Source organism: Battus philenor, unplaced genomic scaffold (genome assembly GCF_028537555.1).
Source record: "Battus philenor isolate CCGP_79_NKW_IND1 unplaced genomic scaffold, ilBatPhil1.0.hap1 SCAF_10, whole genome shotgun sequence".
Classification (NCBI taxonomy): Eukaryota; Metazoa; Arthropoda; class Insecta; order Lepidoptera; family Papilionidae; genus Battus; species Battus philenor.
In genome coordinates this window covers 10,694,157-10,766,245 of record NW_027181662.1, presented here as the reverse complement: position 1 = coordinate 10,766,245, position 72,089 = coordinate 10,694,157, and the positions used below count along the sequence as shown (strand labels likewise).

At 32.9% G+C, this 72,089-nt stretch overlaps 1 protein-coding gene across 1 annotated transcript; it reads right to left on the bottom strand.

Moving 5' to 3' along the window:
• Positions 1 to 15,620: 15,620 nt before the first annotated feature.
• On the bottom strand, positions 15,621 to 67,123 carry Scr (Sex combs reduced). Its single transcript, XM_068771321.1, has 3 exons — positions 66,891 to 67,123; positions 63,647 to 64,555; positions 15,621 to 17,466 (listed from the first exon to the last, which is right to left on the bottom strand). Exons 2-3 carry the CDS (start codon positions 64,404 to 64,406, stop codon positions 17,162 to 17,164), a joined length of 1,065 nt encoding a protein of 354 aa, XP_068627422.1. The 5' UTR covers positions 64,407 to 64,555; positions 66,891 to 67,123; the 3' UTR covers positions 15,621 to 17,161.
• Positions 67,124 to 72,089: the final 4,966 nt, after the last annotated feature.

Here is a 72,089-nt window from a genome sequence, read left to right as displayed (position 1 = left end):
GCAATTGACAGTGAAACCGTTAATAGTCGGCCGTATGGAATGACGTAATTCATAGAAGCCTGTATGTAAAGTCGCGTTTACAGTGAACTCCAAAAATTATTAAATATAAATAGATTACTGCGCTATTCTATTTGTCTTAGTACTTCCCTTTATTGTCATGTATCCCTGTATGTATATGTAATTGATGCCGAGACTAATGGTAAACTACGACTGCAGGAAAAATGCTCATACACCAAATGTTCAAAGGATAATTATCCTAACCATCGTGTTAAAATAAAGTAACATACGACGCTATTGTACCAGGAATAGATGTCCGAGTAATGGTTTTTATAATGGCCGAGCAAAGGTGAAGAATCATCGTCCATTTGACAGATCGTCGGTCCAGCTTAGGCCCGCGCATCGCAAACTGTCCTTCGATTTCATTTATGTATATTGTTAAAAAGATTATCACAAAATACAAGGAAGTCTAGAAACTGTTCTGCGAGGTTTATTTGTTCAATTCAAGGCTATTAAATATTTACTACATTACATATTTATCATAATGTATTAAAGGACGCTAGACAAGTGCTTACAATAAAGCATTAATAGTTAGTCTACCACCTGGCCCGAATAAGTAATTATTACGAAATATTTTAAATGGAATCGAGTCCTAAAAAACCTTTATTATAACTATACCAAAAACTATAACACAAAAGGTTTTTTCGTTAAGATTTCAAGCGTGTTTTTATTCCTTAACTAATGGTGTTTGATTGTTGGTACGGTTTCACAGGGTTGAGGCAGCGTTCTAAAGGCTGCGTAGCGATCTCTGACAGGGAGATACCGCGGTCCCCCGTATAGCGCAGAAGGCGGTCACCGGGGAGGTTTTAGTGGGTAGGAATCCCACATACCCCTGTCCTCCCCCCAGAGGCAGGGCATTTTGAACGTCCGGAAAAATTCACCCGAAACCAAAAAAAAAAGAGTTCTAAAGTCACACCAAGGCCCGTACGCAGCAGGAGACGTAAAAGTCAGAGGAAGCTATATCGCGGTCTCCTCCTACACCTAATAAGTCATTGGCAGTTGATTTGTAGTAAAACGCCGCACTTATGTCTTGGATTCGCGGCGCTAGCGTCTTTATGATAACGGGTAGGGAGATTCAGCTCTGCCCTTAGACGTTGGGGCACCAGACCTACGTTAAAACTATGATAGATGCTAAAGCATTCCCGCAGTTTTAAAGACGTCAAAGAAGACCTTGAGGTTTTAGAAGTAAGAATCCGGCATAATTTTTTGTTGCGTCCGCAAAACAGGAGTATCCAATGTAGGATTTCCCTCTAAAACAAAAACAACATCGAAGGCTTATAACTAAGACTAAGACCTACAGTAACAGAGGCCGAGGTTTTCCACGAAAGCCTCAGTTCGGGCCGTTATTTGTTCCAGTAAAGCCGCCCAGTTTTTTCGTCGGTGGAATAGTCAACACGAGCGCATTAGTCAATTTTACATCTAACATCTGACTTGGATTGTCTCAAACGAAACTCGTTAAGTATTCTAATACGAGAGTCCATTTTTATTATGACCTATACATGACGTTTAAGTAATAATAGCCATAACATAAAATGGACGTGGATCGTGGACGAGTACATATATCTGGGTAAATAGGTATCTTTCAGTACAAATAATAATGAAGAAGAATTAGATAGGAGATGCAAAATAACTTTGAACAAATTCTGGTCCCTAAAGTAAATTTCAAAAACAGTTTTCTTCATAGTACTACATGTGAAGAAAACTGTTTTCAATACCTGTCTTCTGCCTAGCTTGTTGTATGTATGCCAGACATGGAGATGTATACATACGGTAAAAAAACTATGGAGACAAGTATATTAAAAATCAAGAGGATAAATAAAAAAGGTCAGAAACTATCAGGAGAAAAACTAATTAAAATGGCAATGAGCTGGTCGTATCTCGAAGATTAAGGACAATAGGTGTACACAAAAAGTGACTCGTTGGTTAAGACCATTAGGATATCGGCAAAACAACAAAACGTTTGGCTGATATTATTGCAAAGGCCGGGCACAATTGGATGACCGTTGCTAAACAAAAAATTATGGAAAGTGAAAGAGGAGGCTTCCACCTAACCTGGATCCAGACCAAACAAAAAACTAACCATACTAACATTAGACTAAGTTAAGTGTAATAACATGACCAACTAACATTTTTAATGTAAATTGTATTGATGTGAAAGTAAAAACAAGGCGTAACAATAAAAATACATGACGACTTGTAGGTGGAATATGCAGATGGCAGAGACTTGACAGAACCTGCATCACGACTAATTTACAGCGTAGTATTGTACTTCCCCCAACGTGAGGGTAGACTAGCGGTTCAAACATTGATTCGATCAGTCGCTATTATGGTAAACTGCAAACGTGTTTATGATCAACGAAGGCTTGTATGATTTGGCTTTCAAGCATTTGTGCATTTAAATACTAGCCAAATAAAAGTAATGAAACAATAAATTGATGCGTGATGCCAAATTTGTGCTTGTATTGTTTTAAATAATAATCGTAAAGTTAGTAAAAAATTGTTATAGGAATATTAAACATTTCATTCGTCCTTCAATTTAAAATACTTGGCTATGATAACTCCAAATGACCTAAGAAGAGACTACAAATTGAATCGGTTTTTTTATTGTAAATAATTTTAAAAGTACCCTTAATTTAATTGTTGAAGCAAATCAATTTCTAACTTTATTAGCACCTATTTATATTTATTTTACCTAAAAGAATTTTCAACTTATATTACATTTGCTAGAGCTATCTTATACAGATGCATGATTTATATATTCAAATATAATTAATTTACCTCAATGAATTATTAACTGACCTTTCATAAAATAAATCGTGTATTTGCTACTACTTTAGTGCACTTATTAAAATATTATATACAAATAAAGGTAAGTGTTACAAGTTTATAGATATTTGCAGATGCAAAGATATTAAACACTTTTTTGACCCCAGTCTGAAACAGATATCGTGAATATTTATTTACATAATTATAAAATGAATAGAACACCTCTAAATCATCTTATAGCGACTTGATCATCATCTCGTCTGGTGTGATATGACTCAAAAAAAACTTAAAATTTTTATTTTTAATGTATTAAAATCAAAGACGCCAGTGTGAACACAGCACGAGTTCTACGACGCGTCCGTCCGGTGTCTGCGCGTACCCAACGAGCTGCCATATGGTGGCTCGTGACTCAGTATCGATACGCAACAACCATCGAATCTGAGACAAAACGAAAACTCGTTTTAACAACATTACCTAACACACATATACACCGGACGTAATGCAAGGAATTATTGAATTGTAAACATTCAAGATATTTTCGATAGTATAGTCTAAATGGAAATATGTCTAAAAGCCTTAGAGGGGTGTATGTATAGCTTATTGATCAGTAAAATATTTTGAATCTTTTACAGTTGTATCTAATCGCCATGTATAAAGTGAACCACTGTGAAATCAAAGTGAAATATATCACCTTATTTTTATTGGAGTGAGACAAGTAAATTTTATGGCCGCATAGTAAACAAGCAATAAACAGTAATTAATCTTAACATGTTACAATCCGAATTTCGAAAACGCTTTTTAGTGCTATAAATAAATTAATATTTCTGAAACCAATAATTTTTAAATAAGGTGTACTATATTTTAATTGACAGTAAATGAGCTATATGTTCATCCCTTTAAAGCCTTTACACACCTATAGCGGATCCAACAGTACATGATAATATAAGGGAGAGTATAAGCAATAGTATGTGATACTAATCAATAATTTAATTTGCGACAATAAGTTAGGATGATTTATGTTAGGTTTTTAATTGGCCCTTTTTTTTTTCAAAAAAAAAAAAACTTTAATAACAATCCTTTACGGTTACAACTAGCAACTGATAAAAAGTTAATTTATAAATTGTAATAGAAATGGCGATTTTAAAATCTAGAATGTGGGATCTTACATAAAAAAAAAACTTAGAACAAGACAAGACAACGGAACTGCCTAAGTAGGATTTCGGCTATGTTACAAATATGTATTAATTTACAATTATAAAATAAGCTGCATTTTTAAATTGAAGCTTTGCGAAGGAGGTCCTTCGGTAAATTATTCCATTAATTACATAAATTAAAAAATTAACATTGTTTTACTTTGATCATTACTGGCTTGCCCCATTTGCTGTATAACACTTTTGACAATTTTGACATATATGTAGATTTTAATTATGTTAATTTTCTAAACTAAAGGGAATATAGTAAGAATAAACAAAGGGGAACAAAGTAGCTAAACTAATAGACGATCGAGCTTAAAGACCGCAAGGTTAAAGTTCGCGAACTCACCCTCGCCTTCAGATAAATCGTGCAAAAAGGCCGTTGCGCCACAAGTTCGTGTATTTACTCGAATCTCTGCCAGCCCTCTAATGATAAATTTAAATATGGTTGTATTAAACTTGCATTAATTTTTTTTTAAATCAATGTTTATTATTATCATCATTATCAACATCATATAAGAAATACCAATTTGTAAGATTACTACTATGCTTATACATATACCATTAGATGGATAATTATGTAGGTACAATAATAATAAGTAATATTGGTATAGCATGTTTCAATTTAAATCTCAAGAAATAGACTTCTGCGAGAATCACATCATGTTTAAGGTACGGAGTTTTGAATGATGGATAAGTCAATATGTCATTCTTCTAAATTTGAATACAAAGAAAATCAAAAATAAGAAGAAGCGGTATGGTATACCTCACCACACTGCTAAAATTATCAATTCCCAAGACAAGCAATTTTGATTGTCTTACACTTGTCAATTTATTAAGAACCAGAAATAAAATAAAACAAATTAATTTTGAGTATTATTATAAATTTGATTTTGTATTATTTTATTTTATTCTGTCATCGTTCGGTTTGTAACTATGGAAAATTTAAAACGTTGCATCCTATTTCAATACGTGTTACACAGAGAAACTAACCTCTGTGAAAACCGTTCAAAGGAAGAGCAATGTAAAAACACATATTAAATAGCTACTGGAAACGAATTTTGAGTAGTGGTAGCCTAGCGGAAACCACTATGACTTGTGATTGTAGACTGCAGGTTCGATTCCAGGAATAAAATCTTAAAAAATTCACAATTTACACAATTATATAGGATTGCCACTGATCATGAAACAAGTTTCTAGAGGATTGTCAGCAGCGTCTTCTGCGTACCATAATCCCTCACTGCGACCATCAGCCAGATAGATATCTTTAGGGAAAGCCTATATCTTGCAGTGGACTACTATGGACTGAAACTTTGTTTTGATTCAAACGTTAAGTTCTGGAAATTGCGGAAGATGATGGATTAGCTCGCCTATCAACTATCGAGAGTGGTTATTTGTTCTAGAGTACTATTCCTTTAGAAATAGGCACGTACCGTATATACCGTACGTACCAGTATGGTTGCTAAATTGATAAGCTGCGACTTATATACAAACTAACTTCTATGAAGTATTTTACAATGTAGTAACCTAGTATTTGAATTTTTCTAAACATTATCAGGCATCCTATTGTAAAAGCGCATTGCCTTGAAAGATTTGTAAACTTGATGAAATCGACTCTGGGTACACATTCGTATTTGCTTCAGGCATTAACAATGTCTCTATCACACATCTTCGGCGGATGAGGCAATAAACCCACCTTTGACGATTTAAAAAAAAAATCGCTCTCTGGATTGTTGTATCTTAAAGAACTTCTTGTATAATGTAAGAAATATTACAATAACAATTTTAGCATTAATCAAATTTATAAAATATTTTATTTTTGTTTATTATTTTTGATATTGCCTGGACCTTATACAACATTTAGGGAGAAACATTATAAATAAAGAAATTATCAAAGTCCGCGTAAAAGTATTATTATACCAAATTTGTCTCTAAAAGTACATTTTCAAGCGTAAGTAAGTAATGTGATTTAGCTAAATAAAACGCAGTGGAGTGCGTAGGCCCGTGTCAATCAACCCTAAAATTATTTCGCACGGACGCGCAGGGCCAATCCGGACCCACCCTTTCCCCTATTGGTGAATTTAAAAATGGAATTTCAATTTATTCTGCTCCCCTTTAGACAGCTGACGAGAGGTCTTTTCAAATCGACCATTTTGTCGACCCGCCGTATCTCTTGATGGTTTTTGCTATATTGAGCAAAAAAAAAAAATAAAACTTCCTTCACATCGCTAGTCATATGTTTTATTTCGCAATTTTCTATTGATGTTATTGTATAAATGACTAGATAACAACGATTAATTATAAAGTTTTGGGTGGAAAAATAATTAAATGTATCTAATTGACCATGAGATGACGTAACAATTCAAATTTGAAATTTTATAAATATTATTTGACATAGTCTAGTGGATTAACAGCGCAGAACAGATTAGCTGCCGGAGGAAGACGCTGGTTACAGGCCACTTCTAAACCCAGATGGTGTACTACGGCCGAAATGATGACGAAGACGTTGTCATCAACATTTTTAATTTAAGTTTAAATAAAGACTTTGTCGATAGAACGTGAATTTATTTTATTAACGTTAGGAGTTTTACATAAAATTATTAAAAAAAGTTACTTAAAAATTAATAATTTACGGCTGAGATGTAAACATTGTTCCTGTGTAGCTCGAAGTCATATTATCTCCAGTTATAGTCTATGGTTCTGTCTCTATAGGACATCAACTTATGTCCCAAAGTAGCGTGAGTGGAATTATGGACCTAAAGTTCTGGGTAATAGAATTTTATATCGCCAGCTATAGAAAATTTGAATAAATTAATGTTCAAATATTTTTATTAAATAATAAGAAATATTACAGAAACACTAACTGTCGATGTAGTAACGAAAATATAAGGGTAAGCATAACTCAATTATGCTTACCTGCCAACTAATTTATTTTCATTTTTTTTCTAATATTCTTTATTTTAATTAAAATAGTATCGTAATAAAGATATTTCTTAAAACCAAACGCCGTAATATAAATTTATTAATTAGAATTGTGCAAAAATATACAAATTATTATTATATAATATGTTTCAAGACACAGACATACAGTAAGAATTATTCTTGTCGTTTTCATCTCACAGACGCCCACGGTAAGTTAAAGGCCTCCTCCAAAGATATATAAAGGCCATATAAAGGGGATATACCATAATCGCAACGTTTTGGTAGCGGGTTGGCGATCGCTGTGTAGTATTATGGTACGCAAAGGATGCTGCTGCCCATCTTCTGGAAACTTGTTTGTTTGGAGTAACAATACTATACAAAGAATATACAAAGTGTGAATTATACATGAGACTGTATCCCGGGAATCGAACCCGCGACCTACGATCACAAGTCTCAGTCCTCAACCGCAGGGTAACTACTTTTCTGGTAACAAATAGGTGGTCACCATTGTAAAATAAACAGGCCTTCGCAGTTTTCCACCTTTAGGCAGACCAAGGGGTATAAGAATGGTTAAAGTCACTAAAAGTAAAAAATACAAATTACGAGGTACCTTAGTACCATAGGTGCTTGAGTTACTAAATATCTAAGTTCCTATTTATTTTTTTAGAAAACCAGACCAGAAGCAGATGCATTAAAATAATACAACTGTACGTCATATCAATTAAAATTACTGATGCACCTGCTTATTTAAAATATGTACAACATTCAAAATATTTATGACACATAACACCACATAAATAAGAAAAGATTAAGATCTAATAATAATAAAAACAATTAGCTGTCGAGTAATCTCGGAAAATGAATCATTCAAATGATATCACAATAAAATTGACGTAAACTGTAGCCTAGACCTTGAGTTTGTTACCCAAGGTTAGGAAAATAAATAATTTTTATCCATTTGCTATAGTTTTTTTTGAAAGAATTCATCTTAAACTAAGACAACTTTAAAATGAAATAAATTAAAAATATAATGTTTTAAATTTACAGAACATAAAAGATTATCTTTATACATTTTGTCATATATTACTTGTACATTATTTTGTATAAGACAGCAAGAGAAATCCAAAAATTTTCAAATTGTGATTTCAAAATAACTTTAATAAAAACAAAATAATTAAAAGGCGGTAATGTATTCGCCAACATACTGCATATGGCGACGCTCCGATGCAGGGGCTGGAGGCTAAATCAATACTTTTGATTGCTTTTTATCGAAGCAGCATAAATATTTTACGAAAGTCCATTTGTATCCATGTATAAAACCAATAAAACAATTTTTTAACACTAAACTGTTGTCATTATTTATTTCCCTGGAAAGTAACATTTGTAATAATAAATTTTACAATACATCCATTTTACCGAAATACTCGCGAAATAAAATTATAGCCCAAATATGAAAAATATTAAAACACGCAGTACAACAAAAATAAAACAATGTTCTAAGTAAGGATTATTACGGAAAAAAAAACATTTAAATAACATGTAAATGTACGTAACAATAAATAATTAGTTTCATTAAAACGAATGCGTGATTCTACGTCATGAAAATAAGCTGCCCTGATTTAGTTCAATCAATGCGCAAGTCCCAACTCGGCGCAGGCGCACAAGAGGTGCCTTTGTGGCGGCCATATTTTATGTCTTTTTTTGGTCAACCTTTAAACAAAAATATCGCCATTCATGGAAGTCAGGTATAAATTTCATGTTAACAGTTTTTGTGCCCGGGGCCTAATGCAACTAAGGGCTACTATACGCCGCCCGGCTTAGACTGAAATCCTTTTGTTTTGTTCGAACGCCTCTCTCTTGTCAAAATTATTGATGTTTTTGACTTTGTGAAATTGTTCCTAAAATTGGATTAAGTTACTGTGTATGTTTTTGCTTTTTAACCTTAAGCGTTAGTATATTGATGTTCAGGTTAAGGAGCGCCTATTTCTGCTTGCAAAACACAATTTAATATTAAGAACGCAATACATTTTATCACACCAAAAAAATAGAATTTTCTTTTTAAAGGTAATTTGGATCTTTTCTTTTAGTTACATTGATAACTACGTTAGTTTTTTATCTGTTAAATGTAATAATATCGATACGTAAAAAATTCTGTTAAAAAGTATTGCGTTGTATTTATATCATTTGGTATTGAAGGGTGTTTTACACGATACATTGTTTTAAAAGGATTTAAAATATGTTATCGCACTTACCTTATGCCATTCTTCGTGGTATTAATTATTAGCGGCACCAGGACTGGAAGGACAGGCAACTCAGCGTCTTTCGCAAACCAATGTGACACTACGAAGGCTTTATCAAAGCTCACGAACAGACCTAGCCCCTGAGGCGACTGCTTTACCGTAGTATGATTTGGCCTTTACGCTACCTTTCGGTGAAAAGGTACACTACTATGTATTCTTATAAGAAGTTTCTAAAAGCCCATAGTTATTGTATTTTGTGATTTTTTATAATAAGTTACATATAAAACAAAATTAAACTAATTAATAGCTATGATATTATTTAAATCTTCTAAACCTTATTTTAAAAATGAAATTTTTGTTCCAATAAGATTTAAACTTTTGTTTTAGCGCCATCTATGAAATACTTTAAGAAGAGCTTTAGATTAATCATCATTGGTAACGTAAGTTAAAATCACATACATTTGTCTTTATAGTTCCTTATTGCAGGTAAAGATGTCGTTTATATTTATTTATTATCGTTAATCTTCCTCTTACGGTTGATAAAATTTAACTTTTCTTGAAATAAGTTCAGTTTAAATTGGTGATCGCTCGGGACATTTATTGCTGTCTCGGTAACAAATACTAGATTCACTTCGGTTTTGTTAATACTCCATCTCGTGTTATTATTTTGAACTAATTTAGTGAGTTCAAAGTCGTATTAATTTCAACTGTGATACGCGCGAGGGACGTCGTTCAACAACGACTTCAGACATTAATACCTAGGTTGATGCACATTATAAAGCCCAACAAGATAGATAGTTGCCAATAAATTGGAGTAAGCATTAATCACTTTCAAAATATTTTGCATGATTATTTTGGCGTATAGAAGCTTATTACTAGACGGATACAATACGTGTGGATCAGCCGATACACGAACGCATTGCCCTCCCTCAAAGATATCTATGTAGAGATATATCATAAACACAATGTATAACAGGCGAGTTGGCGATCGCAGTGTGTGAATATGGTACGCAGAGGACGCTGCTGTTCATCCTCTTGAAACTTATTTGCGAGCGTTGGCAATCCCGTATATTGAATGCAAAAAGTATGAATTACAAAAGGTTGCATCCGAGGAATCGAACCCCTAACAAACGATCGCAAGCCTGAATTCTCTAATGATGGATTACTATCATTCTCCCGTGTAGGTTGATGCCCTAAAATAATAATGAATTGCGACGATAGTGTCTTAAATAATGTATTTAACGCAGTCACAGGTGTTGAAATTTAGACCAGTTGTTATAGTTCTGTAACTAACAGTCAATCCTCACAATTGGTGCTACTTTTAAAAGAAATGCCGTAACCTATGAACAGAGCAAGAAGCCTAGGGAAAAAGGTTATCGCCTCTTCTTTAAATTTACATCAAGTGAATGTTTTAAAAATTTGAGCAATTATTTTAATTTCGATTAAAGCTGATTAAAGTTATTATAGTTTAACTAGTATCTTTTTAATAGCTTTTTTCCTTTCGAAATTACAGGCAGGTACTAAGCGGTAAGTACGTTGCTTAAGTTTTTAGGTTGCTTTTAGTCTTAAAAAGGATAATTTAAAATAATTAACGAAATTTGTTTACATTGTCGAAATTAGTAATAATTATTTAATCGTTGTGAAATATTAATACGATTTATTTAGAAGTCTATCCCAGTACACCTATTTACGGGGTGTCTGGTTATAAATTTTTTTACAGAAATAAATGGTTAAAAATTATTAATAAAGTAACAATAAATAATACGGAAAGTAAAAGCGTTTTAAAATTCTAATACATTAAACTTAATTATAGTTTAGTGTCTGTTCCTGCGGACTTTGTACTGTCAAAAGTTAATAGACTGTCGCATTACATTATATAAAAATACATATTTTTGATTGATTACTTAATTTGTATAAATATACTGTCTCTCTTTTTTTAGTCGTTGCTTATTTCCTAAAGATCGTTGTCCAGATTCCACCGATTTTTACATTCCACAGATTTTTACCATATAGTATTGTCTGAAACCAACTTTGTTACTTTCTACCCACCTGACTGCTGAACGGTGTCTGGATCTCTTCTTGCTTTCTGTGTTATTTGTAACGATGAATTTCCTTAAGTTATTGTCTTATTACTCATTATATAAACAAAGTTACTACTCGTAAGATATAGAGGGACGGTGTTGATTTTTATCGGCGAAAGAACATACTCATTTCTACGCTTGGATGTACACGGTATACGCATCGCTTCTAGTAGTCAATTTTTTATATTTCTATCTTTTGCATTTCTCTTATTTTAACCGTCTATGTTTTCATTTCATACATGTAATTAGGAACATCAAAGAACAATCAATCCGACTTTTTATTTTAAGTTATTTCTCGGTATTTCTCGTTCATCAGGGACCTGGGCTTCCCCTATAGATTTCCAACAAGACCCTTTGAGAGTGGTCTGCATTCAGCACCTTATAGGTGGATGTCCTATGAAGAGCATGCAGGTTCTTAGGCTTTATAATTAATAAATTAATATAATTAATAAGGAAAGAAAAATTTTAAATTGTCCATTAAAATTTTACGTACGATTGCTCGCATTTCGAAAGCGCTTCTAAAATATTTAAGAACACTGTAAAATACATGGAATTTTTTCATTATATTAATTTTTATAACTTGCTTCCACAATAATTTGCGTATTCTATTATATCCGATTTCATAATAAATACATCTTTATCGATGTATTAAATTTAAATCATACGAGCATTCGTTTCTGATTTACCCATCGTATATTCCGATCGCTACGAACTTGTAAAAATACTCATATTTCATATATAACTACAGCCAGTGTACTACTCTCTCTTCAATAGTAATGAAGCAGTGATTGATGGACCTCTTGTCCACGATTGTACTCAGCTTTTATATTCAGTCCATCGCGAGGGAATTTTTACGTTGCGGGGAGTTTTCTCACTTCAATAGTTTCCAATGAAGACATTTAGTGTTTATTATAACGTAGATTTATCATTCTTTTGATATGAAAATATTGTACAGGAATATTCATTTATCATTAACACAGACTTTCTGTGCAGTAAATAGTGTCTATTGCATTGTTAAGAAAATATTATCATTGATGATATTAATATATAAATAAGTGTGTTGCTAAATATCGACGGATCGATCAAAACGATTTGTTTCTTTATTATTTAGACTAAAAAAAGGAAAATAGTAAAACTATATTTTTCTTATGGTATACCAATCCAAGAATAATTTAAAACACCTTTCTTTTATAAAAATGTAAATGCTAAAATGGAAACTTATATATATGAAGTTCGAGGAGGCAGGCCATAGATACCAGAACGGACAGAACGCTCCCTTAGGAGCCTTCATTCGGGGCGTTATTTACTATTTCAGTAACTGGATTTGGAGGCCGCTGAGCTCTCGGATTCGCTTTGACGGACGTTCCATGAAGTGACCTTATCTAGAGACTCTCCAAAAAATGACTTCGGCTTGGGATGTCACTTAGAACTCATATAGCATTCCGTTCAAATGGCGACCGAGACCTTGATTGGATTAAGTTTGTAAATTTATTCAGTTCTAATGTATATATTTGAATTTTATTTAATCGAAACTCATACGAGTTCATTCTATGCTTAGAAATCCCCATGAAATTCACGGATCTGTGAAAGTAACGTGAAGCTAAAGTACAATGTCTTAGACATCATAAACTTTGTCAACAACAATCGAACTATTACGTAAATGAATATCAAGAGACTTTGTTCTAATATGCTTTGTTATAGAAACAGTTGCTATTACAACTATTTGTGCAATACCATACAAGAAATTGAGTTCAATCTTATAAACTGTATACGTATATGTTGATATGTAAGAGTTGACTTCTTTCTCTCTTTTCTCGAATGTTTTAAACAGAAGATTTTGTTGGCATAAATTTATATTTTACAAATTGAAATTTAAACGTATGCTTTCGCCTGGTTGAATAGTACAAAGTACCCTCAGAGAAGGCAGCAATCCCATATTGTTATTCTACAAAAGTGCCTGGCAACATGTTACATGTGGGCTGTGCGTTCCTGAGATGTTCAAAAGCCCCTCTTAATAAGTGAGAACTGCTAACGACGGGATTTTATTGGGTATTCCCACTCCGTCATCCCACCAGAGGGTAAGAAGATGTCTTCAACACTACGAAATAAATATGAGATGCTTTTCTTTATTTTCTGTTACATCATATAGTAAAAATTAAGTTAAATTTTGGTTGAAATAGCTATTGTTAATTGCAGAATAAATAATTGTTGTATATCCTATGTCCATATATCTAATATGCATTATACCTTTGACATATTTTATTGCATTTTAACTATATGCTTTTGGCTTATTGAACACTAGGCAATGAGATGATCAAATATGGTTTATGACTATTAAAAATAATTAATACAAAGTAAATAAAATTAATACAAGAAAATACAATTAATACAAGAAATAAAGGTCCTAGTTGTGCTTTTGACATCATCATCGTCTTTATTACAGGACGTCTACTGCTAGTGTACATTGGCTTCCTCCATAGATTTCAAATATGCCGGTTGGAAGTGGTCTGTGTACAGCGTTGTCCAACAAGCTTGACAAGGTCGTTTCTTTACTTTGTGGGGGGATGCCCTAAATCATGAAGTGGCGAGTTGATCTTCGTTTTACTTAATAGAAATAAATGTCCTATAAATGGAAAGAAATTCCGCCCAAGTTTTTGTATACAAAATATTGTCCAGCTTTAGAACTGTGATAGGATAAAATGATAATATCTCTTGTCTCCTTTTGTCAGCAATTAATAATAGTGTTTAACTGTATGTTCTTTATTTTGTGAAAAACATACATTAAAAAATTGTAACGACTAATGAGTGATCATTACATCACCGGCAGTGATCTAAGTTATCGCCAATAATTCATCAAAATAACTTGAATGCTATCTTATCAGGGTCGTCAAAAGGTGTCTTACAGGGCCCATACGACACCAGGCGCGATGAAAAATGATTCGCGACACAGCACACCTTAATGCAGGCTATCTCGTAATCGCCCAGTGGTCGCTCGCCGGGACAGACAGCTCTACATTAATAATATTACTCATTGTTACGATACACTATCCGCGAAGGTATCTTAAAGGGCATGCCTTTGAAAGTATTCGTGCCTCTTACGCTTTTGTTTAAGTGATGGCAGAGATTGTGTTTTCATTGCATTAGAAAAGTTATAGACATGTCGCCCTAAATGCTTGAAAGGTTAATACCATCGATGATAACAATAATTTATTTTCTAAAAACAGTTGGCTTAATTATTATTTAAATCACGTATATTTTGTTAACACATTTCGTAAAATTTATCCGAATCGAAAGGCATCTGGGGCCTAAAGTTTTTCGAACATCACGGACTGTCAAGCGCGACGAGGGACCCACAAGGTGGACTGAAGATCTTGTTGAGGTCGTCGGAAGATGCTGGATGTAAGTCGCTACCAACGAGTCCAGTTGCAAATCTAAGGAGGCTTATGTACCACAGAGATACTGCAGCTTAAATGATGACAATGGAAACGTGACATAAAATTCTTATTCGTTATGTATTCGAAATAGATTTATTGTTGAGTAGAAAACCTGATTACAGATTGTTTTTAAAGTTTACAATATTTTAATTTTCATGTTGTTGATTATTTATTAAGAAATTATTGTTTTTATGACTATTACATTTTAATAGTTGTACAGAAATGCATGGAAGTCACATCGCTGGTATTGAGCTTACATGTTATTTCACACTAGATCCGTTTCCGTTTCTAAAAATATTAAATATTTTCCAGCTAACAACTGTATCAGAGCGAGGCGAAAGAAACAAAATATTCTGACGGGATGATTTATAGGTTCAGCCTCCGATACATAGCCCGCGACCTACAAACTGAGGCAACCTTCACATTTTTCGACACTCTTTTGTTGACGGCACGTGGTTCTGGCGCCCCAGGTTCGGCTGTCATGTCATCGGTGCGCTGTTCATTTATCATCACTCAATACTGCTATCAAACCGAGCGGCGTCTAACTGACGCACCCGGATTCCCGTTTCAATGAGCATGCAGGCTTAAAAATTTTTATAGCAAAATCATAAATCGGTTACGGAATATTCTTTATCTCGCATTCTATGTTCCTTTTACGTCCCACGTGCATCCAATGGTACACATATTAATCTATAATCAAACAATCGTGTATCATCATTATTTAATTTATCATCTTCACCAATTTTTCAAATTTAATACACTTTATATTCATACAATACAATAATTTAAATGATCGCGGAGCATACTTCCCTACAACTCTCATTTAAATTGGAATGAACGATAAACATATTTATATTTTTTATAATTACAATGAAATAACACAACTAAATAAACAGTATCATACAAAATAGAAGGAAGATCGGGAAACATTGAAAATTAGGCCGCTTTCTATTGCACAGTAATATAAAAAACGATGACATATCGGATTAAACTTACTTACACGAGTAGTTGTAATAAATTTGAACATTATTAAATTGAATTATGCTAATGGTTACGTCTAATATTTACAAACAATAAATAAAGAAACAAATAAATCGGTCGAAGAAATGAAAACAATTAAACACGCTGTTGGCCAGAATTACGGTCGAAACTCAAATCGCTGTTTCTCTTAATAATAAAATTTTAACAAAATATCACAGTTGACCACGACATTTCTAATATAACAAAACGTTAGGTTTCAATGCAATTCCTTTAAAAAAAACAAAGGTAATGAAATAAAATTTTAACTACAGGCGTGTTATTTTTAAGGAAATAATATGTTTACTCGCTAAGCATATTTAAGTACATTTTATAAACACGTTATTTGTAGTACCTAGTAGTCACTTGTGTTAATTGGTATCGTTTGTAAATTATCCAAATGAAAATACTCTATGTTACCCTAGACGATAAAATTAGTTGGTTATGCACGACGAACCGCATTAGATGTGAGAGATAAATACGTAACTATTTACAACTAAGAACAGGAACATAAAACAGTTCTTTGAAAAGTACTAAGTTGAATAATATATTAAATTTTCACCATACCAACTACAATGACAAAATTTATACAATAAAAGAAGGAATTTCTACCTATTCACAATATTTTTAATCAACTGAGCTTACAGTTTTAAAGTAGTCTCACAGCGCCTCCCAAGCCATCTCTATGAAATGTTTCATCGATGTCTAATTGATCTAAAATGAAATTAATTGATAACCACTTTAACGGTTTTCATATCTGCCGATATTTACGTTATCCCTGTACATTTCCGAATTTGTTGTATGTAGAGACGTAGAAACGGTTAACGTTTGTTACCGCATTTCAATTAAACATTACTTATAGCTCCTCAATATGCATAATTAAAGAAATGACGTCTACCTTAGAATCTAACTAGCCATCACAATTTACACTATTATCTTTTTAATTTAAATTATTTTACAATATTAGGAATATTATGCAGATCAAATTACGGCTTATGACTAGGTAAAATTCTTTCTACATCAACGTTTGCTTTTGTTACCAACGTTTGTTATGAACGACGGAACAATAACTGCGATGGAATATCTCCTCGATTTATAGTAAATTTCCGATCGGCCTCGGATATCTAATAGACTCTAAGCATTCAATTTATATTAAGTTATGTTACATGTTTGGTCTTAAATAAAATTTTCATCCATTCACTTATATTGTTGTTCTTCTTCTAGCTTCACAAACACTAAAGTATCGTCACTGTTAATGTCACAACAGTTGCGTCAACAAATTAGTCTAGCACTTCGGAAATTTTTCGAACAGCGAATAACTAATCCAGTCTAATTGCTGTAACACCTGAAACCGAGTCGGTAGGAGATGGTACAGACAACCCCGTCTGATAGACGATCGACTGTGGGATTCAATAAATCAGTTATCCACTATTCGAAAAATTCCACTGATCCTATGCGGAGAGGTGCGCAAATTGACTCGGGTGAAGGTCAAACTGGTATGGATGTCCGTACGGATTCATATGGTACGGCACAATATTCATCGACGCCATCTTGTGTTCCTTCTTCCACTTCATACGTCGGTTCTGGAACCAAATCTTGATCTGGCGCTCGGTGAGGCAGAGTGCGTGCGCAATCTCGATCCTTCTCCTGCGAGTCAAGTATCGGTTGAAGTGGAACTCCTTCTCCAGCTCAAGTGTTTGGTACCGAGTGTACGATGTCCTCTGGCGTTTAGTCTCCCCGTTTGCGTTGACCGTACCTGGAAAAAGCGTGTCAATAATAAGTAAAAAATAGCAAATTTTGTATTTGAACGGGTCCATTTCGGTTTTATTCTAGGCACAAAACGTGAGGCACGCTACTATTTAGAACTGAATGCTCGTTTGAGCGCCAATGAATACTTGGCTCGATCGACTTCGTGCCTTGCTACGCTTGCTCGATTGTGATATACAGCTAGAGGCAATGCGCACGATTCAAGATCCAGATTTAAAATAATAAAATAAAAATTACACAGTCGCCTCATTTATTATTTTACTTCCGAGCCGTCGCATCTTTTTGTGCTCGTAAGACGCATTGTAGCCGACATGTCGCGAAATATTTTATAGCTCCGTGACACGTATTATTGCAAGACAAATCAGCGCCTGGAATAGAATACGGAGTGGGAATATTACCGCAGTGAATAAATAGTAATAATTTGTGAAAAGTCGAGAGAGATGTGAAACAGTCAGCGGATATCAAAGGAGGGGCTGTCGAACGACGGCGCGAGCGTCCGAGTCATCGGTTGCACAGCGCACCTGTCACGCGATGTCGTCGGTGCAGCCCACCACTTGGTGCGGTTTGGACGCGCGCCAGTGGCCCCGTGATCGATACCCGCCGAGTCTCGAGTGCGTCTACCAAATTAAACCGTGCCATTTGTTATATTTCTTTAAGTAGCTCCGCTCGCTAATGAGTTACTTTTGCAATATCATTTGTAATATAGAATGAAACCGCTGCGCTTAATAGACCGTTTATTGCATCACGTTGACCGACCTGACGATCTATATTCGCTACAAAAATACCACCGTCAAAGTCCGGGGAACAATTGAGCGAAGAACAAAACGACTTTAATGAAAACAGTAGTGAGCCGATACTTTCCCTTAATCCGGCCGAGACGTCAAGCGCGCGTCAATAAAGATGTTAAAATACTATAAATATTTGATGTCCGAAGTACAACAAGTGAAGTCGCGGCAGAAACCTACCGATTGAAATGTTAGCGACAGCTCGATGCACAAACAACCGACTGACAGCATCGTTTTAACATAATCCTTGTATAGAAACGAATGGACGCAATACGAGGGCATATGAATTTCAATGTGATCTCACGAATATGTTGATTTTGATAAAACGCCAGCATCCAGTTTCTAATTTGAATTAATCATGATTAGGAAGTGCACATGCTTGTAAATTATGAAAGGGTTAAAGAAGTAATGACATAAAGGCATTGTGGATAATACATTTTAGAACATACTTTTTTTTTTGTTTGCTAGTAAAGGAAAAAAAAAAGAAAAACTGAACAGCTTGTTTTTATACTACTGTATTTGTGAAATACGTTAAAAAATTATGGTTGATTAAACAAAAAAATATTACAAACTTAAAAACACACGAAATTATCTTACACAAGATACTTACATGTATATGATAATAATAAGTACAAATATTTTTTTTTAATTTATCTTGTACATTTTTTGATAATTATCGTGTAAAGAGGTGATCATATTTATATAACTAATAATAAATACTCCTTTTTATTTTAGGTACATCTTGACACAAAAGAGCCAAAATATACACATTTAAATTAAAAATTTATACCTCGTTAAATTTACATAATAACCATAACATACTACATGTTTTTAAAGATGTTAATAGTTACTTATCCTATATTTTTACTATTTTTAGTGTTAAGATAATAACAATGCAAATTTTGTTCATTCCAGTAAATACTTCTTGAATAAATTATATATTTACTGAAAAATGTAAGTGACCGTTATTGTTTTTCAACGCATTCTAGCCGACAGCAAAGCCTGAAATCTGCTATATACGAGATTTCCACCTATTTACTGACTCATCATGATATCTTTGGAATAATAATGATTAGATACATAAAATTTTGTAGAAATATTTTTTTTCTTAAGTAGAGATAATTTAAGAACAGATTTTAATAAATTATCATCACCAGGGGCGCTAATTAAATGCGTGAAGCGGGCGTACAACTGGCTTAAATATTATTTTATCTTTAATTATAGTTTAGATATGCAGTACCCGGCGATAAATATTGCACATCGATCTTTGGAAAGAGACAATCGGCTAATTTCGGCTTCGTAGAGCGTTATCTCTGTCGCACGAAATACGACGACTGACAAAACGTCACATAGGCAATGAGGGACAGAGATAATGCTCTACGAAACCGATATTAGCCGATTGTCTCTTTCCAAAGAGCGATGTGCAATATTTATCGCCGTATACTATAAACTAGTAATTCTTTGACTTGAGAAAATAAATACTCTTTAGATATCTAATACTAGTAATCCGATTGTACAACATTATGTGTTACGTATTTGTATTTATTAATATCTTACTGTTTATGATTCTTAATAGGGAACTGTTTATTCCTTAAGTTAATAATTAATATATTCTTGAGTTTAAATATATTATTTACTGGTTGTCGATATATACTAATAAATCGTTTCTATAAATATTATTGCAGTTTATTTTATTCGTCAGATAGTAAGGCCCGAGCATTATTGCCTCAGTATAAAAGACTACATAACTTTTCAAATTATTAGGATTCTGAAACGTAATAATATGTCTTGTGGTCGCATACACGGTACTAGTCAGTATTTTGTTGTATCAATTGTGAATCTATTGAAAGGTCTTACTCTAGTCTCTTTATATACAAGATTCGTTTCCTGTTCTCTTAAAGGTTTTTATTATAAAACATCATTTTCTGTTTGTAGGGCGCTGTTGGTAGTGAATTTATAGGGCTAATAATAATTACTATTGTATATTTCATAGCGTAAACGTGTTTTTTTCGCATAAAATAGGATGGTAATGCTTCGTTATGGAGAAAACATCTCACTCATATGAAAAGATGGAAGACACTGGTAAAAGCATCCAGTTCTGCAGCTAAACAGCAGATCTGGTATTTAGAATGCAATGAAAATATAGAGAAATTACTATTTTACATCGTAATGACTTAATGAGATGCTTTTTGTATCACTATGTATTTCATCAGCTAGATAACACAGGCCTTTTTCAGTTTGCCTGGATATTAACGTAAGTTTAGTAGCCTCTTAACTGTTATCTACGTCATTGAATTGATTACCAAAGCTATGCATCGTATTATTTATATCTGATTTGAAAATTGTGTTTTTTATTGAATTACGTTCGTAGCTTTGTTTATTTCTTACCTATTCTTTATAAATAAAAGATATACATATACACACTGTGTAAGAACGATACCTAAAAGCCTTAATTATCGTCTAATTCTTGCCATGAAACAAGCGAGTAAGACTGATGTGTCGTTATTCAGTCATTTCTAATATTTGATTAAACGTTCACCTATAATGTGCAATAAAGTCGTAATAAATATATAAATAAGCCTATTTTTAGAGAGAATACGAACCGTGATTTAAAAAGAGTGGTGCAAGTTACGGGACACCAACTATACTTTAGGAGTTACAGTTTTAGACTTGCCAAATCTTTTTCGATGTTTTAGTTACTGTTAATAAATTTATAAACTTTAAGTCATTTATAGTGATCAATTGTGAAAGTCATGAACATTCCAGAAGACGTCCAGTTTTATTGAAATCATTGTGAAATTTACATACATAGCGGAAGTAGCTATATATTAGTCCTTTTCTTACTTACAGTGAAATTTACTTCCTGCATACCTTAACTTAAAATAAATGGCTTCCAGGTTTAAAGTTTCAAACGAGTCTTAATCTAAGAAGATACCACAGTAAACAATAACGATTTGTTTTTGTGATCATTTATAAAAATATCTTTAATTCAATAATCAAAGAAACTTGTTAAAAGTTTTAAAATACTTAAAGACTCTTAACAATGTAACATGATGTTTTTTAAGTCTTTAACGTGATAAAAACATTACACAAGATTATATTGTAAAACCGTACTCAATTGGCTACAAAGCGTTACTAATCTTATGGAGTCTTGGTAAATGTACGGGATTGTAATTATCGGTGTTCATATTAGATTTCTATACAAACCTTTAACTACAATAAATAGTTAAAGTTAATATTTAACATTATAAGTGAGAAATGAAAAACAAATAATTATTACGGAAATAAGTGTATAAATACCAATATGCACTTATAAGTCCTATAAACGTGGGTACAATATAAACAAAACAACAGTTAACTACAATATGTTGGTTTTGCATGAAGAATTTTTCCACAAAAAATATCGATCACCGCCGGCTCTACAAACAGGCTGTTGATTTTATCTAACGCAGGTAATTCTAGGTCACAGACCATTGATATTCCGTCTGCCTGGATCTAGACATATTGCATGGTCGAATTTTAAACGAATGACATCGTAATACCTATGGATGAGACTATTTGTAAACTAAAATAGGTAGTGTCTGGAGATTGTTTCATGTGATTTTATTTGAATTTTGAATTTTATTTTAAAATAAATCACAGGTTGAAAAGAGCGGATACACTGAAAAGTTTTGATATAAATAACTGTAGTAAGGAATTTAATTATTAATAAATACCATGATATTACAATTAAAGTATGTACTTTAGGTATTACCACGCTTGCCCAATGGGTTGGTGGTCGCAGTGTGGTATTATGGTAAGCAGAAACCGCTCCTGCATATCCTCTAGAAACTTGTTTGTGAGCAGTGGCAATCCTGTATAATTATTGCATAACGTGTGAACTATAATTTCAGAAAGTACTTTCTTTAGATATGCTAGGTTACCTACGATATTTTCTGTGATCATTTTATGAGTGGCGATGTTATAAGCTTTTATGCTAGCTGCTAGGAATCGAATCCGCAATCTACTACCATAAGCCCTTATCCTTAACCACTAAGTTACGAACACATCTGAGACCTGATTCAATTTCAGTATGAATTATATGTATTAACAATTGTATATACATTTTTATTTAATCGGAATAAGTATTAGAATATAAGTATGAAAGCAAGCAATTTTCAGTTATGAATTTAATAACCGAGTGATCCTTTAGTCGACTCAAAGAGTATAAAACTATACGTTATGAGTGATCGAATAAGAGATCTATTATGTTCAGGAGCGCATCGCCTCGGGGATCAGTGATAAAAGCTGAGTGATATAAGACGAAATTTATAATTTTTCTGAAATTTATTATTTACTTTTACGTCAGATTGTACATATGTACCACAAAAACAAGAAAAAAATTTCAAATTTAGTACGCACATGTTCGAAAGATATACATACATATACTACCCGGTAAGAGGTTTGGCAGAGGAAAAAAAAAGTGTAATACTTTGGGCAAAGACCAGCTTAGTTTAGTTTTGTACAGTACTGTCAAGGAAGGTCAAGGATACTGTTTACATTACAGAACCTAGCAGGAGATTTACCCTTGTTTTCGACGTGCCAAATAAAAAGCCGATGCAACATCTTTCATCGCTGCGTAAACCAGGTGATGGGTTATCAACTTTCTTTTGATGTAAACTTACATTATTCATATACTTAACGAATATTTAGTCCTAACGTTATCTTTACTTTTCCATAATAAAAGACGTAGTTTAAATTAGATAAAATGATTAATTATGATCGGTGAAATTGTCCGTTTTTCTCACACACCTTTACTGTAATAAACTACACTTAGAAACACGACACCGATGTGTAAGCAATAATATGTATTAATTTTAATAAAAATATGCATAAATGTCTTAGTAACAGAAATGGCTTCGCTTGCAATATTTGACAAACTTCGTCGAGTTTAAAATTAATGATATTTCGGAGTAGGAGGCTTTGTCGTGAGGACGTTAATGTCATCGATATACAATAACATTTTTCGTTAGAATATACACCTTGTGAATTCAATGTATAGTTTGAACAAAAAGTAACGCATATTCCTTTTGTATTACATAAAACTCATTGCGCAATGTGTTCACAATCCAAACTCAGTCGGCAATAATTTAAATCGTCAGTGTCATTCTCCTTATTCCTTTTAAAAAATAAATCCGGACATGATAAATTAACATACATACAAGTTGTAATATTTTTCTATCGGGCGTATATCTTTCCATCAACGTAGATACTTAATAACCACGCATCTCTGAATATGCCAACATAAAAATGTTTAGCGATAAAACATCAAAGAGAGCATGACTAATGATATCTAGATGAAAACAGAATACACGCAATAAAAGTGTCACATGATTTTTTATAGCTACACTACAATTTTACTACGGTCAAAGAGCAAGCGGAGCTTTCTCGTGATCTATAATTTTTTTGGCGTATTTATAATATACTAATTACTTGCACTAAATATTTCTTGCGTCTCTTTCCTGATTCTGCTATTCATTAATTAAATATATCATAGCTACTTCAAAATGAGAGTTACCACTCAAAGTAGTGATTCGAACTGTTATTTTCAAAAATTAATAATACAAAAATATTGCTATTTCGGTTTGAGGGGCAATGGTAATTTTTTTTGAGTTAATAAGGTATGTCATCTTGTTTTTCAAATTAATTTTATTATAAATTGAAAATGCAAGTTTTTAATATTAAAATACTAAAATTCTTTATTCAAAAAAGGAAGGCTTACGTTACTTATTAACGTCAAAATATGTCTATCTATAGTCATTATAAATATTATAAATGTCTCAATACTGACAAGAATAGACGAAAGCAATTCAGTAAGACTATATACTTATATAAAAATAAATTAAATTACACATTTAATTAAAAATTAAACATTTGGAGGCAAACATCTTATTCCTAAGGTGTGCTATCTTATATAAAGTAATTTCAAAATGGTGGTTATAAATAAATAGCTTCAGCGTTTCACTTACGCTGATACAGAACATGAAATTTGACTTGCTTACTTCAATTTCAAGGGCAAACTTAGTATTTAGATAGATTACAAAAGGCAAAAGTAAAAAATAAGCAATAAAAGTATACTATATGTAACATGTAATAATAATAATATGTCCAACGGCAAAACTATTTTTTAAATTCTAGTCTGTGTTCAGTTGTTATATTTAGCGGCAGCTGTATACCACTTTATAATTCTGTGGTATTTTTACGACCTCTCTTTATACAAAATTAACACCACGATCGTTTTGTCGTTCTTTATTGCTCATTTTTCGCGTTGAGAAAAGATATAACTGCGAATATATGTAGTTGAATATTAATACGAAACAAGTTGCATTCGTTATCTTTTAAAACGAATGAAAGAGAATAAATAGGTTGTAAAATATGAAAAATTTATTTAAATATATTATTCATTTAAAAAGTTTTCTTTCGTCAGACACTTAGTCATATTGGCTTTATATGTTTTGCAAATTTCACATTTATTCATTGAACTTAAATTACGTATGTTACGAAAGTACTATCTAAACAAGTGTTTTGTCATAAAATCACATACAAGAGTACAGGGAAGAGTTAATTGTGAATAAGCAATAGGATATTAGAAATTACTAATAAAATTTACATTTTGCTCTCTCAAAAGTACGAACAACTTGAAATGGAAGCAAACTAAAGTAATTAGATGTACCCAAAAACCTAATTTTAGTTTATCATATATCTTTTGTTAAACACTGCTAATTGCGTTAGCTTTTAGAGCTCTTATATATGGTATGGTGCACACAAACGTTACCTTTTAAAACGAATAAAAATCATAATATGAAAAATGTAAATTCATTTTAAAACAAGACACTGTAACGTATTGAATGTTTCATTATTAACGATAAAAATATTGCAATGACATTACCAGCAAAATGACAAAATAATTCAAATTCAAATTTAAATGTCCGGGATCTTCTTTTCTTAAAATCAGGTGTATGTAATACAGAATGTATTAAAAACAAACGGTCAATATATCAAGTAGCGAAAAAAACAAAAATCATAGAACATTAAAGCGGTTACTAAGGAGTCTGGTCTACCGTATTTATAACATCTGCCTATTACAAAGAGTCGGTGCATCGTCAAACAGGTCATCCCGCAATATTCAATACGTTCAAACAGACACATTAATCATGAATAGTGGGTGAATTTTTAAATTTCGAACACGGCTTTTGTTTTGAATTTTCAGCCAGGATTCCGTGCGCATCATTTTAAATTTTTATAATAATTTTAATAATACGTTAAGAATATATTTATTGTTAGTTCTGTAGTTTTGTGATGTTCTTAGATGACGTAGGAGAATAATAAATTGAGAATAATTTAATTTATATTTCTCTAGGGCTATGTCCAGCTGAGGGCGTTCTGCGGCTGAAATGATTATGATGTAGATGTAATATTTTTTGTAAACTACTCGAAAAAAAATTCACATCTGTTATTGTTTATTATCGATAAAGATTAGCTATTTATAAAATATAATGATTTCATTACGCACAAAGAGTAGTTAAAAGTAATTTTCTTTATAAGTATAGAATGTGTTTTATCAAAGTTTAGTTATTACCATAGGTATTTATTTATTTATTTTAAATAGGGACGCAAACAACAATATGTAAAATAAGTATACATAAATAACTTTCGAACATAAATAATATGCTTACTAAAAAAAGTACAAAATTCAATATGTTTACCTATTGTAGGCGTGCACAGGCCATAATAATGTATGCATATATCTAAACGTTAAAAACCGAATAAAACAGAAATCTAAATAATAATTAAACAAGACACGAACAATCTGTTGTATTTATGCAATCAAATTATATTGTAGATAAAGAAAATCGTAAAGATAAAAGGAGTTTTAACAACCGCGGTAAGTGTATATGTCCCTTTATGGCGCCAATTCACCTGCGTTCCGTGCGTAACATGTCGCGTCGACTAGGTCTGAGTGATGATTGACAGTCGCAAGGTGGACTGTCAGGAGGGAAGCCCTCGGAGCCGTTTCCTTCCTGATTTAAAATTATTTTAAAGCATTGTCACTGAAATTATTTTTAAGCGTTTAATCAAATAAATTGCGCTGATGTAACTCTGGAATTCAAAAGCATGTTATATCCAAAATATACTTTTTTTAAACAAAATGACTACAAAAGTAGTCATATTCTTAAATAACCTCGTCAATAACACTTTGTATTACCACTTTAATGTTTTATTTCAGAGAAGTGGTTAAATATCGCATACAGGTGATACGTGAAAGCTTTAAAGAGGTCATTAGTCAGCAAAAAATAAGGTTTTTACATCAATTTTCAATCATCACGTATAAAGTGATCACTCTGAAATATGTAACATAAATTATTTTTTTGAATAAGAATGCGTCGGGCCAATAACTTCTGGCAGTATAAAGTGTATCAGGACAGATAGTAAACAATAATTAATTTTAATATGTAGCAATTCGAATTCTGAAAACGCTCGTTGTTGCTGTTTTATCATTACGTTATTTATTATTTCATTTACTGTCATACATAAATTGACAGTTAGTGAACTACACATTCATCCCTTTTACAGCCTTTGTACACCTATAAAAATCACAAGTATAACAAAAATAAATAAAATAAATTGTATGAATACTACACTTTTAAAAAATTTAATTCAAATATGTAACTGTAATTGAGTAGAGTAACATAAAAGCTTACATTTAATCGTTAGAGTGCAAAATCAAAAAGGCCGTCGGACACGTAGGCCTTACTGTAGGGCAATTATTTTACCATGTCGCCTACCTATCACGATTCTACCTACTTTTAAACGCTAACCGCGTATCGAGATACCGCGCTGCTCGGGCAGGCTTTATCCTTTTTTTCTTTTTATTTTTTTCAAGTCCGTATCTCAGGAGGGCTATCGCCGCAATGTGTTAGCCTGTCCCGCGGTGCCACTTCAAGGAACTTTTGATTTACTTAACCCGCAAGTTTTCCTTTTTAATTTACGATCGAATCTCTCAGGGAGCCTTGCGGTTATACATACGATATCTCGGTGGTTTAATTTTGTAATCTTTTTTTATAATAAATCACCTTTAAACAAAGGCAGTGCAACAGATTGGAAGGTTGAAGTAGCAGTTGTCAGGTACTTAATGTGCAGAATAGAATAGCCACTGGATTTTTAAGGTTTTGGGGTGAAGATCACAGGCCGGCATAAATTTTACGTCCACCAACAATGTGAAAAAACATCCTAGTTAAGGTCGTCGTAAGTCAGAATACTACATACAGGCCGCTACCAACCAGTGCTTTTGGAAATCTTTGGGAGAGATCCAGCTGTAGTTGTCGTACGGCTGAAATGGCGATTATGAAACAAATACTGCACATTATTTTACTTTTTGTAGATGCCAACAATACATTAATATTAATATCCCATGTTTAAAATAATACGTTGAAAAGGGGTGGAATAATCTTAACAGAAATTATTTACCTTATGTGTTAGCACTTGAAGTTATTTTTAACATCAAAAACAGAACAAAGAATTATTAAAGTATTTAATATTGTATTCAATTTTAGAATCGATTGCGGGGCTGTTTTTTTTTTTAATTATGAACAATTTTTTTGCCACGGAGAGTCTTAGTTACATTAACTTTAGTGTTTGTCTTAAAGATTTCATGAACTTTATTTACTTAAAATACATATTTTAAAAGAGATCCCAGGTCCATTATTAATATTGTAGCAAATAAAGAATTATATTTATATTTTGATAAAATTACATATAAGAGTACAGAGCCAGGTGTATCATGAGAAACCAATAGATTCCATATTGCAAGGTTTATATTGATAGGCTGTAAATTGTTTTCAACTGGAGCTTACTGGAAAAAATATGTATAAAGTTAAAAGATAGCCTATAAATGTAAAAGCTCTAAAGAAAAGATTCACCTCCATGTGCGTATAGGTATTAGGTGTTTAATGTGTGGTATTAGTCCAAAAATCGATAGTTTCAGAAATAATTAATAGCATTTTGATAATAGAGTACGCCTTTTCTAAATTTTCATTACTACTTATTAAAATTAATTATTGTTTCTTTCTTTCCCTGTAGGCTTTGTACTTCAAGAAGTTATTGGCCTCTCACATTCCAATAGATTTTCAAAGTCATCACTTTAGATAGGGTGATAGATATTTGTAAAAGTTTTTAAGCTGTTTGCTGACAAATTAGCTATTAATTTACTTCTTTAAAGCTTTTACACGTATAATCAACCGCCCTGTATACGGGTTAAATTAGAAAGTGTTGTTTTAGTTTCAGAATACAATTCGCGCATTTAAGAATAGGACCGTTGATGTCACAGGCGGCTGAGAGTCACGGGAGCGTATAAAATGTAGGTAATGAAATATGGACGCGGGCCGGCGCGAGCTGCGCATACGCACCTTTCAAATTATGTCATCAACCATCGCGCCGGATCGTGTTCTCTTAGTCCAAATGTCGTTGCCTATTCTACTCTTTTTGCTTGGCTCGCTGCCTTGCTATTAAATCAACTATATGGTATGAAAGTTTAATGTGACTCAACTTTAACTTTTAATGCTAGTTATAATTCGAAACTCAGTATTATAAATACCAGAAATATATATTTTTAAGAACTTATTTACATTACTCCTTTACTAGTTTTTACCAAAACTAGTTGTCCCCCGCCAGCTTCGTACGCACAGCCTTTTTCTTTTTAGACCTCTTCTTGATCTCGCAATACTTGATATTTTTAATAAACCCAAAAAAAGTTTCATGAGAGCTATAGTTTTAAAATATACAATTTTAATGAAGCCTGCTTGAACTCTTGCTCTGTATCTATTCTTAGATGACCTCTACTGGGCGAAAGGAGTATTCCTATTATTTTCAACGATAGATGCCCACTGAAAGGTATAGACCTCCGTCATAGATTGCCACGACAGCAAGCAGCAACTTATTGCGACCTTAGCTATAACTTTGATCTACTTAGTGGTGGGCTTGCCTACGCCTTGTACCGGCTTGTTATTGCCACTTGGGAAATTTTCGGCCCCAAGGGTCACCAGTTGCACGAGCAACGTGCTCTGCCCTCTGTCACTGCAGATGAGCAATTCTTTGAGCTATGTCGGCAACCTTGATACAGACTTGATTTTACCAAATTCTATGTAAGCCTTATTGCTCTGTGGAAATCTCTTATTTATAAGTACAGATAGATACATGATTAATGAATTTAGTAATATCATATCTTTTGTGTATTTAGCAGAAGTCGATTGCTTTTATGAAATATTAAGTATATTTAATACAGTTAAAATAGTAACTGTGGTAGAAAAAGACATAAAGGAGTAGATTAGTTTTTAACAGCGCCGTAGTGATGTACGACATAGGTATAAGTAGGCGCTTTTGCAATTGCATTTATGATCTTTTTGACTTTAACATCAAGTGAGAATACTAGTAACAATATTTGATTGAAAATCAATTAAAGTTAAAAATAAACAAAGTAGCTAAGATCCGTTTAATACGTACACTGTTTAGTTATTTGCAAGAGGGCGTACATATTGAAAGCAATAAAGCTAAATATCTATTTGCGGCTTGAATCGCAACGAAGAAATAATGGTCGGTGTTTAAGAGGGAATCCGAAGATTACTCGATTGGGAGGCGAGGGTGCACGAAGGCAAGCATTAAGAGTGAATATCTCACGTTCGTGGTCCACTAATCACGACGCAGAAATATTAAGGACGCTAATATCTCGTACACATTTACATAACATGCAATAAATCTTTGTGTGGGCAAGCGAGGCCGACGGCGCCGTTCATGAATTCTTATTTGAACTTTTTGATGGCCTATTCCGTCGTGAAAATATATTTACTTAATTTTAAAGTTTACTGTTGCATTTAGTTTCCAATAATTCCATTAAAGCTCCCGAGCAGTTAACGGAAAGCTAGAAACTACATGCCCATCTTTTACACGCAGATTAGAAGAAGATTGCGTGCTAAATAAGATAATCTAAAATAAAACTTATTCATAACTTTTCGAAATGAAATATTTCTATGTGTGAAGAGTGACGTTCCTTGTTTACAGGTATAAAAGTTTTAAAAGGGTTGAGTTTAAATCTCATCTGCTATTAACAAATATATGGTATACTCCATTCAAAATTTTTAAGGAAAAAATAATAACGTGATAAAAAAGGTGTTTTTAAATTTCGAACTACTAATTAATGTTAATTAATGAAGCATTCTAATAGAAAAAATTAAACAACTTCTTTCAGAGTGATCACTTTATACAGAGTGATTAAAAGTGGTGTAAAAGCTTCAAATGTTTTTGCTGACAAATGAGCTATACTTTGACTCCTTTAAAGCATTTACAAATGTAATGAATCATCTTGTATGGAGGTAGTTTTAGTAAAGATTTCATTAAAAAAAATAGTTCTAAGGAAGGAATAGGACTCCCGCAAAGATATCTATGGAGATGGATGCCATAATCACCACGCGTAGCAGGCGGGTTGGTAACCGCAAGTGTTATGGTACACAGAGGACGCTGCTACTATCTTCTGGAAACTTCTTTGTGAGCTGTGGTAATTCTTTGTAATTAATACACAAGGTGTGAATTATTTTAGATTGTATCGCAGGAATTGAACCCGCGACCTACGATAGGAAGTCTCAGTCCTCTACCGCTGAGCTACTACTGCTGGGAATTACTATAGGTTATTAACAAGGGATTTTTGGTTATAGTAAATGTAGGAAGCGCTTTATTATAAAAGTTATTAAAGTAAGCATAACCAAAATTTATGTAGTTAAATTCCTAAACATATTTGTATTTAATAAGGATTTTTTATTTTATAAGGAATAAAGTAACTTTGTGCTATGGAGTCTTAAGTATAAAGTTTACAGCCTACTCGAGACCATTCTAACCACAATTATCTTTCACGTTATGAAACCGGTAATAATTTTAAAAATATCGCCCAATAAATGATGCCATAAATTAAAATTAATAATACGCAGCACGCCCAACGCAACGGCATCATGTGCGGAAAGCTAATTGAATATTAATTTCATAATAAATCTGGCCGAGTCAGTCTCTACACACACGCTCTTTAATTTAAGTTAGCAATAAATAAATATAACGTACGTTGTACCGTGATCTTGTTTTTCGAAATAAGAAACCTAATAATAATTTTAAAATAAGTTTCGTTTTATTTATTTGAATGAGACAAAACGCACTTGTTTTGTCGAGAAATTTAAAACAATTTTATTTGATTTGAATGTAAATTTTACAGTTGTTAGAGACGATATGTACGCTACGTTTGGCGCATTGGTATACTTGTCGCTGGCAATCGACAAATTTTTGCACAATCTGACAATACAAATGTATGTACAGTGACACATTATTAATCTGTGGCCGATTTGTTTTTTGTGTGTTATTGTATGTTGATTTAATAATACAAATTTTGTACATGTTACTATTTTTAAATTATTATGAATAAAAATGGCAAATTTATTTTAATTCGTTTTTTATTTTATTTTGTAAAATATAGAATTATTATTAAAAAAATATTTGTAACGCCACGTGACTTATGTTTGGCTAATATGCTTTATGTTAAATTACATACAATCATTTTGGTTTTATGACGCAAACTTAGTGCTTACTTTAAAATAAAAATCACAAGGAACTTAAATAGAACTGTCAAATGTATGGTTTTGTTATTTTTCTCCTGTCTAGTTACAATATGGCGTAGAATTATGATAAAATAAAAATAATTTTAGCTTTACGTAATTTATGATTCTTATGTGCTTCACGTTAGTAATTGTATGTGTTGAATTATTTTTTTAATACGAATTATGTGCTTTTAAGTAAAAACTAAAGGTAATTTTCACTAAAGTTGACAAACATTTTTCGATTTTTAAATTTTTCTCTTTTATCTCGATATAGTATGATGTATGTACTATACATACATCATATACTATTATATTATCACATAATATACTATTTTTTCACATAGTGTAACTTATATGTGGCAAATGTGGTCAGTAATTTAATGTATATAATTATTTTTGATGAATAAACATTTACAGTAGTATTAGACAATATTGTCTAACAAATTTTGGTTCTGGATTATATTTCTTATCTTGTACTATTATGACAGAATTATAAAGTAAAAATTTCGGACCAAATAATGCGCTAAAATGTATCATAACTTCTAAATAAAAAATTATGGCGATATGAGATAAAATAGTAAAAAATGTTTTTAGTATTGTGAAAAAACAATATGAAGCTGTAGCTTTACAGATTGCAGTACATTTATTCTTGTGTAATAATAATTAACAGTCTAACTATTGTTGAGATAGGTCGTTTCAATAGATCATTGTAAAACATATCTGGCTAAAGTTTGTATAAGGTAATGATGTGATAAATTAATCATTTCCTCGAAATCACTTCACACAATTTGACAAGTCTTGGCATATTGAAATACATCACCTAATATCGTGGGCCGCGTCTCGCGTGGCGGGTACAACAAACATCTTCCGTTTCTTGTAATTTATTACTTTTATCTCGAGCACAGTCCGGTCACCGCGCACAAACAAACGACGTCCCAGACAATAAGACAAATCGGCCGATTAAAGAACACTACCTGTCCGTGGGAGGCCGGGTAAAGTCCATGCAAATTGCAACTTTTTTTTTTCTATGAAACCGACATCATTACTTTCTTTCATAATAAGTAAAAGTGCTTAGAATTTCTTTGAAGTTAAGATCAGTATATTAATTGCTCTGCCTTTGTACAAAAATGTCCTTTCGATTTTCTGCTGTTCAGACAATAGAACAATTTAAGAAAAAAAAAGTTTTTCTATGGTATTTGACCTTGGAGCACGTAAGACAGTCACGGGGTTTGCAACATTTGGTAAGTTTCGCACAGACGTGATTTATTGCCTGTGCGAAACGCTCTTTGTTACGTTAAACCTAGAAACCGCGTTGTTTTTAAAACAGCGCTCGCTTTGAATTTATTTTTCTCGTTGAAATTTCAAAAGCAACTCAAATACATTCCGAGAATCAACTATGGAAATGTAATGAATGCATTAAGTGTCTATTAAGCTACATTGTACGCGGGCAACGATGGTAAGCGCGCAGATATCGAATAGTCGTCGTTCGTGCCTATGTAAATGTGCTCTATAAAGAGCCAGAAATAACGTATGACATCATAGGTACTATACCCGTACGTGTGCTTGTATTAAATGTTAAAGGACTACCTATCAGTTATAATACGAACGAAATAGTAACACGCGAAGTGTACTTAATCGGCACAGTCGTATTTTACGCATGTATGACAGAGAGCATGTGGAAACATAAATTTCTAAAGAAATAGTTACGTCTATACGTCGGCGAGTTAGAAAGAAACCGGTATCGTTTATCAATATGAAGCATTAATCTAAGACTAGATAAAGGCCACTACACGGCACCCGATGCCGAAAGAAATCTCCATACAAAACATTACTCGCCAGTGTTGAGCGATTTATGCGACGGCCTGCGGCCTGCGGAGTACAGTGCGCTCCTTATTGTATATTATTGTAGTGACACCGACTAATTTGTTGGCCGACTGACGAAAAGGGATAGACTACATTAACGGAACATCGATGATCGCTTCCATAATGATGAAATAAAAGCAAATCTGACACAACATTCAGTTAAAACTAATTCAGGTTCTACTGTTCACATATATTTATTTATTTTGTTTAAAGTTACATGAGGGTATTATATTGAGAAAAACACAGTTAGATATAAACCGTAGTTTTGAAAAGACCATATAAAATCCATAATGGACAGAAAAAATATATAAAGTAAAAAATATACAAGCACTTCGAAGCTAAATAAAAAAAAAAACAGTCTATAGTGGATACCGGAGTCAATCACTATTCCTTAATTTATAAAAAAAGTAAAATTTTACGTAATCTATCTAAAATATTAGTATAAAATATTAATGACTACATAAACAAAAACAACAAAACAACACAAATTTGATTATCAAATATTACCATAAAAGAAAGAAGTTTCTCAATATCAAAGAAATTATTAGACAATTTTTTAATGGGTTATTAGGATTATATTAATATTTTAGTATTGTAAAATTCAAATTATATGTTATAAATAAAATTAAATAGGTTAAGAATTTTTAGTTATATAAACGTATTAATTTTAGAAAAATATTTAAAAATATCTTTAAATGTATGTTCATTATTATAGAAATTGTTTAATGGGTCAATATGATAGAAACCGAACATACATCATCGCACATACCTTTAAACAATTCACATTAAATCGATGAAGACTTCTCATCTTAGCGAATGAATTTATTAAATCCATCATCGGACAAGAGATGCGAGGGAGCTGTCACAAACGCTGACATAAGTTGCGCATGCGCGTTTTGCCTCACATTTCTAGATATTCAAACGTAAATTTACCGTTTATTTATACAAAATAACGTTGTCGAAATAAATTGCCCCTGTCAGAATGTTATTCACGGAATAACATTTTTAATTACTTATTAGATTTAATCATACATATATTTTATACATAAGGTGAATATAAATAAATAAAAAATTACTGTATTTTATTAGGTTTAAGTTGATTAAAGACAAGTTTTTAATTTTTTTTTCCATTAGGTCATCAAACTCTTCTCGATGAGGATATTTTGTTATTGATACTAATGGAAAGTTTTGGTCAGTAGGCGTATAATGACTGTAGTTTAGCTGTAGTAATAATTATTGACAATATCCGACCTATTTTTGTCCTCATTTAAGAATTAGTGATCTCTTTTTCCCTTTTACTCTCTCTCTCTCTCTCATTCTCAATCTAGGCGTCATTGGCAAGCTTAGAGACACACAAGGATTTCTTCATGAAATCAATACAGGAATGAAGAGTTTCGTAGACGATCAAAAGTGGCTGACATAGCCCGCCAGATTGGCAAAGTTAAGCGGTAGTGACCAAGACACACAGCCCGTACAAAAGATGGCCGCTGGGGTGTTAAATCTTTTGGAGTACGACCTCGGACCGGTAAGCGTACCGAATAAAAGTCTTAATGCGGACAGACCTCCTTGTTAAAGTATGGGAAAATATTGAATCCAGGCCACTCCCAACTGGTCCTATTGTCTGTGTCCATTTTACGGCCGAAGTTATAATGATGATAATGAATCAATAAGAAATGTATACCTAAACGTCTATGCGATATATTCGGAGATTTGAATTAACAACAGCGCAGTTTAAAATGAAAATCCAGAATTTTTCTGTAACGGCGCGTAGCATTTGATAGGAAACGAGTGGCTCGCTAACGCAGCCGCCGACATTTCAAAACAAACCAATCTCACGCTTTCGTACGTCAGTATTTGGACGTGTGTAGCGCTCGCTCCATATCCTCTTTGAACATGTTTTGACTAGCTAAATCGGTGTATAAACCGCTGCTCTTATTAATATACTTCAGTCCCGTTTTAATTATTGCTTGTACACATTTTATTGCTTTCAAATGCTGGATGTTGGCTTTGTTCAGTTTCATTAAGCGATTGTATATACAATCATCCGATTCGAATAAAAACAAAAATTGTATTTAGTGTAAACATTACAATCGCTTGAATTCATTATTTAAATAAATTAAAAAGAGTAAACGTTGTATTGCAGACTTTGTCAACTAATTTTCCAAGAAAAACGGTTATCAATATTTTATTGTAACATGATCGAATTTATTACTTTTATTAATTTATGCATTGTGAATATTGCTTGTATAAAAGGCTGCTCTATTAAAACTGCTCGCATGTCTATAAGTGTTTTTGTCTACTGCAAAGTTTACGGGGTGGTAGTGCGTTGAAGCTTTAATACGACCACCCCGTATATTATACCCTGTATTACGTGTTGATTTTTTATTTTTGCTACAAGCCTCCAATCAAGCACTGCGCAAGTTGTTTATAGAAACCGTCTAGTTAACACGTTCACTGCGGCTTGAGGTCGATTCAGCCTCATGGTAGACTTTGTAGTAGACACTGGTGCGGCGCGTAAAACTCGTGTTTTCTCTCTAGTGCGGCGGCTGTTTACACTCAACCGTATGAGGTATGACAAAGACAAATATAGCTTTCTTTATTCTGCGAAGCATTGACTCAATATTGTAAAAAAATATTGATGAACATGAGGCAGAAAAGGCCTCAACCGCACTACTAGGAAGTTCAGCTTGAGGCTGATTCGACCTCAGCAGCACCAGCTGAAAGTTCTTCAAAATTGGGCCCGCAGTGAACGTGTTAAGTGAGGTTAACCATGACGCCATCATGCAGTAGTTCTGGTTTTAATGCACCGTAGCTAATCAAATTTCTCAGAAAAAAATACATGTAATTTTGTGCAAATTTGCGCAAGATATATTTAGAAAAATGTTATTGAAGACTGCGCCGTGTTCGTTGATAGTGCTGAGCCTATATTCCTTTAAAATAACTAAGCTCGGGGGCTCCTTCGGGAACTTCAACTCTAGTAGGTCTAGTTCAATTAAATGTTCCAACGGATTGTGAAAGGTGTGTTTGTATGGTACTAATTTATTATTGGCCAATCGTAACACATGCTATTAGATTAAATCACAACATATCTTTTGCTTGTATAGTTCAACAGGGTATTTTCCTCTGTAAAATTTGCCTGCAAGCAAAAAGTAGACATGCTGAAAGTTTAGTGATATGTAATCCTAGCGACATTTAGTTATAGATCGATTTAGCCGCAGTATTTTGTTACTAAGTATAATATACGTCTTTGGCTTCTTTTTCATACTTAAACCATATCCTATCACATTCCTTTTGATTATTTGAAGGGTGCTACTTATGAAATGAAAGTTCCAAGGTAAATATTCTAAAAAAAGATTTTAATTTTCTTGTATAAATTTAAACACATGAACATGCAACTTTCATTTATTTACGCACATTTAATGTTCGTGAGAGTTGTTTTTGAAATATAGAATTCTTAACAAAATCGTGATTACCATTCGGAAGTTTGATAAAATCATTTGATACAAATCCCTTCCATTCGGTCTTTTTAGAAATCAAGAGGGGATTTTTATGTCCAGGATTGTCTTACGGCCAAATGATGATGACGATGAAATAGAAGTAAGCAAACATATGACTAATAATAGGAGTGAATTTCGGGTTATAGACAGCAAGACTACTAAAGTGGGAAGTTATCAAATATATCTCTCACCCATTCTATTTTATATTTACACCATTAACAAACGACAATATAATAAAAAATATGTAAAAATCACGCAGTTTTTGAGTCTATATATGTAAGGCTAATGCAATCGACTCTATTTTATTGTCATAAATTTATGTCAGTTTTTGTTACATATTAATGAATAGTCAAAATTGGTTAAGCGCAAATGTGTTAAACGAATACATATTCATCAACATATTCCATTTCTGAAAATAAATTCTGAACACTGGGAACTGGTTTTCGGTGGAGGCATACGCGTGTAGCCTATAGGCCAGTCTGACTGCACCGTAGCTGCACTGCGGTTAGTAGGTATGGCATGTATGCATGCGTTTGCACGTGCGCCGACCACGCCCAGTCCGGCTGATAATAATTATCCAATTACAGAATGACAACCTATCGCCGCCATTTTAATTGGTTCGCGCTGGTTCGCCTCGCTATGCATCGATCCATAAATCTGTCGCAAGACCGCACTGTGCCGTGGCATGCAGATATATTCATCGTTGTCGCTCCTCGTAATATTTACATGAGATTGTTTACTACGCAACCATTTAGCTTTTTTACTGTACAGGATGATTGGTTATAGGTGTAAAAGCTTTACAGGAGTGAACATGTAAGTCATTTGCTGTCCATTAATGTATGATGTACTCTATCAAAAATCAACGGTTTTGGGAATAATAAATAATGCAATGATAATATAGTAAGTACATCAAAATTAATAATTGTTTACTATCTGTCCATACAGACTTTGTACTGCCAGTTATTGAATAGTCGGATACCAAAAGAAAAAAAAACTTATAGTGACATATTTCAAAGTGATTATCTTTATACAAGGTGATTCGAATTGGGTGTACAAGCTTTAAAGCTTTTTCTGATAAATGAGCTATATATATATATATATATATATATAACCACCCTGTATATCTAAAATCAGCCAGTAATATTAATTTTAAAATAATTAAGAAATTAAATGAGGATACAAATAGTTTGCTTTTTGTGTATATGATTGTTTATGATGTTGAAATGATTTCCATGTTTTTAAATTATCGTACATTGCCATGTTCATTATAGATATATAAGTTTCTTGGTATTTTTAAAACTAGTACACATCCATTGTTTTTGTAAATTTATTTGACAGCTTATTTATTTCAAATAACACAAAACGTACATATGCTTAAAAACAATTCGTTTCTGGTTTTTATAAACCAAATAGTGAATATGTAGGAATATTCTCCTTCCATTACTGTACTACAGATGACAATTAAGACTTTTTATTATATTATTCGGAACATTAAATTTATTTAAAGTGTGCACCATGTATTTCCTAAAAAAACGTATATCCTAAAACAAATGTTTTTTTTTCTCAAATCAGATGTTTAAATGAACATGGTTTATAAAACAGTAAGATACCAATGTCTAATAGTCTAATAAAACACGTGGTTACTCGTACTAAAACTAAAAGTTATCAAATGGAAAAACGTGGTTAACTTTGTAAAAGATATATCTTTCCATCAATTAATCAAAGCATCAATCTGCTATTGGCGTTTTAATTGCGTATTGTTTATTGCGCTTTAAAAGCGCGGGGAAACGAATGCGCAACAATATTTTTTCTATATAATCATTAATAACTGTCAGCATTTCCTTGGTGAATGTTTCGCCCCAGTGTGAGGCCGGGGGTAGTGTACGAGCCGCGCCTGATACAGTTGCTCAATTGAAACCTTTGTTTATAACTACGAATTAGAAATAAAATATAACAAATCATTACTATCGCATTATGTTTTATACAGAAATATTACACACTAATTACATATCTTCCAAAGGATGAAAAAAATTACGTTACTGTTACGTGTTACGAAAATGATTAATTGAAAAAAAAGAGACGTGTTTTAAAAATTGGACTTTATAATTCTTCAAAGACGCGATTACAGCCGTGTATCTGTTATTGCATTCAAAAAATTGTTCTGAACGTCACATGATAGCCTAGTGTCAATATATACATTAAGAATCTCATAATTCGGAAAACTGGTCGCTAATGTGTATTGACATCATTATCAAATGTAAATATGTAATAGCAACGTAACGATAACAAAAACCACCAACTATATTGGAGTGGTATGTTTTAGTTCTTTTGTTTACTATTTAACAATTAATTTTCCTTTTTATTAACACTGTGTTTTATCACAAATAAAACAAAAACACAAAACTCTGTATGTTAAAACATTGAATATTTTTTAATAACATTGAATATGGTTTAAATTATACTAAAGAAAACTAAAGTACATAGCTATGTAGCAGTTGATTTTTAAAATTATGTCTCTTGAGTTTCAAAAAATTTGACACACTTGTAATCATGAAATTAATTTCATTTCATTAGTTATTTTCACAAAATTCCGGGAAGTCATTATGTCATATTTATGCAGAGTATCGTGGTTGTCGTATTTTCAGCCTATAGACGGCCACTGCAAGGCTGGCCTCCCCTAGAGATGTCTATTGGGGGAATATACCAAATCCGCCATGCGTGACAGCCAGTTTGGCGATCGTAGTGTCGTATTTTGGTACGAAGAGTAAGCAGTGACCCATTCTCTAGAAACTTGTTTTGTGAGCTGTGGAAATCCTATGCAATTAATGCATAAAGTGTACTCTATACTATTTCTACGAAATATAACCGCCACCAAACCGGCCAGTAAGCAATAAAATTATGAGAATAAATTAAACTAAAAAATAAATCATAGAGGATTAAACAATTTCGCTTATTTTTATACGAACGCAAAATTCGTTCCCGAAATAGAGAAAATAGCTCCATACGCTCGTCAAGTGGCACCGTTCAGTGAGCAATGCTCTATTGATCAGACGTTGTTCAAGAATTAATGAAGTCGGCATGTCGACCCCTGTCACAGCTGACGTCTGGCCCTGTCCTGCCCAACTCCTGGCTTCACCTTAACATCACTGACCTTTTGTTGGAATGTTTATACAGTACGTGTGGACTTTCGCAATATCCCCTCTCGCCTTAGGTTTTAATACTTGTGATATTTGAAATAGTTTAGAAACACTATTAATGTTTTTTCGTGAATCTATATTTTAAGCCAATAAGAACGTGTAAGACAAACATATTTAACATAACAAGCAGAACATATGACCGCTGGGGCCTTAAGATACTATGTCCACGTACAAGGTAGATAGATCTTGTTAAGGTCGACAATCGCGTACAGTTGTTGGTGCTACTAAAATCTATTGGGAAGCATGTATACAACAGTAGTACTTCTACGCCTCTTAATACTTCTTTACATTTGTTAACGCCTACTACCACTACTACATATCTTTAACTCGCTTGTAAAAATATAGATGAAAGAGCCCTATATTCACTGTGTTCGGCATATGAAGATGCGCCTTAAAAATAACAATTTTACTGATATTGAAAAAGTATTGTACTAAAATAATTAATACTTATTATAATTATAACTTTTTATTATAACAGTTTATTACAAAAGTATTATACAAAAACGTTTAACGAGTATAATAATCTTCGATCAGTATATAATTATTTAATGCAATTTACTTAATGATTATAATTATTACCAAATAATCTATTCTACACAGCTTTACAAAATCAATGAATTACCCAATTATTAACTATGAAAATAGTCTTTCATATGTATTATGTTTAACGTTACATGTAGGATGTAAAATCACAAAAAATGTGTAAAGTAACATAAAAAAAGCATTAAAATGCCTTGCGTCAAATATTCGTAAATCGTTGTAACAAATAATTTGATTTACATATAAAAAAGTCTAATAATAGGTGATTATGTATCAGAACAAGTCGAAGACTGTAATGTTTTAAAGTTCGATCGACTTACGCAAAAAACATCATCCGGAACAGTATACTGCAAAATAGACTATAAATTAAATGCATAAAGAGCTAATTTACAAAATTTATCATCGAGATACGTCTTTCTTGCACCGCAAATAAATTCCAGTTGCCCGTGGTTGAGGCACTGAAGCTGTCTTTAGACTATTTAAATTCCAGTTCGGTTCGTTGCTTCGCTGGTTTATACGTAGCCGTTAATTTTAGCGAAACTGTGTTAGGGGTTACTATCGATCTTAGGTATATACGAGAGCAAATTGCTAGGTCGCAAGAGAAAAGTTTATTGTATAGAGGAAGTATGCAGCAACACTGAGATCGGCGGTAATGTTAACCATGTCGAAATTTCAAACTCTGAATGAAGAACTTATTTTTATTAATAAATTCAAATACGATAGAAATTAACTGTCAAAAAATTCATTGAAGAAAGTTTTGCCGTGTTTTATTTTATTGTGATTCAAGTTAATCAACATCCTATGCATACGCTAGGTGTTAAAAAAAATCTAGTGCCTCTTAACTATCCAGAAACAAACTAAGTTGAGTGTAAAAATTAACAATAAACAGTGTTCAAAAGTTCTTCACTTCCTATCTTTCGTTTCGCATAGAACACGTCATTCTTTAAAGCTACTCAACAGACTCCAGCATACCTTACGTTTAAAATTAACGTAATGAGACTTCAGATTCTTTGTCAATATTTACTTTATAATTTATGCTACAAGTGATTTTAAGGTGCCATGTGAGTTTTGAGGTTTAACAAAATAATAATATGATAATAATGTTTAGTATCTTTATAAGAGATCGCTGTCAAAGAGTTAGAAATGAGAGATGAAAATTAACTCGTAAGTATTTGTTATACACGTTGTTTTATCTTGTTGTAAATTTAGGAAGCTTCCTGATAATTTTGAACAAATTAGACAATTAACATAGGTTTCAATTTTCGATTGAAGCTTAAGACGGTACAACAACAATAACACAGACAGTAACAGCCAATGTAAATCTAATTACATCAAAATATAAAGCAGACGTACAGCGGCCGTGGACAGATGTTTTGACAGCTCTAATATTAATTGTGACGTCGCGCTGTCGTTAGGGCATCGCCCAGAACGCTCTTCCGCTTCCACGTCATTAATAAAATGAGCAATAGTCGAAATATTTATCAATGACATAATCGATACAGAAACAATTATAACCACATCCATCAAAATTCCCGACTCCGCTACAATTGTAAGGTGTTCCAATTTTACGACTTCTTCACTCCATTTTTAACTTTCATACCTCTTGATACAATATCAAATCCGATGGTCGGAGTTTTCGTGAGCTGTTAGAAGAATAAAGGATCTTACTATACCGATTTAAAGTGCAGTTTTGACGCAGTGGCTCTGGTAACGAAGTTCACCGTGGTATCGACTAACATTAACATTCTTATCTCTAGTCTGTCACACAGCGAGAACGTCAAAGTTCGAAGTGAAGAATGCATTATAATTAATAGTCGATGATACGCGTGGATCGTAAACAAAAGCTTTGATAAATGGATTAAGCCCTGATACTAGATAATAAGTACTGTGGGATGTAAATCGTAGTTTCGTAACCGAGACGTCCAACGCTTTTTCGATCTCTAACTTTCTACTTCACCAAATAACTTAACTGTTGAAACAATAAGATACGTCAATTTTTATCGCCTTTAAGACAGTTGCAAATTAATTTTAACTCAATATCGGTATCGTGTATGTTAATTGAAAAGAGATACATAACATGTTTAAGCTAATTCTCTCGATAATTCATTGTTATTAATATGTTTGATTTCCATGAAGGTTTTCCGTATCATTTTATTTTACAATTGTTTTCGCGAAGTTTTTCTGCATATTTGTGGAATCGTATGTAAAGGTTTATTAATTTTAACGAAATATGAAATTAAGTGATTATTCTCTCTTTGTGTTTTATTTACTCATGTGCATCTTTACACATACATGAATAACTTATCATTAGTAAGTAAAAAGACAGCAATAAAATTAATAATAGTTACAAAGTATCTAAAATAATTTAGTGAAAATATAGCGTATTAAAAATAATATAATATTATTGAAATTGACAAAAACTGGTTGTACGTAACATGCTTTTGATTTATTTGAAAGAAGTCATTCGTTTGCTTGGTTGTAATCCTTTATTCTGGCGACAGTTTAATAGATGGTTTGAAACTATTAAACGTTATGGATATGATACATATCATCTGTCACAACGCTGTAGGTGTTACAGATGGTCATTAGAAGTCGATTTGCTATTGCTTTGTTAGTGATTGCGTTTGACAATAATATGTTGTACCTTTGATGGTGTGAGAATTGGGCCAGCCATATTAATTTTCGAAACGTAATGATCACCTTTCACCAACGATTAAATTCTATTCACTTGAAAAAAGCCCAAACGTGCTATCTAACTTTTATTATTATGACAGCATTGTCATTGTTTCAACGTAATATTTTTGTACACTTTTATATAATATAAAAGAAGATTTACAACTTATCTTAAATACAGTTTAGTCATCCAAATAAACATAATAAATGTCATATCAAAAAGCCAAATAGTGAAGTACTTATACTTCTTTTTTGTTCTCTATACGTGAAGGAGTATTTTTATAGCCCAGAGACTAAACAGGTTAAATATTAATTTGATGTTAACTGAATGTCTTATTCATATTAATGTGCTGGTTTTAATTTCTCAAAATTCCTTTGTGGCAATAAGTTCACACATACTCATACATCTAGTAATTTGTATAGTAAAGAATTTTTTTAAATCGAAACAAAAGTTTATATTTTATGAAGGTAAAGCAAATTGTGTTACTTGCAGCATTTAGACGTGGCCTTTGATTCTCGGCCTCATTAGGAAGCTTACAGTCACTCAACGATCTATAGAGATGGCTATGCTTAGGATTTATTTGCTGGATTGAATCAAGAATGAAAAGATCCTTAGGTATACGAAAATACCCGGCATGGCCCAATGAATTGGCAATTGTCAGACCACACAACATTTTTAACAGATTGCAGCTGGGGCTTTATGTTAAGGAAATGAAGGATACTGGCCAAAAGCCGCTTCCAATCGGTCCTATTTTAAATTTGTGGTCAAGGCCAACTGTCCAACTGTGGACGTCTTTCTGGACGCTGTCTCCTCATTCAACTTCTAGAGATCTCTATCTCTAGAGATTGAACTTCTCTAAATCTCGAACATACCGCGTTAAGGGACTACGAGCAAGAGTGGGAGACGCCGTTTTAACGCCATAAGTCAACGCTGGATGCACGCATTGGTCGCAGACAAACACTTATACAAAAGAGTAAATAAAAAATGTTAAAAGTATACATATATTAATCGAGTCACAACTTAGCTGACAGAGCTGCGAACCTATCGTTTATTGCGCTAATAATGCAAACACGTGCATTTGTATAATTCGACAAGCTCTTTAGTAGACGGTAAGTAAACGCAGGTGTAAGCTTGACAGGAACGTAAGGTGTTGCATTAACATACGTCTATTTAAATAACAGTAAATACAATAATAATTTATGTTACAAATTTTATTACGGTTATTATAACACGCGATGGTACGTTTAAATAATGTAGCTGGTCGAAGAGGATTGGCTCCGCATAAGATTAGACGCAAAAAAATATTCTTTGTGATTAATATTATAGACAATAAAATAAAAATAAATCCGATTAAAGCATATAGTATTATAAAATCAAGTTTGTAATATCTTCTATATTTAAATTATCGTGTACTCAATCAATTTCAATTCGCTGACGCCTTATAACGGTAACACAAAGGTTCAATATCCGAGAGCAAAAAAAAATATGCTTGGCATCTGAAACTGGCCTTTAAAGCGTACCTTCAATTATTGTTTTTATGACAAGAGCAACCATTAGTTAATAATCGTTGACATATTCCAAATTTATATTTGAGTTTATTCAGAGCTCAAATATTTTAATTTTTTTAATCGGCACCTCTGTGATGTGAAACCAAAAAACTGTTATACACAATATTTATAACCGTGTTTTAACCGAATTTTTAATTTTATTTGTTTCAAATAAATGATACACTTACTAAATTAAAATGTGAACAGTGACATTTAAGGTGTCTTATTAAAAGGATAAGTGATATTAAAATAAAGAATAGTATATGATACTAATAGTAACTCCGATAAACAGATAATTATTTTAAAAATGAATATTTTACTTTTAAAATAGTTTTAAATAATGTGACTATGGCGGTAAGATTTTATCTGTTATTCTATAAAGTAAGAGGTGTTCTAGAAAAGTTTCTAAAATTGAAATGGTCTCATAAGTTTTATTTATCATTCACAAATGAAAGAGACATAAACATTATATTAAAAAGGAATCATTGAAACCTAAAGAAAAAAAGTAATTTATTATCTGAAACAAAAGTTTAAATTCGCTATCATCATTTCTCTATACTATAATAGCTTATAAACTTTTTAAGGAAACCCACTTGGTTTATTGGTGTGGCCACTATTTCGCATCATATTTATTACGTGCTAAACGCAGTATTTATCGGACTTACCTACGGTCGTAACTCGCGGTCGAAACAACCTCGACACGTGTGGTTCCAAAATCAAATTAAAATCATGTTTGATAAGATCGAGTGGCAGTTATGGGAATTTATGACTATATTACCTGCGCGAGCGCATCGCGACCGACAAAAACCAGGTCCGGACTACGTAATTATTTATGAGGCCCGCAAATGATTATAGTTTACGATCGTTTGACTGGTTACGCCCCTGGCGTGTGTGGCGGCACAGGACCTTAATGAACCAGAAAACTAGGTATAGTAAAACGAAAGTACTATTTCTAAAGTAAAAACAGTTTTACGCACTCATATCAGTAAATAGTACGATAAAGCAGCTTTAAATACCGGCTATAAAACATAGAGCGTACACAAAAATGTGGTGACCGCAAAAGATACAGAAATAAATCAGACAGATGACAATTTAAAGTGGTTAACCCACTAACTGTGACCATTTTAGATACTTTGATCAGATCTTGTCGAAACCGAACCTGCAGCAAAAACAACAAGCTAATTTAAACTATACGCTTCTAAACTTAAATTCGATATTTCTCTACACCAAGTGCTTAAAGCATAAACTAGTGGGTGTTTGTTCTACAGTCTTTAGAGTCAGTATAGAGATTTATGTTTTTATTTAAGAATTAATGATATAGTGTGAGTAATCGTCGTTATGCTAATTTACACATTCGAATCTCGTCTCGTAAAGATAACTAAAATGAATGTTAAAGACTTACCTGGCGTTTGGTAGCCTTTAAAACCTTTTAATAATTAACATTTGATTAATTTTAAAGTTGAATTTATTGTCTTAAACTAATAGTAACCAAACAGAGTGTATAAATATAATATTACTTCAATTTTTATACACCAATCATAAACAATGGGATACAACAATACATGTATTAATATATCCCTTTTTATGTTAAAATTACTTTTAATTTTTAACATATAATACAGTCGTAAATTTAGGAATATTTTGACATATACTAAGAAGTATGCTCGTGAAAATGTTTCTCAGAAATATAAACAAATGATTATGTTTAAGCTACAATGAGGAATAAAGAGATCCATGGACGAATGAAAGTTACCGCTAGTCTATGTCTAAGCAGATTAACAATTTGTCTCGGCAGTGGGCAGGCACTATAGCGCGCAGAACAGTTGGCCACTGGGGCCATTAACGTTCTGATATGGAGACTAGAGATCAGCAAGCGAAGGACGTTCATGTATAAGATGGACAGACGACCTTGTAAAATCTGCCGAAGCGATCTAAGACTATTACGGCCTCCCAATCCGGTAAACAGTAGTAAGTAGCGGCCGGACCCGAGTCTCCTCCGTGATTCCTAGAGCTTCGCTACCTTAAAAAAGGCCCTCTAGTGGAAAAGAGAGCTAGGTGCCCTCTGCACCCTACCCCCACAAACCCACGGTATCTGAAAATGCCACCTGGGTGGCGAGACGCTGGATGCTTCCAGTTGGAAATCTCTGAGTGAGGCTCATGTTAAGGCCAATGACGTTTGAAAACCTCTTACATTTGGAATGGTGATGATATTGATACATGTTGGATACGTTTAGAAAAGCTTTAAAGCCATCAGGGACGTCATTTGGCTAAAAACCACTATTAAATTACATTTATTTTTTATGCATTTATTTTTTATTTTTTATGGTTTTGCATTATAAAGTATCCGGAACACTCTCGATTGGCACCTGGCGCCTTCCCCGCTCTTTACTCTACTTTACGATCTGTTAAAAGACCGACTTTACTGCTCAAATTAACACAAAATAAAAATTAAACCGATCCACACAAAAAAATGAGCGAAGGTAGAAGATAAAAGCTTTAAAAAAGGTCCATGTCAAAACATTTGATTGTATTAATATTTATAGGCCGCACCGCCGCAGGAAAGTCGGTCCTTGCTTGAGATTGAAAAAAAAAAAATAATGCTTATCGGACAGTTCAGCTTTTGTGTAAACCGCGAAATCCTTTGTAAAAGATATTTATGGCCTCGAAAACAATTGCACTGTTACCATTATATCAATATAGACAGCAATGACATTATTATAGTTTTTTTTTTATCATGTTTTCGAAAATGAAATTGAGACGTTTACTTCGTCTGCTCACTCAACCCGCCATTATAAACTTCATTCAAAAGATATATTTCAACTTCATAAAAATATAAATGAGTTATTTTATTACTATCAAGAGCAGAAAAAAATTCTATGGCAATTATGGGTTCCGGTATTTTTTTTAATATTTTTTGCAATCTTTGTATCGAAATAATACACATATACTTTTTTAACTATTGACTTATTTACCATAGTATAAAAAAGTTTTAATTATTTTAATAATCAAATAATAATCACCCTTTTTATTCTGCTTGTGCTGTACTTTTAGTTTTTAATTGTAATGTAATGGAACCATTAAAATGTTTGATAACTGGTGATGAAAAATGGATCACGTACTACAATAACTTGCGAAAAAGTTGTGGTCGAAGATATAAGGTATAATAAACACAACGACATATTATGTGTATGGTGGGTTTGGAAGCGCATTGTTCATTATGCGTTTTTTATAGCCGGGCAATTTTCTATTCTAATCTGTACTACCAAAAACAACGCAAGTAGTTTTGAAACAGCGATCAGAATTAATCGATGGAAGCAGTAGTTTTTATGAAGGTAACACTAGACGACACACATCTTTAGCCACTCGTTAAAAATACACCTTCAAATTTTCATTAGTTTCAGTCTCTTCAGAATATTTACGAATCTCTCAAAACTACTTGTAGCGGTTTTTTTTACCACAATTTTAACAGCAACGGCATCATGTCATAGAAAAAAGTTATCGAACAAATTGACACTTATTTACCGTAGTTATTAAGTAAAATAAATAAACTTTGAACAAAATGTCTCGATTTTTCATATCGAATGCAAAGGAACTGTTTCTTCCAACCTATTACATTAAATATGTTAATACAAAAACTACTGAAGTCAACAATAAATTGTGATACAAAATGTGTTCTTCATTTTAAATAACAGCGTAGCCGATCCGCCTAATTAACAATACTAATGTACCGGATCGTGAAATATAAGATCCTCTGTGCAGTCTGCTCATATATCGCTTTCCCACGCAATTGTAATCAATTATAGACAATGACTAAAATTTTAAAGGTCCTTTCGAACTTTAGATGCCTACATAATACTGCATTTAGTACATTATTTATCAAGATAATTTTAGTATAACATTATTTTCGTTAACATATCCTCCTATAACAACCCTGAAAATGCCGTACTCATTAAACCTCAAAGCTTTCTCATCATTTCCATCATCTCTGCTTTAGGATACGGTATTGGAGCAGGTTGCCTGTTGAAGAAAGAACCGGTTAAAAGCAGCCTTCATGCAGTGTCTTCCAATGACCATTTTGAGGTCCTCTGTCTATGTTTTGGGAGGACATGCTACGCTGTGCCTTCCAGTCCGAAGTTATCACTCCAGAACCGTAAGATTGTGCGGGAAACTTAAGCTTATTTTTAACGTAAATTTTGTGAACAAATAATTATTTTTTTTCTCTGATTATAAACTTTTACGCCGAGATATCTTCAAATTTACGAATTTTATACAACAGTTGCGTCCGTCGTTTTTAAAAATTACTATAGTTATTTGTACAGCAGCGAAATATACATAAATATTTCAGAAAAAAAATAGTTTCGAGGACATCATATAAAACCGCTACATACAAAATATCCCAATTATCTTTATATCAAAGTTAACATGTAGTTTTACTGGATAAAATTCAGTCGATCATTGACTTCAGAACTGACAGTCAGTATACAGTTTTTAACTTCGGACCGTAGGCGATACTTATCTGCATGATCGGCGAATTGTAGCCTTACTATATACTTCTTAAAAACTCACTCATATGCAAAAACATTAATTTCAGAGTTAAGAAGATTATGCGGCATGATTCAAGCAATGCGAACTGTATTGACCTTTTCGTGGGCGTGAGAAGTACTGACGAAGCTTTTGTTGGTGCGCATATAATTCTTCGATGACTTTCATTTCTTAATATTAAATCATTTCTGTATATTATGGTCTGCACAGCGTTGTTTTTGCGATATATAAAACTTACAATTATGATTAAAAATCACAGGTCCTCAGGCATGCAGGAATCTTTTATAAACGCAGTATTTATTGAAGCACTAATATATTATATTTATATTAAATATGTTTTTCTTTCTATTCATTTATCATCAGAAATAACCCATTATTTCTTAATCGTTGAATATATTTTGGACTATATGTAATTCTTATACTTCTTCGACGTTTTTGAATAGATTAGATTTTAAAATTAGATTAAATTTAAATAATCTGCAATAAATTCGATATTATGTTCTCTTAATTATAAAACGAAAAAGTCAATTTTTAATTAAATTAAGAATAACAAAGTTGATAATTAAGGTAACTGGATCCAATTAAAAAATCATAATTACGATTCTCGAAAGAGTGACCGGTTTCTCATTGGAGAAAAAAGAGATGACTATGCTAATTTCGAATACGCAATATATTGTGCAAGCGCAACATATGCTCGCATCAGAGGATCCCTTATGGGCAACTTAATCAGTGTCTGTGCGGCGACATGGCTTATTGAAACGAAATTAAAACACTTAGCCCGTTTTCATTGTGCCATTCATTTTGTTCTCAATATAAATTCTGCAAATGAATCATTTCATGCCAGTATAGGAGTATAACATTTACATAATAGCATCTGCTAAATTCAATTAATTAATTTAATGAAAATATAGTCGAAGTTATTGAAGAGATTTTGTATTATCTATAATTTCTGAATCCTGTTTATTTAGTAAAACATGTAGTTAATGTAAATTGTGATACACGAGTTCGAAAAAGCAATAAATGTCTAATGCGATAAATATTAAATGTTATATAATTAATTCTAATAAAACTCGAAAATTGTTTTTCAATTTTTTATGGCTATATTAATTGCTAATTGTATTAGTTTAATGGGTTATGCAAAAAATATTGAGGAAAAACGTGTTTCTGGAACCTGAAACCATGTTTCTTGTTTTATTAAGTACTTATTACCTTTTATGCTGATAGCAAGCAAAATTACAATCTTTGTATCGATTCACGTTATGCTGTCTATTGAATGAGGCGACTATCTTGAGAAAAACCGTTGAATTAAAAAAAGTTGGGGTTAACACTGGTAAACACTGGCAAGAAATAGAAGTAACAGATTTAATCGAACTGAAGTGGAAATTTAAAAGTGTTTCGAATAGCAGTCTTCTTTTACATCTTCTTTCACGTTTGCTTTACAGACACAGGATCACAGCAGCGTTCCTTTTTGAAACTTAGCCCAGACACTTAAAAGAACTTTTACGGTTAGTTACTTTAAAAAAGTCTGGACTATGTGCTTCCAGTTTGTTAAGTCTAATCACCTTTTTCTCATTTATCTTAAATCTGTTGAATTTGTGCTTGCCCATAGGCAAACAACATAAAATTTAATTTGTAATACTCCTAGAGCTTCAAAATTCTATGCTAAATAACAAAATATGACCAACGATTCTATATGATATGGAGTTATTGTGTTTTTCCGTGTGCAAATTTGATGTATTAAATTTTAATAAATTTCGCACGTCTCCATCATATATCATCAAGCTAATAAAACGCACAAAACACAAATGTATTTTTTGTAATAATTCTTCATGATTTGTCATCGCTGTCATTTCGTTTGTTAATTTTTAAGTACTAAATTTACATAACATGTGCAAGTTATTTTTATTATTTATTTAACTTGGAGATCTATTTTAAACGTGTTTTACATATAAAGAAAAGATTAAAAGGTCATTTTCATTATTATCATCTTTCATAACAAATTCAAAGTTTTTTGTTTGAAATTGACATTTACATGTGTTTTTGATTCGTAGATTATTATAACATTTTAACAGGAACTACCACCAGCTCGTAACGCATTTAGCCGTAGAACCTTCATTGCTAGACAAAGATCGGTTGAACTTAACCTTAACTAACGTGGGTGGACGTCTTATGCTATAGATTTGCGGTTTCCACTCCAGAACCAAAAGGACTTGACCTGGTCCAAAAGATGATCTCTGTTCGACGCGGTTTATAGTCTGCCGACTTCGAATTTAATTTGCCGATTCTGCAGGACTATTTCGGTAACTTTCGTATATAATATTACCGAAAATATTTAAAAACAGTTATACAAGTTTAAGTTTTTGTTTTAAATTTAAGTACATAGATTTTCATTATGATATTCGTATTATTACTCTAGTACTTTGTATCGGAACTCTGTGTGAAGACCATAAAAATGCGGACGTCTTGTGCCGAACATCTTATTCTGAAGACTGAACACTGCTAGAAACGCCAAACTAAGGAAAAGGATAATATATAATTAACTGACTTGGCCGGTGAAAAGTCGGCCGCAAACATGAACATGTAATAAGTTTTATTCTTAAATACAGTACTCACAAGATCTGGACTATTCCAGTATTCACTTTTGAATTTTTGTTAAATATTCGAGATCTTTCTTTAAAGATCGATAGCAGACAGTGTTAATAATCCTTTTTTTTATAATATATGTGTCGCATATTGGATTCTGTTAACAACCAAAAGGTTTTTAAGATTACTAGTTTAATATCACAAAATTTTCAAAAGACAATTTTATTTATTTTTTTAGTTTTCCTGTTATATCCATTATTTTTACGACTACGATTTTATTATTATTTACTGCTGTAAGATGAAGATTATTTTAATTAATTGCGTAAAAATAAATGAAACTGGCTATTAACATTTGCTAGTCAGAGATGCACTCGAAGAAAAATATTTAAATAGTTTTATATATTAAAAAAGCAGAACATTGCTAATGTTAAATATTAATAATCGTCAAATGTTATTATAATAATTTTAAATAAGTAAAATGTTAATAGATGCATTGTATAAGTGCCAACAATTATTGAAAATGACTTGAGTACACTACGCAATGTTTCGTGAAGTTTAAATTCTATGAGCAGTTCAAAACACGGGCCCTAAAAGTGGGGACTCTTCCACTATATATTTTACGAGCCTAAAAGTTTCTATCAATAATTGAAGGCGGATCGTCTTTGGGGAGTAAGAAAGGGCTTATAGATATGTCTTGATCCTGTGATATTTATACTTTACCGCAGCGAAAGTTTGGATATATTTAAAAAAAGACGTAAAATGAAAGTAGGAAGCGTAAAAAGTCTTAATTAACATTTTTAACACATGTTTAAGTAATTTGAGATAAATATGGTGGAAGCAAACCAAATAGCTTAGTAACTGTTTTTTATTCGTGTGGTTTAAAAGCACATGTTTATATACTATGTACGAGGCACGGATTAGAGTAGCGAGTTCCGAGCCTGTTTCGCGATCCAATTCTGCAATATCATCGTCGCCATCGTGTGGCCACGGGACCCGGGCAGCCACGCCTCGCCCTCTCGTCCCCCGGCTGCCTTTTATTTACTTACTTTTTAAACCAGTCGAGCTCGAGAATTTTATTTGTAAACCCTTTTGTTAATATATAACTCGGTAAGTGGTCGTCCCACACCAGACGGGTTTGGCGGTCTAAGATTTTTGGGATAATATTCTAACTAGATTATATTTTTTTTCTAAAGAATGTAAAAATTATAAATTCACCTGTATCGACTATGTACAGATTTGTATTGATTAGACATAGCTACTGTTATCAGAAATTAAGAACTTAAAAGACTTTGACTCGATATTTATTCTAAAATAAAACAAACTTAAAGTTTCTTATAATCTTCTGTTACTTAAGTATCTTTGTTTTATTCCAAAGGGATCATAGAGGCCGTGCTTTGTAAAAAGTCTTGCTACAGAACATCTAGGCAGTTATTACCGTAATTGCGGTCACGCAGTATTTTTATTCTGAAAATTCTCTAATAGAAACAAGCACTGTAATATTGTGTAATTATTGACTTCCTTAGCTGATTACTTTAAAAGAAACAAACATAACATAACAGAGTTACATTTTGGGGCCTTCATCTACCGCATGAGTCCGGCAGATGGTTAGTGGATGTTCATCTTCTCTATCAATCTTTTTAATTTTTAGTCCTTAGTTCTAGGCGCAATCTTTTTCATGTTTTCTCCACTTTCACTGTGATAGTATTTTATTTAATATTACTTATAAATTACGCAGACTCCCGAAAGCCTAATTTAAAAGTAATCGTAAGCTTGTTTGTTATCTATGCTACAATTTATTAAATTGTATTTATGATGAAAGTTATTTACATGCATCTTCGATCTACATGTATATGAGGTTACTGGTTATAGACGCAATAAACTACAGCTTTACAGCTTTTGGACTTATTTCCTAAAGTGATCAGTCAGGTACATTATATTAATTTATTTGTTCTATCAAAATGCAAGAGGCTAATAACTTCTGGAAGTTCAAAGTCTGCAGGGAAAGATGAAACAACAAGTAATTTTAATATATAGTAATCCGAATATTGAAAACGCTTTTTTTAACTAAAATATCTTTGTTTTAATTACTATTTTATATCTGAAACCAGTGATTTTTGGATAGGGTGTAGCATATATTGACAGCAAATTAGCTATACATTTAAAACCAATCGCTTTATATATTCTATAAATAAGTAATTAGCTAATGTAAATTCGCTACCAAAACTAGATACCAATGGCGCACCCAAGCATGTTCTGTGTGGAATGACAACAATGCGTGGTTTTGACTTCAGCGACATCTATCAGTGACAATAGATAACGTAAAGATGACAGGCAACACATACTTTTATCTATTGCAAATAAACCAAGTCATGCATTGAGACATGTAATGATTTCTTCCATTAATATTTTTACTCTAATCTGCTTTAAGCATAGACAGCTTGAACATTTTGACAAATTGTTCACCATCAATAACATTATCATTACAAGATTCTCAACTGCTATATGCACTGCGGGGCGGGTTGATTACTTCAATTATCGTTCATTATGTAAATGATGACAACGAGAGAATTGCAAAGCGATGGATCAACAGTATGCAACTTATTGCATCTCTAGTCTCAGAATCAATTATATAACTCACTACACTTTCACAAAAACATCTACCGGTTATCTCAGGACTTAAGTAAACGTGAATATATAGATCATTTGTCAGCAATAGATTCTATGCTTTTACACCTATTTCCTATAACATGATCACTCTAGTTTGTATCTTACATTAATTTATTATTTCAATTAGAATGTGGTAGCCCAATAACTTTTTCAGTTCAAAGTCCACAAGAACAGATAGCGAACAATAATAAATTTTAATATGTAGTAATCCGAATTTTGGAAACGATTTTTCTTACCATATTATGTTTTTCATTATTCATGAAACCGTTGATTTATTTGTAAGGAATAACATATGTTAATTGTTAGCAAATTAGCTCATAAATTTATTATAAATAATAAAAGAACTAAAGAAACTTTGATAATTATTAATAGAATTAAACGCATATTGCAAGACTTCGTATTGCACGCAAAATCACTATACATTAAATAGTACAAAACAGAGAATAGGTTTAAATAAACAATAGAAAAGTTCACTAAAACACGTTCAAGCGTTTTACAGAACAAAAATTAAACCATGCTAACTGCAGCACGAAGCATGCCTTACCATAATATTATTTGAGTCATAATTTACGGCGCACCGCGACTGTATGACTTGATTTATGTATGTACGACTTCGCCGCTAATCTTTACTGGAATTTAATTTGTTATTTATTTACTAATCGCCGCCGGTATATCTCCAAGTGGAGTTTTGCATGTAATTTGATTTGAGAGAAAAATCCTGTCGGTTGCGGTGCGAAGCTTTTAGCAGAAATCGTATCTGTGTGACGATAAGTTATATGAGAATGGAATAAGTGGAATATTAAAGAGGAATATTACCTGTTTTGAATTTCAATGAGTCATACGGTTAGCGTAATAGTCAATTGAGATTTTTTTTTCTAACATATAAATCTAGTTGCTATTCCAGAAGGTTCGAGATTTTTTTTCATAGATCGATAGCAGGTATTACTAGATATGCATTTCAAAAATTGAATAATTATACACTGTATTCTATTGACTCCATAAGTCATTTAAGAGTATTAGCATTTTATCGTGAAACAGTAAACTTTGTTCTGTTTGGGCGTATAAAAAAATTCTGTTAGTAGACAGCCATCCGAAACACACTTAACACATATAACTTTTTAAACTTTACAAAATGCGTTCACCTGATGATACGTTCTGTTCATCACATTGTGTTTGCATCCCAAGACTCATTAATAATAAAACCCTATGCGGAACCAGGTTTGTGAATCCAGATAAATTGTAATTATTTCTAGATAAGAGATCTATCTGATGCAGTTTTTATTCAGGCATTTAGAGTTTTAACCCTTAACTTGGCAGATTTTTTTTAATATTACATTAATATTCATACCACTTGACTTTTAAGACCCAAGGAAGCCAACAGAAAAAACTGAACAAGCGTTCGAAAATTAAGAAATTACCTAAACATTTACATACAAATGATTACTTTGCTTTAAAATTGATGCCACTATTTTTTTTAATTCTGATGTATCTCTACAGATATATTATCAAGAAAAGGGTTAATGAGTTTGCGTTGCAATAGTGCTAATCTACACATATCTACACTAACTAAGCTTGAAGCCAGTCTCGGTAATATGACGAGGTCGACTCGGCACGGTACATTAGTTATTTCACACGATTAGAAGGACCTAAAATTTTTATGTCTAACTACAGTGACTGAGCGCAAGGCCTACCAGTATTTCTTGTGGCGTCACTGGCGTCGTGGGTAGCATTCCTGTCGGAAACTATTTGAGAGAGCTTAACCTTGGCTGGTTTGTTACTAGTAAGTAATATGGAGAGTTGTTAGCGCTAGCGGAACCGCTGTACTTGTGCTAAAAATGCCAGCTAAGGTGAGGTCCGAGGAAAAATAGCATAAGCGCCACTGCCGCGAGCGTTGACGGCAAATTGACGGGACGAACCAGCCGATACTCTGGATTTCCCGGAAAGCGCTAGCGCAGAGAGAAGTAGTGGAAGAAACTTTTGCAACAGTTCTTTTGTTAATAGAAAAAAAAAACCTGATACTCGGTGGTTTCGAAATTAGTAATTTAATTACTTATAGCATTTTTAAAATCGAACAATTATGCGAACTACTGCGGTAGAAACAGTGAAACTTGACCTGATGGCCTCCTATGATAAACTTATGGTAAACATGACAAAAGTGGGAGTCTATAAATTATTTAATTTTATATTTTGTCTATATACTTGTGTGAATGTAATACGTTAGTAAGCTCTCCTTAAATATTTAATGAGTAAATAAATATCGTATAATGTGCCTACTAAACTCTGCTCAGAGAAAACATATATACCAATATGTCAAGCCAACCATTGCCGATTGGTAAATGTCATATATTTCTTGGATTTTCGGTCGCTGTACATGCCATATACCGCACTTCGTTAATTCGTTGTAGTATGCTTTTTCTTTATTTTGGTGAGCAGTGGTTATTTTCTATATAAACTAAAAAGTTTCTTCTCGAAAAAAAAATGTAGTAAACCTTCACCAATAGCTACCTCATAATAGATAACGTTGAATACTAAGGTTTAAAATATTAACAATTTTATCTGCAGTGCTATTTACTAAACTGCAAAATTACAACTCAAACAACTTACACAGAAACAGGTTTTTTTGATTAACATGAAATTGAACAAAGTTGATTTTGTAATTTTTATTTTGTCATTTTATTTCATGTGTTCCTGTGATATAAAAAAGTAATAAAGTCTAAAAAGTGTATTTGGTTTCAATAAATGTCACTGGAAGTTTTGTGATCTACTGAGAGTGAAACGGCAACTCTCCACGTAATGTCTAAAGCATCTACATTATATCGTCCACATAAAACGACGCGAAACGCGCATACAATGTAACGAACTACGAAGCATTAGCTAATATAACCTTTTATCATCGTTCAACCCACAGTTTACTGCTGAACACAGGCTTCCCCAGGGTTCAAGCTCATGACGTGTAATTGACATAATTGATAGGCTTGTGAGGTCAACTTACCTTCAAGCGTGCCTGCGAGTAAGGAGAGATGATTGCCATAAAACTGTTTTAACCTTTAGTGTTTTTGTAAAGAGTAAGCGTCAATTTAAATAACATTATAATCGTATATTTCAAAGGTAAAAATGTGATTTTATAATCTCACTATGTTATATATTACTCTTAAAGCAAATTTCAGCACCTAAATATGAAAATTGTCATCATCATTTCGACCGGGAAGCGGCCTGTTTTTGACAACTTTAAAAAGGTTGTTTGTCTACCTTGAGGACGGACATCCTACGCTATGCTTGCCGATCCTTGGTCTTCACTCCAGAGAATTAAGTCCATGACCATCTGTTCTGCGACGTATGACTAGGCTAATAACGCCTGAATTTATCAACGCGCTGAGCTATATCGGCATATTTCATGCTACTCATGAAAGTATGCCTATAGGCAATAGTATTTAATAAAACATTCAATGATACTAAATCATAATAATAACCGGAAGGTTTACTTAATTCGTGTTTTCCAACCTAATAAAAGAAACGTCGTTCATATTTAAGGGAAATTAAGTTGTTCAATAGTCACGCAATTACATTCACTTGTTCTTAATGAATATTGAAACATTTTCATGATTTTTTTTTTTGGGTTTAATTTGTTTTAATTACGGAAAATGAATTTACAGATTTAAGTGTTAACATTTCATGATGTTCGTAATTAGTAAAAGTTTATTATTTTGATTGTTAACTTTAAAACGGTTTTTCCTCTGCTTTTTTTATTACTGTTCTTTTTTAAAGCAAAAACCTTGAGTAATATTTAACAAGCGTTTTCGTTTTAAACTATTCGATCTAAGAGAAGGATTTTACCTTTCGGCGGTTATGTTTGCTTTGTATATGAATATTAAAACACGTATTATTAATAAGAACTTTATGTTACTGGGAACCAAATATACCTAAAGCCCACATAACTAAAGGGGACTACTACGATGTAATCAACGAAATAACAAATAATAAACTCACAGTGAATTTGTTTGCTGTTGGAGCGAGGGATGTAAAAGCGATTAAGACCTATCAAGAGCAAACATTTCTGGAACAAGCTTCTGAAGCAGCATTAATAGGTTCATTTAAAATTTGGATAAGTAGGAATAGAAGTCTATGAAGTGATTGTGACCATCAATGCGTTGCAAGAAGGCCTCCTTAAACCTGCTAAGCGGGTCGTCAGCTCTGAGCACCGATTCAGACTCTCTTTACAACGGACTCCGCACTTACACGGTTATTCTATGGACTCTGTTGATCTGGCTAACCCTGCTGTTCAAGTGGCTTTTGAAGATTCCGCGAATTCTAGGTCGATAAGGCTAAAACCTCTTGGGCTTGGCGTCAGACAGAGCCTCGGCTCGAGTCACTGCATGCATTAAATTACATACATTATTATACATACATTCACAAGATTATTTATATAAATATAAATAAAATATGTGTGTGTGCATATATATGTATATATATATATATAGGTGTAGGTGTGTGTGTGTAATATATACAATAATGAAATTACAAAGCTTATAAATAGGATAACAAGATGGGAATTTGTTTTTAAACACGTTAATAATCTTTAAGAATACGACGATATATCCACAGCGATACATATCAATGTTTGCATTGATAATGCGTTTAGCAAGTCTTCCGTCCGCCTAAAGAAACCGACACCAGCATTATTTGATCAGAGGTCGACACGCATAGTTTTAGGTGGCTACGGTTTCCACCAACTATTGAGTAATTGCTTCTAGGCATGAAAGAATCGACCTCCGGCCCCGTTCTGACTGTATTTCCAAGCTTCGAAACAATTTTTGTTATAAATTCTTCTTTCTATTTAGTAATTTACGCATTTAAGTATTGTATATATAATAAGTAAGTAAATTAAGTCTACATTAGCAAACAATTTTACTTGATAAATTCGCTACGAAATAAAACTTTTTATTTTTGTATTATGTCCTCCTATTAAGTAAGTGTTTGTTAGTAATAAGATAATAAATACTATTAATCATATTTATCTTTTGTATTACATATATATATATATATATATATATATATATATATATATATATATATATATATATATATATATTTGTACATTTACACACCTGCCTACTTGTTATCTCTGCACCTCTCTAGATTGACTGGTAGAGAATGCCTACAAGATCTTTAATGTCTATAAGTGCTGACTTATAGGCATTATAGGTCATGATGCCTATGATATAGTTATAACACAATGTATTGAAAAAAAATTACATATTTTACGGTGCATTTCGTAATGAAAATTATTTGTTAATTAAATACTATCATTTATTCGAAGCGTTAAATTTGAGAATATGATTTGAAATTATATGAAATAAAAAATGTTATTTAATAATAATTAAAACCCCAAAATTTTTTAAGTTTCGTTGAAAATTTTTGGATGAATACACGGCACAATACACACACAATGACTTTGGAAGTTGGACAAGGTTAAGAAAGTTTCCTACCTACTAAAACTGTCTCGATGGTTATTCTCTGCACTTTCTGTGTTCGACAAGTCTTTTCAGATCACAATACGATCTCTCTAGTACTGTACTGTTTAGAAATCGAAAGCCTATCTCGGGTTATACGGTGTTCACGCTACCATCACTACACTTTGCTATACTATCACCATAGTTCGGAACCAGGTTGATCCGTCATCTGCCTGGGATTCGCTTATACAGAACGATTTGAAATCTATATAAAGGTTTTAAAGGGGTCAATGTATAGCTTATTTGCTGTCATTTAATATAAAGAACACTATACCCAAAATCTATGGTAATAATAAATAAAGTAATGATAATATACTAAGGAAAAATGTTTTCCAAATTCGAATTACTCTATATTAAAATTAATTATTGTTTACACTCCTCGCAGATCCCATACTGCTAGAAATTACTGACCTGTCACATTCTTATAGAAAAAACTAATTAACTTTACATATTTCACAGTAAACACGTAATTGTATTATTACACGTGATTGTAAATTGGATAAGTTTTAAAACATTCTACTAACATATTAGCTATACATTCACACTTTCCAATCACCCTGTATATGTATACTTTAATAATGTTAACTTAAAACCACTCAAATTTTAGTTATACTGTTTAATTATAATAAACGTAATTGCCGAAGGTAATTTAGAAAAGAACGCGTGTTTACATAGTAAATGCGAATAATATCATATCAACTTAAAGGATGCTTAAGTAAGAAGTCCATAGTACTCAGGAGCAAGAGCCCTAATGCACTGAGATATCGGAAATGATACCGCAGTGCAAGAGCAGAGAAATCATGAGAGGTATACAGAACTGTTTTACTTTTAGTGCACGAACGCATTCAGTTAGGAATCAAAAAAAATACTGCTATACATTCAAGGCCTCCTGAGTTATTGAATGAATGCAATGTATAGTTTTAATATTTTTTTCTTTAATTTTATCTTCAGAACAGTTTAAAGAGTGCGATTTATTGCTGTGTTTCATTTACAGAATTTTAATTTTAGTTATAAAACGTACATTCAGCCGATGCATTTTAAAACATACCGACTAAAGCATTAAGTGAAGTTAAAAGATAAACCGTCTGCTAGTAATTAAACAACCCTTATCTTCGCTGCTACGCATATATTTCTTTTTTTCTATTTATGTCACTTTTGTACTTTATTTAGTAGTTTGTCGCTACTGCTATGTTAAATGTAACCATTTTAAAAGTTTTATATTAGAAAATATTCCTTTGTTTCAATAATAACGTATGAGCACGATTAAATGTTATGGAATTATTTTAAAATTTAGGTTAATAATATACATAAAAAATGACTTGAAAATATTTCGTGAAGTACATATGCCGCTGAACAAGGATTTTATATGGCAGTGTATATAGATGTAAAACCTTTAAAAAGGTTAATGTATGCATGCACTTTTCTATCAATTAATGTACAGTACACACTATAGAACAATCAATAGTTTGAAAAATAATGAATAACGTAATGATAACATAGTAGTTTCTAAAATACAGATTACTGTATATTAAAATAAATTATTGTTTACTATCCGTCGCTGGACTTTGTACTGCCAGAAGTTGTAGTTCTATCGGTTTTTAATAGAGTTTCAGAGTGATCACTTTATATAGGTTGATTGCGAAAAGCTGTAATACACATCTATAATCAAACGGCCTTTACATGCCTAGAAGAATTTTTAGTGGACTTTAAATGGCACAAGCTAAAGTTAAATGTTGCTTCAAATTAAAATATCTGATTATCGAATTTACTTTATTATAAATATTTGAAGTGCAAATGATCTGCGATTGTTGTGTAAAAACGACTTATTTATTATATTTTAACAATATTTTAGAAAAAGAATCTTCGTAAGATGAAGAATTGAAATCGAATTAAAAATTTCTTTCAAAACGTTGTGATAACGTGGGCATTGCCTTTAGAATACAGTGCGAGATATTCATCAATGCATGGCGGCTTTTTATACGCCTTATTAAGAATGATGAACACGGAAACAAAAAAAGCGAAACAGTAATTTATACTGCTTATACAAAAATGATGGATGGTTATTTATATTCATTATTCTATAAATAAAAGTATTGATTAAATATTTTTATTGAGCAGAAGTGCTTTAAATAGTATAGAAATAAAATAAAAGCCTTGCCAAGGTCAAATGTATTCGTCAGTGAAAACAATGGTGTGTCAGCATGATTCCCGGAACAGCGGCGAGCAACATCTGCTCCCGTCTTTATCTCAGGACATCTAACGTGACAGCCGTACTGTGTGCGTACGTTTCATGTTATGTTCTTTATTATTATTCGACTAGCTTTTGTTTGTTTTTTAATTGGTTTGACACTCCAGCTACGCTCAACATGGTGTCGCAGACTATTTTACATTACGAAAGAAGCTTCGGCGATATGGATGACTGTATTCTAATTTTAATCAAAGTATCATCGTATGTGTTATTATTAAATGTAATTATTTTATTTGTAAATAAATGTGTAGTTAATTTAAATGTTGTTGCTTTTGTTAATATTAAAACGATTGTCTGAACGTTCTTCAAAAATAAAAATAAAAAACTTAAGGACAATTGAAAAGAGATTAACCTAAGTGTAAAAAAACAATTGACGGATAACACCAGAAGGTTAGGATGCGTCAAATCACACGTCACCGTGACCGCGCACTTTCCCCGTCATTAGTAGTCGAAAAGAAAAAAGTGTTCGGATGTTCAGTTGTAAGCGCCCGCCAACAAAGCCATTACGCCTTATTATGGACACCATCCATCAGACATCCATATTGATCAGACAGTAATGCATGCTAATGTTTTATAAATAGGTATATAATTTATTTTGTCTCCACCTTGGCATCCGATTGATGAATCGTTCCGTAATAGAGCAAAATGTTGATTTTAACGTAGGCGTGGCTTCTGTGCCTTCAACGAGGAAGCCCGCGCTATTAATGATTTTACGGTGGCCGTAAAAAAGTGTGAAGTAAGTTTTTACAACATTCATTGTTCTCGCGGTCTATGAGCATGATCAGGCTATACTGTTATTAATCCGACATGCGTACCGCGAAATTATAGGGAAGTAATGTAGGCACTTACTTTGGCCGAGATGTACTCGTTTCATCCACGGGTAGATCTGCGGAGGGTTCGCCTGCGAGTTGGACGCGGACTTTGAATTCTTCGTGTTATTTGAGCTGGAATTGTTCGCTTCATTGCTCTCGTTGCTCGACGTGCTTGACGCCGGACTGGAAATGTTCTGGTTCACATTGGCTTTATGCTCCACCGGCGACGCTATCGGTGTCGTAAGGCCGAGTTTGGCGCTTGTTCCACCGGCGTTTTGTCCCACACCGCCGAATCCTGGCGATGTTCTCCCGGGTCCGGATGAAGTAGACAGATCTTGCGGCGAAGCCACTCCAGTTGTAGAGGTGGTGTCGGCAAATTTGCAGCTAGCGTTAGCAGCCTGACTCGGCGTGGATGCCATTAGGTTAGGCGAGAGAGCGCCGGGACTCGGGTTCGAGTGTTGATGCATGTGACCCGGCGTGCTACCGAGTCGTTGCGGGTGAAGTTGCGTGTAGTCGATCATGGTCTGCGGCTGCATATGCGCGCCGGCCGCGGGTGTTGCGTACGGGTGCTGCGGGTAGTGGTGCCCGACCTGCGGCGGGGAATAACATGTATTCGGATAGGCTGAGGCCGCCGCATTTGGGTTGTAATAATCTGCGCCTGGAGTGGGCAAACCAGGGTGTCCACCTTGTTCGACGGGCGTCCCTGTACGACCCGGGGCCTGGTTCCCATAACAGGACGCTAGCGAGTTGACGAATTGATAGGAACTCATCCCTGCGTTGTAATTTAGGTCGTTCATCGATAACAGATTGTGGTCGCGTATTTTCTCAAGTTCACTCGGAGGCTATCATTCTTTGGACAGGCACTGAATAGTCTAGACGAACATGTTGAGTGCTGCAGATGTTTACTCCCGTTACGATTGTCCTCTTGTAGACTTGATTGATGGACCTGTGATAGAATGAGACGCATTAGTTGGTCAAGTGTGATGTCCTGTTAGCGAAGACGAATGTTATCGTTTATAATAAATGTGCGATTGTATTAAATGAGCAAATGCTCCCGTGACTCGGTTACATTGTAGCGTATTCTACGAAGAAATAAATCGTTCGCTTAAATCTTATAGACACAATTGTAATATTTGAATTTCATGTACGTGTTCGCATACGCTGTTCTCTGTTAATTAACACGCTATAATTAGCGCTCGATTGCTATTTTAATTTAAAGGTGCACGGAGTGTGAATAACAGACACGCGATCACAATATAGCTATAGTTTTAAAAACTTTTTTTAGTTACATTAATGTTTTCGCTTTTCTCAAGATAAAGAACATAGTAATGGGGTATGGATATGTTAAACATTGTTAATATGATGATAGTAAATTTGAAACTGATACACTTATTAAAAATGACCTGCGTGAGATTTTTATTTTATTAATAAAAAATACTTCAGAAGTTGTCGGTGCTGTTGATGAACCTATTATGAACATGGGGGTCTATTACGAAACAATAAATTAATATAGTGACTTTTATGTCTAACGACGCACACATGTCAAGTCAAGTGCGGAAAAAATCACACCGCCGCCACGTGGTGGGCTATAAAAGTGTCCGCGGAGGTTTATGGGTGTAAGCGGTAGGCCGAATGTGACTGCGACCGATTTATGGACGGTTCTCGATGCATACATCTTTAAGAGCAAATTAGCAGTCATTGTGCATTCGATTTATTCGTCGCGTACGCCGCTCGGATGACAAATGTGAGAAATTTCGACCGCGATCTGCGGCGGTTTCGTGCGCTCGCGACGGATCAACTTTTTAACGTTATTTCCTTTTTTAATTTATTTCAAATTTATTTTTATTGCAAATGTCTTCACGGGTCCGTTATTAAAAGTAACTATGTATTACATATTGTGCTTAAATGATTTTTCTTGTTTGGTTATAAGAACTTTGTCTAGGTTCTACTTTTTACGTAATTTGTTTTGAAATCATAATTTCTAGTAAATTCTTTACCTAAAGACAAATGGATTCATAATTATCCATGTGTTCTTGTTAGTATACAAAAAAGAAAATTTACAAAGGCCACTTGAGTAAATCAAATTTGCCCGATTTCAAAGAAACTAGAATCAGATTGTACTCTCATGTAATACCTTCCTTCTACTTAAATCCATGAGGTTTTTAAACCCGTCCTAGTATAAGAAGAGGCTATAACAAACTCAGACGAGTTTTATTTTATGATCACTTTTACAATATTCTTGATACAGTAGTAAAGCAATTTATTTACAAGCTTCATTATCACTTACAAATCGTCTAAACTATGACATAAATTCAATGAATCTCTTAAATTTATTACAAGATAATTTAGAGACATTACTAGCGTATTGGAACATCGTACAAAATTGTCCAGGAAAGAATTAATAATTTTAATAAACCTAGAAAAAGATTTTAATGCATTATGTTTTAGAATAACAAATAAAAATGATTTTTTTATGTTAAATAAAAAGACCAAATAAAAAATATCAACAATAAAATTATAATTTTTAAATTAGTATATCTATACTAAATTACATAAGTTATAAAACTGAGATGTGGAGCTATAATTTTCTTTTGTTTTCTGATGAATAAATATTTTAACAATTACCCGATTTCCTAGCCTTAATCCCTGTGTATGTATCTCTGTAGCAGCGACTGACATCGAGACGACATGTGTTTGGTTTATTTCAGTTTTAAATTTTTGTCACTCCCGTCCGGTCCAAATTAAATGGGCCGAACGATTTCATTGCTTTTTGTTATTTTTCTTTATTTTCAACCGTCTCGAAACGTATTCAAACCCGACGTCCTTTGATGATGTGACGATGTTTTACAGGACGGTTGCCTTTCGTATATCGGTATCGTAACATTCTGTCCAACTTTATCCGTACCCTTTTCTTATTTAAACATAAGTAATCTTCAAGAATCAATTTTAGTGAAATAAAGTTTTTATTTTATTTTAAATGTAATGGAAATCATTTCAAACTAAATAAAAGAGTACATATTTTTTTTTGCAACTTAAATCCAACAGATACGTTGAAAGTCTATTCCTGTCGCAATTAACATTCATTTTATTAGGCAATAATGCCAAGAACCCTCGAGTTATTATAAACTGCGTCGCGTCAAGTGGACAGTTTAAATCCACAAAGTCCGGAAAGATTTACTGCGCTACGCTTTGATTTTATGACTTCGCGCCTTCCTCACACAAAGTGTATCAAATGCACATTATACTAACAAAAAAATTACAACTAAAATTAATATACTCACTTCAGCTATGCTTCAAACACAGCGAACAAACTTTTATGCAAAAACACTCAAAAATGTACTAGACACATAACATCCCACAAATGTTTTATTATCTGACACTATTCACAGACGATGAAATAAAAAAATAATAATTTGAAAATCGAATCAAATTTCGTTCCGCAATTCGAACGTTCGATTCAGATGCGCTCCGAAAGTTCGGCGCTGTCGCGGCGGAAAACGGCTCGTGTTTTCCCGGCGTTCGGGCATCGAGTGCAGCGCGCGTCTGACTAGGTGAGCGGTTGGGCCGTGCGAGCGGAGCGGGCGGGGCGGAGGGGCAAGCGCGGGGCGGGGCACACCTGGCCCTCCGTACCACGTGAGCGCCCGCGCCCGCTACCGCTCACGCTTCCGCGCCCGCTCCACGCGATTAGCGTAATTAGGGTACACCGTCGCAACACCTATCCGATTTCAATGGCCCGATTGATGATTATTGATGGTAAACGATCTACGGACCCTGGTTTGTGGACTTGTTTCAACGCTGATATGCAATTATGGCTATTTTTTCAACATTTCAATTCACTTTGAATCTCGACGCATTATTACTATAATACTGCTAACTTTTATCCAAATAAAGAATTGAATTGATTTACTTTTCAATGTTTGTAAAATTGACGTATATTTTTGGTACTAGGTTGAATTTATAGGGCTTTATATGTTTCTAGCTATCCTGCACCCGCTATGCGAGGCCCGCACTTCCTTTATGTAGGTGTTATTTCATGCTATATATTCTGAGTATTTTTTAACACGCTATAAGAAAATAATGTCGTGTTTTATATCTATATGACCCTTAATTTTATAATTTGATTTTTAACAAACGGCTATCAACTCCCCTCCGAGTGGAATTCGGTAAAATTCGACTGTCCCAAAAATTCTTAACGGATCTGAGATCGGCAAAAGTAATATTTTTACCAACTTAAAAATCTCTAAACCTTTATGTTCCAAAGTTTTTGTAGAAAGTTAGGTGAAAATCTCTTATATGCAATAGTACATGGTATTGGTCATAGATGGTTTTAAGTGGTTGACTGTATTTGGTGTCAATGAATGTACGGTATACTCTATGCAATTTTTTTTCCAATAACTAAGATATTCCTGTAGATTTTGTACTGTCAGAAGTTATAGGTCGGTTGAATTCCAATATATTTTTCGAGTAATCATTTTATCCAAAATTTATTTAGTTTTTCGTTGACAAATAATCTACTCTAATTCAACTCTTTATATATTTTCTTCATATATATATATATTGATACGTAGATGATAAGGTGATTTAAAATATTGAGTAATTTCTCATAAAATTGTTATAGAATAATTTAAATATATGTACGTAGATTGCAATCCGTAATATTTCCATTGAGATAGAGACAGCATTGCCACAATTGCACAAAAACACATACGTCAAAAGCAGAATTAAAATGATTCCTCATACACGGTACTTAGTATAAGTCCAAAGAAGCGGACACTCGCCATGCATCAGTCGTGACGCTACATGACATCTTTGTGAGGAGTAAAAATTGCCGACTGCGATCCATAATAAATAACGGCCACTAGTGTCTATTTTTATGCATCTTAGTATAGTGTTAAACGGTTGAACTGTGTGAAATATTTAACATGTCCGAATATAGATTCATTGCACGTTACGTAACGTTCAGAAAAGAAACATAAAAATCCTTAATGTATAAACTAAGAATTTAAAATTCTGTTCAATGTGTTCGAGATTTACTTGATTGCTATTTAGTATTTTTATCTAAAGTCATGCAATACCACAATAACTAAACATGAAGTAAACTACCATGTAATAAACTTTAACTTTATATTATTTAATAGTTAAGGGTAAATATGTGGGATTATTATAATGTAACTTACTTTATGTAATAAGAAAACATACAAAATATTTTTTAAATTACTCTTGAGAAATACGTGAATTTTTGACTTAAGTCGTTTATTTTTAATAGTTAATATATATAACAAGATAAAATACAGTTTGAAAAATATTAGGCATGGTTTATACGAATAACAGAATGTAAGAGATCGTTTTTCAAAATCTTTTGTATTTATATATATCTTAACTTTGTTAGGCAAGAAATTATTATATATTATATAATAAATTATATTTACCAAATAACAGAATCATTGCGGGGTTTATCATATTTATATCTTATCTGTTCTGTTTGTATATATATATATATATATATATATATATATATATGTGTGTGTATATATATATATATATATATATATACAAAAATATATCTTAACGCATGATTAACCGAAATTATTTATTAAATATATATGTAAAAATTCCCGTATTGAAAGATTAATTTCATATAATATTTGTCGTCGTCGTTTCAGCCTATAGACGTCCAATGCAAGGTCTAGAACCATCCACCATCCTCTTAAAGATATCTATGGGGTGATATACCATAATCGATTCGCTTGGCAAGCGGTTTGATCATCGCAGTGTGGTATTATGGTTTGCAGAAGACGCTTCTGCCCATCTTCTGGAAACTTCTTTCTAAGCAGCGGCAATCCTATGTAATTAATGTACAAAATGTGAATAATAATAGATTGTCTACCGTGAATTTAATCTGCGACATTCGATCGCAAGTCTCAGTCCTCTGCCGCTAGGCTACCAGTGAAAATAGTTTATTTACACCAATATCCTTAGAACAACATTTCAAATTCCCTATCACAGCGTACTAAAAACTACGATGGTATCAAATACGCTATTGCCTGATAAAAGCCCAAAACAAACTAGACGAATTTTTGTAATTATTTTTATAATTATTCTTATTAAAGTTGTTAGAACTGTACATAGTTGCCAACAAGAGTAGACTAAAGGCTCCATAAGCCTTGATAAATGTATAAAAAGCTTATCATTATTACAAGTGTTAACAATATGTTTACAGGTATTTTCAATTATTTACTAACATTTTTATGCACATAGACAAAATAAATATTTATAAATCGACTGTATCTATGAGGGAGACTTATGTCTAGCAGTGGAAGTTTTATGGCTGAAATAATGATGATGCTTTATTGGTTTGATAGTTTTCTATCTCCCAGAGTCAGACCCATAGTCCCAGGGTCTTCAGCTACCATATTACCAGGATATAACCTTATATAACTCACACATTAATATCATAGTGCATTAATTACATAAGATTGCCATTGCTCACAAACAAGTTTTCAGATGATTGACAGTAGTGTCCTCTGCGTACAATACTGAGATCTCTAGCCCGCTATATCTTTGGAGAGGGGGAGCTATTCTTTACTGTGGCCGTCTGTGGGCTAAAACCAAATCGTCTTTGTAAAATTCAGGATATAAGTTGATATTTTTTATCCTAAATAAAATATCAGTAAAACATAATTCCAATCAGTATTATTACAGTTATATTAGTACAAATGCAGGCTACAGGACAACACCCATATTGTATTTGTAATTTAGTAAATAATATTAAATAAATATAAGTGAAAGTCGTACATAGAATAGACATAGCTTATTAAATGTTCGGGTAGAGTCGCGCAGACGCGTATAACGCCGAACTGGCGCATGAGAAGTAATAATAATAATAAGGAATTTTTAATTTATACTTTTCAGAGATCGCGAGCACTGCGATTGATGAAGTTGTAATGGCCCCACAAGTCTAATAGCGCCAACATCGAATAGAAACCATAGAGTAATTTTCGACCATGGGCATATAAGCCTTATGTTAATGAGTTGGTAAGGGCCATTTTCCAATAACTATGCGTATAGCACACAGACTCGTCGTTACAGCCCATAGACGCCCACTGCCAAGGGTAGCTATTTCCTTCGTGTATTATCATTAAATACATGAAGCTCTGCATTAACTATTCAATAAATTTCAAATCAAAAGATCCGAAAATAAATGAAAGTAACAAAAACAACAAGTTGAAATTTCAGTATCCAGGCTACATAGCAGGTCGAGACCATGCTTACGGCCACAAGGTGCTCAGACAACCGTATTTAAGTAATGTAAATAACTTAAATAAATGAGTCTAACTATGATAATCAATAAAAATTGTGACTTGGGTATGTAGATGAGGGAAGGAAGTCGTAGCAAGGCAATATGTACGCGAGGCATAGTAGATTTTGGAAAGTATAAAAGGACGGTACAAAAGAAAATGTGAAGGTAGGAAAGATAATGTGGAATAAAAAAACGATAAACCTTATTTAAGTCAATGGAGGCATATGCCCTGTGACCGACAATAAGAGCGAAATAATGATGATTAATTTTAAAATACTGTGGAAGTTTAAACAAACAAATTTATTATTAAATTTCTATACAATCTGCATTAGTTGTGAAATAATATCACCGTATAAATCACGTCCATGTGTGCCTTAATAATAGACATTTGTTTTACGCGGTTTTAATTGTAATGAAGTGCTAATTATACCATGCGCATTCGTCTGATAAATTATTTAGAAAATGCGTAAACACGTACAATTAACGACACTGTACACGAAAACTTTTGGAATATGTTAATTTTCTTAGTTTAGTTAACATAATTAAAAAATAAAGGTTATTGACTGTACTAGCTTATTATTTAAAAAGTATAGTGCGTGCATTTATTGCAGGCAAAGTTAGATTTAATACGTAAATGGTATACTTTGCTGCACCCATCTTAGAAAGTTTGTGATATATAAGATTTAACGTACGGTGTAAGTACCTAGTGGCATTAACAAAATTGTAAGAATTTTCGATCGTTTTCATAAAAAAGCAAGATGATTGAGCTTAAATGCCAACAAAAATCTTTAGAGCTTTTACATCTATTTCCAATCACCACTGTACACAATGATCACTCTGAAAGTCTATTGGAATGCTACAGGCCAATAACTTATGGCAGAATAAAGTCCAGAAACAAATAACAAACGTATACTTATATAGTTGTACTATAATTAGGTTTAAGGTGAAGTAATCCTAAATCGAAAAAGTATTTTTCTTATTACATTACCATTACGTTATTTAAACCGTACAGCAATTGACAGCAAATAGCTATACATTCACACCTTCAAACCTTTTACACCTGTAACTGATCACTCTGCGTGTTGCTGTCAAATTTATTTCATCATCATCTTTCCAGCCGAAGGACGTCTAGTGCTAGACTTAGACCTCTTCGTATTTCATTTTCCTTTATTGAGTATAA

Bases quoted from the DNA above. Each gene is read 5' to 3' on its own strand.
- Scr (XM_068771321.1), bottom strand. From the start codon at position 64,406: ATGAACGACCTAAATTACAACGCAGGGATGAGTTCCTATCAATTCGTC. The intron at 17,467-63,646 runs GTAAGTGCCTAC...CGCTTTTTCCAG, and splicing joins ACGAGTACATCTCGGCCAAA to GTACGGTCAACGCAAACGGG.